At 37.3% G+C, this 64,686-nt stretch overlaps 2 protein-coding genes across 3 annotated transcripts; one reads left to right on the forward strand and one right to left on the reverse strand.

Moving 5' to 3' along the window:
- Positions 1-12,001: 12,001 nt before the first annotated feature.
- On the reverse strand, positions 12,002-46,580 carry MOSPD2 (motile sperm domain containing 2). Of its 2 annotated transcripts, none has more exons than XM_039714444.1 (15): positions 46,502-46,580; positions 46,228-46,294; positions 36,784-36,939; positions 35,963-36,049; positions 34,561-34,715; positions 31,808-31,868; positions 30,481-30,519; positions 29,310-29,434; positions 24,015-24,185; positions 21,730-21,842; positions 18,341-18,437; positions 17,483-17,579; positions 16,705-16,834; positions 15,471-15,573; positions 12,002-14,048 (listed from the first exon to the last, which is right to left on the reverse strand). In XM_039714444.1, exons 1-15 carry the CDS (start codon positions 46,508-46,510, stop codon positions 13,902-13,904), a joined length of 1,557 nt encoding a protein of 518 aa, XP_039570378.1. In that variant the 5' UTR covers positions 46,511-46,580; the 3' UTR covers positions 12,002-13,901. The 2 variants fall into 2 exon arrangements, with proteins under 2 accessions (XP_039570378.1, XP_039570379.1); XM_039714445.1 differs by having other exon boundaries at positions 46,228-46,291; positions 46,502-46,578.
- Positions 46,581-46,699: 119 nt separating this feature from the next.
- FANCB (FA complementation group B) lies at positions 46,700-60,745 on the forward strand. Its single transcript, XM_039714299.1, has 9 exons — positions 46,700-46,874; positions 47,435-48,472; positions 49,453-49,605; positions 50,126-50,218; positions 53,976-54,104; positions 54,955-55,121; positions 57,195-57,649; positions 58,466-58,703; positions 59,805-60,745. Exons 2-9 carry the CDS (start codon positions 47,540-47,542, stop codon positions 60,223-60,225), a joined length of 2,589 nt encoding a protein of 862 aa, XP_039570233.1. The 5' UTR covers positions 46,700-46,874; positions 47,435-47,539; the 3' UTR covers positions 60,226-60,745.
- The last annotated feature ends 3,941 nt before the right edge of the window (positions 60,746-64,686 follow it).

Genomic DNA, 64,686 nt, shown 5'->3' on the forward strand with positions numbered 1-64,686 from the left:
GCTAGTAATGTTTAATGCATGGTGTTTTTGGCAGTCCAGACATTATATCAGTGGTAAAGGAAAACCCTGAATTTTTTTCCTCATCTTTCTCTAATTATACACATAATGATGCATGCATAAAATACCCTTTTTGGCAGTCCAGACATTATATCAATGGCAAAAGAAAACCCTGAATTTTTCCCTCATCTTTCTCTAATTATACACATAATGATGCATGCATAAAATACCCAGTTAGTTTCAATATTTCCACACATGTTATTTTTTGAATACCGAGACTACTTTTTTCTCCCACATTTCATGACCAGATGGATTAATACACTTTTTTAATCTATGTAATAGCACTTTTTTAATCTATGTAATACCAAAATTTTTTTTCTAGGGTTCTCTTTCTCTTGCTGTCATCCCTATTCCTCATATTATTCCTCTCTGATTTTCTATCTGTTACCTGGTAACATGTATGAAAACCAGCACTTTTAAAAGGCTGTGAGATATTTGAAATAAAAATGATATGCATCAGGATACGGAATTTTTCACACTTTTATAAAAATAAGAAAAAAGAAAAAAACCCAAAAATGTGTGTTACATGATTTATATCACTTTGTTCCTATGTTAGCCATATTTTATCCACATTTACTCTCTCATTTTCGCTCTGTGATAGATTCTGTTAATTCTGATTTCTCTCTGAACAAAGTGTGGACACCTAAGAAAGGCAGTACACTATCAGATTTAGTTGTGTAATTACAAACTACAGTTAGCCAGCCATAATGAAGCCATACTGAAGGATCATTGAAACAATCATTTAGAGTATAATTTCAATCAAGCTAAAGTAAGCACTACAATGGTGATTTTGTGTTAAAATTCACATTTTGAATACTATTCTTATCCAAGAGAGAGTTACCTGTCTTTTTTATTAATTTGATTTGTCTGTCAGTGACAAATGTTTCTGAACATGAAATCAAATACTCTTTGCTTTCACTCATTAACATCAAATTCTGCCACATTATGGATATCACCAAGGGAAGGGCTGTCCTTGTCCCCACTGCATTTGACATTGTTCCATTTTGCATGTCTGCTTCTCCACATACACACACACACACACAAACACACCTTTTATATTTATTTTCTTCTTTTCCCATCAACTCTGAGCCCAGTGGCTGCTTCAACTCCGCTTTTAATGACTCCTTTGAAGTCTGACACTTCTATTTTAAGAACCAAATCGGAAGACATTTAACACCCCCAGTTTCATTTTCACTATAAAAAATAGAGTATTAAATGCAGGGAAGCACCAGAGAAAGTCATGCTCAGACCCACAAGGGACTGATTTTATTGAGGGTGGCTCTGTGAGTTTAGTGCTCCATCTCCCTCCCACGCTGGTGGTGGGGTACAGGAGGCAGCTCTGGCCTTACCCATTGCCTTCCTGTGGCTGCCCTGGCTGCTCTGCTGTGTTTTGTTCACATTACCATTAAACAGGTTATCCAGTTAGACTTGCTCCATCCCCGCAGGCCCAGCAGATCGCTGTGACTCCCTCCCTGTCTCACGCCTCTTCCCACAGCATCCCAGTCTGCAGTGGAACATCCTCTTTGGAGCAGTCAGGCTCCACACCTGGCTCATCCCTGGAGTCCAGCCTGCAGAGAGAGGCTGCACTCCAGCACCCTGTGGAGAACAGCTCTTCAAATGACAGATTTTCTGTGTTCAGTTCAAATATTTGATGCTCAGAGTTTCCCAGTAAATCCTCGCTTTAGGGGGTGAAATTAACAACTGTAGTGATAATCCTGCAACTTCCTTTTCCAGAGAACACTAAGGGGATTGTAATTGGAAAACAAAAGCAATGCAAAAAATATATTGAATGGCCACTAGTTTCACAAAAAAATTATGTAAGACATTAATAATGCTTTTATTATTACAGCAAGAAAGAGGAAAACCCTTATTGAAGCTTTTTAAAACACCAGTAAGTTGCTTAAGTAAATCTGTCTAGGAAATATTAAAGATTGCCAGGAAGCAGAAAATATCTGACAAGGATGGCAGACGCCATTCCCAGACAACAAACTTTATGTTCCTGAACTTGCAAGTGATAAAGAATCCACTAGAACAGTAATGCGAAATAACTTCCAAGCATCAGTGCAAAGGTCTCTGCTGTAATTTTCCTATCACTTGCCAGGCTTAGATAGATATATAGTGTTATAAACACTCTTGTTTAAGAAACAGGTGTGAACACAACCTTTAAGTGAAATTGCACAAGGAGGCAGAGGAAATCACAACCTGTATTCAGTTTGTGTTTAGCTGGATACATTCTTCTCAAAGCACCAATCAGAGGCAGAACAGTCACGACCCTGTTTAGGCAACAGAAGCCAGATAGACCTGAGCTATAAATTATGGGAAACCCAGACTGGCTTTTTTTGCTTAGTTGATTATTTTTCATATTTTTCATATATTTTTGCAGTTACTGCTTGGACCCCCATGTGTCTGATTAGGATTGTCAAGTACCAAGAGCATCCAAATATATTCAGCTATTAGGATGTGCATGACTTTGCAAATAACAAAGTCAAGTTGTCGGAGGAGAGATCATAACCCCTAGAACTGTAATATTGCCCTTTCTCAACATTTTGATTTTCATTTTCTCTCCACACTGTACATTAAATTCATATGAACTTGAATGATATTTCAATTTGGTGAAAACTTAAATTATAAATGAATCTGTGCAGCTTGAAGAAAATTATCCTATATAAGTGTCATGTTTGAGGTATTGAAATAAGGAAATTTGAACCCACTCTCAAATGAGACAAAATCATCAATATAAGTTCAGTAGTGTTTTGCAGCACACACTAATGTGAAGCAGCTCTGTGTAGCTCAGACCTTTCCTCATATGGTTGGAATCTCTGTCCTTGGATCCCATGTAAATGGTTTTGGGTCATCTTGTGGAAAGAAAACCCTGTGCTTCTGCTCACCCCTGCATACCAGACTGATTCACTGACCTAAACTTACTTTCTGACCTCCAGGTATCTCCTTCTCCTTCTTGCCATCTCAGGAGCTGTCAGTTCCAGCCTGCACCCCTGTGTCCAAAAGGGCTCTCCCTGGCTGCTGCTGTGATTCCCTCTCCCCACTCTGGCCTCCGTTTCACCCCTTGAAGAGAAAGTGTTTTCACCTCAGTTTAACACCATCACTACTCACCCCAATGCCTTTGAACCTGTCTCATTGCTAAAGCTGTCCTGCTAAGGTTGTTCTCTGCCTAGCAATCAGATTGTCCTTGATGCTTCTTGAAACAGCAGAACATGAAACCAAGGCCTTCAGCTGCAGTCAGAATCACGTAAGGAGTGAGAACTGGGAGTGTCTCCAGAGGCCCTGGCATTGTTTGATTCCCTGTCATCACTGCAACCCTGTTAGACCTAAAATGCTGAAGGGACCTGTTCCCACCAGCCTTGCTGTGGGCTCCCAGGGGGAGCAGCCCAAACCTGCTCAAGCTGGTGACACACATTTATTTCTGAGCTGGTCTACAAAGCTCTCCAGCTGCTTGGGGGAAGCTGGTTTGCATTTGACAAGGGGAAGAAAAGGTCATGTTTTGTGTCTGGTGCACTCTGCATATTTCTGCACCTCCTGAACAGCAGCAAGACACTGTGAGTCTCAGTTATGAGTCCCCTCAAAGGCATTTGAATGCTTTTCTCATATAATAACAGCAGAATTAGAGTGGTGTCATGGCAAAAGCATTTTCAGAGAGACAGCTATTTCCCAAGTTTTCTTTTTCTGCTGACAGACAATGTCAGAAATCACTGATATTTATGCTCCAGAGTCTGTTGAAATGGTTAAAAATAAAGTATTTTTGCAAATAGAAGTGCACAGATAAATAGATACAAATGTATGTGTGTGTACCTATGTAATAGTGAACAGAATGTGTACAGTACTACTGTACTACTACAGTACTACTCTTGATTTCTGCAAAACTATGAGTTGATATGTGAAGAGCAAGGTTTGTTCAGGGTCTGGGGAAGGGGAGACTCCTGCAAGAAAGGTGGAATGAGTGCAACAGCCCCAGTGCTACTCTTGATTTCTGCAAAACTATGAGTTGATATGTGAAGAGCAAGGTTTGTTCAGGGTCTGGACCTTAGGGGTCAAATGCAAGAAAGGATAAGCAGGATTCCTTGGAGGTGCTGAGCATCCCCAGATCCAGCAGCAATAAACATGCTGGGATGTGTCAGCTCCATCCTGGGCCTGAAGACACCTTTGTGTACTGCTCTGTCCTGGCACAAGCACCAGCAGTGTTGGTCACAGGTTATGCTGTTTAAAGGGACAATGGGAGCTCCCTCTTGCCTCCTGTCTCCACAGGGAGCAGAGGAGACATCTGACATGGGAAGAGGCATGGATCTCCTGTGAGTTTGGGCTGAGAATTTCCACTCCTCCCCTGCTCTCCCGGTTTGTGTTTCACAGCTCTACTCCTGCCCTGCAGAGCTTCAGCTCCTGCCATGCCGCTTCTCTTTCCTTGGCTAGCTGATGACAAGAGAGAGGGGGGCGGCAGGTTCCCCCTGGAACTCCGTTGAATCCCAGTTGTCAATTGTTTTGGCACAACATAAAACACAGGCAGTGCACATGGGTCCCAGGGAAACTTTATTTGATGGTAAACTTCCCCTTTTCCTCTCCCGGGACCCCGATCAAGGGGCAAACAAAGACATAAGTGTGGGCATGTCTCAGGGAAAGGTGCAACTTTCAACAAATCAGGAGAGTTGGGAGTAAAAAACCCAGGCGGGAATCACAATAGTGAACCAATAAAATTCCAAGGGAGGAAGAACAGTTTCAGCAAACGGCTAAAGTTTGGAGAAATAGAAACTAGAAACTAGCTGACGAAATAATTGGGAAAAGGCGGAGACAAAAGGAAAACAGCACCAAGGAAAACCACCAAACTACAAATCAAACCATAAACCTACTAATAAAATAAAAAGCACGATACAACACTGCCAGCTCTGGAAGCAGCAGGACATTCAGTGAGCACTAAGCTCTCTGTGGCATGGCAGCAAAGCCTGCAGGAGTGTGAAGAAACTCTTCTCCTTTTTGTGCATATACTGGGAGTCTCTCCTCCAAGAAGATGCACAGTGTCTGCAGGAACTGCAGTCCCTCTGGAATGGAGCACAGACCCTAATCTGGTCTCCACAGACTGAAGACCAGTGCCTTTGCTGGGTAGGTCAGCTTTTCATGCAGTAGAACCTGCAGATACTCACTCGATGTTGTAGCCCAATTTTTCCCAGCCATGCCAGCTCAGACAGGTGGTCCCTCCATCCCAGAATTCTGCATTTGTGAGCACCCATGTCTGAGGCAGTAAACAGAAACAGTTCCTTTCTGCCTCAAAATCCTCAGGCTTGGATCTGAATGAATTTAAGAGGAAGAAGTCTCATTTCCCAAAGTTTGTGGGGAAAAAAAAACACCATTGGTTTATATTGCTATGTGGAAGTCTACATATTTTCATGAGAGAAGAAACTGCCTTACACAGCACTGCAAAAGGCAATCGTTCCCCTGGAGATTCATATTGAGCTCACAAAGAGAAAAAACAAATATCTGTGAGCAAAGCCAGCTTGCTTTTCCACCCTTCATCTTCAAGTAGCCTGCAGTCTTCAGCAATTCACTCTCCATCAGAAAATTTAGCACTGGTTTTCTTAGTTGCTAGACTTTCCAAGAGCTTTTCTCTTTGACAGCCAACAAGGATTGCAAAGGAGCACTCATTTCCCCAGCTTGTCATTTTTGCAAATCTCTCTGAAATGAAATGCCTTCACACAGACTTTGTTGATACAGCAGAGAGCAGTATTTAAAATGTTTGTGAAATTCGCTTGGCACAAATAGTCTCCTGGTGGATGTGGCAAGAGTACCCAGCTTTGGGTTTAAACATTTCCAGTAAAGCAGCTGAGTAATTTTTGCCAATGACGCTGGGTATTCCATCAGTGCAAATCCCATCTGTCTAATTTAGATCAATCCACTTAAAGAACATTACTGGCTGTCATGCCTTTGAGAGATTTCCTCTGTTTTTCACACAGGTCAGAGTGCTGAGCAATGGGAGACCCAATAGCTCTTCATCATACCAGAGTTTTCAGTCTCACACTGAAGAACAAACAGATCTGCATCCAGCAGCATCGTGATTGTTATAAATTATGAATAGTGCTTATCCACAGCCAAGAAATCTCTGATTAGTGCTGACAGACCGCTCAACATCAGTATATCACTGGTGTACGTGCAAATGTACAAGCCCAGTTTTTTACCAGGCTTGTGGGAAAGGGAGCACTAAAACTGGGGGATTCCACTTCAGTCCTTGAAAATTTAGTTGTCTGCAAAAATATTTTCTCCTTTGTGGCAGTAAAATGACTATTTATGCGATAGCTACATAGAATGTCTTCAGATACAGTATTAATAGAGCTCAGTCCTGTCTCCTCTGGGTTTTTATTAAGGCTTAGATATTTTATTGTTCCTTCTTCCTATATAATCAGATTGCAAAGCAGACCTGATAGGACAGTTCAGATCTGTTTCAGCATGGATTTTGGAAAACCACTGCTTTTCACTACAGCACTACTGTGACATAGCTCTTGGGAACTCTCTTTCTCCAACAGGCACAGCTTTCCCAGACAGGGTAAAACACTTCCTTGTAATGTCAGCCTTGTATTTTTAAGCTGATACATTTGATCACCTAGCAATTCTAGTACAATTTACATAAGTATGATGCAGAGCTATTAGGAAAAAAAAGACTGCAGGAAACTCCCTGCCTGCTGGGCTCCTTGTTCCACACAGCCTTCTACCTCCTGAGTCAGGCATGGCCAGCAAAGATGCGCCCAGGGCCATGTAGCCCCCATCCTCCCTGAGAGCCTGCCCCTCCCTTGAACACCACCAAGTGCCCCTTGGCTGAGACACATGGAACAGAGGTGCTTATTATTTTCATTTCAGCTGCTAAACAATTTGTCCTTTACATGCAGTAACCTAAAATTGCTTTCCAACCCCCAGAATTCTTGGAGTATCTACCACCTTTACACAGGGCCCTTGAGGTCTAAATCCTAGCAACACACTGCCTTTAGCAATCAAATATTTTCTCTAACTCCATAATATTTTGATTCCCTTATCCTCCAGCACTATGTTGCAAACTATATTGGGAATTGTCTATCAGTTTCTCCCACAGCTTCTGGCAGAGTTGCTATGAGTTATCAGATGTGTTCTGGAAGGAAATCTGATTGTAAATAACAGCACAATATATCCCTAACTTCAAAGAAGACACGGATCCCTACTCCAGAAAAGTATGTCTCCAGACAGACAGTTTGCAACTTATTTTCCTGATGCAAAACTATACATTTCCTAGAGAAAACATACACCAATTTAGAAATTTGACTTAAAAAAATTAAGTAAAAAATATTCAAGATATTTTAATACAGAATAAAAAACTCTAGAAATATAATTTGCTTTAAATTTTGGTTATCAGTTCATATGAGGTTAAGATTACTTTTTTGTATCAAGTTCTTTACTTAAGAAGAGCATCAGTTTCAGGCATGTCTCTCTTTCCAGCAATTGAAGGTTTCTGTAGTTTATTTTTCCTTACTGTAAAATTGAAAACTGACCATTCATATCATAGCTTGATGTGAATAACATCAGTACAGGCACTACCAGCTCTGCTAAGTACTACTAAATACTACTATTTTCTTTTTAGCTGAGCTAGATAGAAGTGTCATACAATTTGCAGTACTTACAGTATTTATATGATTTATTTTTTCTTGCAACTAAAACTGTAGTCCTCTATAAACAGGTTTTGTATGTAGTTATTGCCTGCAATGATACCAGGGAAATACTGAAAAAAATGGCAATTTGGTCAGTAAATAGTCCCCTATTTCTCCTTTTACTTTTCTTGAGGATAAAGTCACTATTCAGCCTAAAAATTGTCCAGTATTACACATGCATGAAGGCCATTTTTGCTGGTGGGACAGAGCTGTATTTGAAGCATCATCCCACTTCCAGGCTGAAATTTGTTTGGGAGAAAACACAAGAGCAGCCTCCCCTGGTAAAGCCAGGCTGTGCTTTGGGAGCATTGTAAGCCAGGTGTTCTGCCCACTGGTCCAGACAGGTTGGCAAGAAAGATCCTTGCATTGATGAATATGGTTGAAAACCCTAATATGCATTCTGCCTTGAGAGACAACAAATTTACCTGCAAGGATATTCACACGGACACCTGCCCATCATTTCACAGAGATGACTTTGCTGGTCAAGACAACATTTTCACTGCATGGATCAAAACAATTTTCAGTTTGGCTACCAAAGCAATTTCCTTTTTTTTTTTTTTTCACTTTCTTTAAAATTATCTAAAAAATCTTTTGGTGAATTGTCACCATCAGCTGCAAATTTAAATTCCAAACAAAATTGTAAGAAAAAGAGAAAATATGATAAATGCTACTTGGGTACAGGAAAATGTACTGCAGGGCATGGAAATTATAGTAATTCAATGCCAGAAGGTCAAGCATCAATCTGTAAGTTTTAGTTGCACCAGATTAATGAAGCATCTGTGGTGTTTGCCCAGACTCACTTTTCCATTTAGCAAATTATCACTTGTAACATTCTAGACAAAAAATAGTTAAAGATATTCTATTAATGTTTCTTTTTCACACTACTACTGTAATCTATGTTTATTTAAATAGTGTTCTTTATTTTTGTAATTTTCCCTGTGGCTTGAAGAACAGGTGTTCAGATATAGCTCCAAGCTGTCAAAAATAAAACTGGCAATGACTTTAACAGACACAGGGCTGAGGAAATACAAGAAAGTTGCAATTTTGAAAAACTAAATGCCACAGAGGCTTTGTTAGACTACATCATGGCTGCCCAGCGGATACTTTAATTTAGATTTCATCATAAACACAAAATGGGATTGTGGTTATGTGGAACTGATAGTGGAGACTTGGACTTTGGTCTCTTGTCTTGCAATGTCCTTTGCAAACTTAAGGAAAACACAGTGAATCAGAACCTGTCCAGATTGTTTGTGATCCCTTTCCTGAGGCCTAATTAGGGGGGCACTTACTCTAGAGAGACCCCTTAAATAGCCTGCTGGGGGAAGACCATATCCTTATGTAGCATTTTTCCACTTTGTGCTCCTGACTGTCTGGGCTACAGCGACCTATGGGGTCAATTTTCTCATTGAGCAGCAATGCAAGTTCATTGTGTGGCTCCCTCTCAGTATCCTACAGACATGTACTGGAACAATATGAGTAGATGAATGCTGTTATTTGTAGCTGGGTCTGTAACAAAAAGTACAAATCCAACTATCTGTTCCCTCTGGAAACTTCCCACAGGCCAAGATTTTGTTCCTTGGTTGAGTAAACTTGTGTAAATTCAGAAGGAAGATTTTGTAAAAATGAAAAAATTAAATCTTTGAATACTTTCAAAGAAATCACTGTTTCTTGCAAGCTGAATCACCATCAGGTGCTGGCCTACCTTATGGAATAATAAAAAAATGAAATCCATAACGTACCACCATTCTAACAAGGTGTTTTTAAAGTGAAAGGAAAACCTTCAAAAATACTTAGTGCAAAACCATCAAGTGACAGTAAAATAATGAGTACGTGCTATTGCTGCCTAAAGAAAATGAAAGATAAATAACCAAAAGTTACAGACTCTTGTTTCATATCCAGGTTTTCCAACATTTCAAACAACTCCAATACAGTATAGCACAACTAGTATTAAGCGAATTAGAACTCAATAAAGAATTAGTAACAGATCAAGAGACCCTGAACTGGCATGAGTTAGACTGAAGCAGTCCTGTGGGTGGGCTGCTGCTACACTCAGGATATGGTGAAGACAACAACACTGGGCAACTGATAAACAGGTTAAAGGGATTTGTATTAACAGAAGGAATTAACATCAGAAGGAATTGCCCAATGCAATCTAAACCCAACAAGTGCTATCAGCTGCAATCATACAGCAATAACTGAGCACACTGCACTTCCTTCAGTGTTTAGGAAAACAGAAGTGACTTAGAACATGACAAACAGATAGGCTGGTGCACCACTCTTGGGAAAAAAGAAAGGAGGAGATGAGATACCTACCTGCAAAAAAACCTGTCCAGCTGCTTACTTTTTGCTCTCATAACTTGGGAATTTCAGTGCTTCTGCTCAGAAGTAGCAAAGCAGTAATTGCTCAGATCTACTTGGAAGCTGCTTATATCAGGCCCAGAAAAGGCCAGCACGTGGAACTTCAGTCAGTTCCTCCACAAAGAAGGAAAACTCACCCCTGCCATATTCCGGAGAGATGGATTTTCTGTGCTTTATGTTTTGAGTTGTGTCTCTGCATTCTATGTATATTGTATTACTGTGTGCAACCACTATAAAAGTGTCAAAAACAAGAATAGTGAGGTTCCAATTGAAAAGTGGCACTGAAACTATTGAGAAAACTGCAAGAGGGAGGTTGTTTCTCATCAGCTGCAGGAGGCACAGAGCCAGAAGCTGCTGATGCTGAACTGTGCCAAGGAAACAGGGATACTGAAAAGCCTAATTGGAATCATCACTTACCATCACATACCTGTGCTAGCACAAACATAATGGAAATGTAGCAACTGCACACCACCAGGCTAGTAATTCCTCAGTGAGCCATCTTCCAGGGAAAATAAGACATGCACTGCAGAAGCTGACTGAAATGTCTTATTTAGCCTCAGAAATGAGGACACAACCTGCTCTTCCTGGCTGATTAGAAGTGATTAGCTCTTCCTAAATCAATACACATACTGCACATAGCCACCCTCATGTCTGGGCCACAACACCCTAGGGGGCTATACCAGACCCAAACCCGTGAATTCTTACAGCCACCTGTGATGGGCTTTGCAGAATGCTTTTATTCTGACTGAATTCCACTTTCCCAACAAAGCCCTAGAACAGGAGTGAACTAACACTGTGATTGGCAACAGAACAGCACTTACATCCTCATGCTGCCAGTGCAATACACAGGACCACCAAGACACTGCAGAGACTTAAAATGCTTTCCCATAAAACCCCATACAGTCAAAAAACCCCACATAGATTAACAGCCTCTGGAAACAGTGACAAACTGAGATTTGGAAGGCAAAAAACAGAGACAAATTAGTTACAGCAGGGAATCACTGATGAAATATAAAGGTAATTTAAAATCCCTGCTCCTGCTGTCCCTCATCCCCATGTTGTTGTCTGGTTTTGTTTTTGTTTTTTTCTTTTACAAAATGTCTGACCTTTTACATAGGAATGTAGAACAGTGAAGCTCAGAAGAGGGCAGAAAAATTCCTTGTTAGCAAAGAGTATGTGTTCTTTTGGAGTACAAATTGCGAATTTTTAGGATTACAATCTTTGTTGTCTCTTAATTAATTGTCTGTAAAAGCCTAAATTAACTGTGAATCTACAATGAGGGAAAGGAAAATTAAATCTTAGATCTTGATAGTTCATGTAATCAAATCCTATTTTGTGAACTGTCTAAGCTCTAAAATGCCCCAGTTTTATAAACCACATTTCCCATAGTGTGAAAAAAAAATTGTTTCTTTGTTTCTTCTCTTGATTTTGGGTATCATATCATGTTACTCTGTACCTTCAGTGTGTGTTAAGCCCAAAACTTTCCACAGTGAGACCCATTTCCAAGGACTGTCAAACAAAATCTGAAACTACTTACTGAAAGCTTTGAAAATACTGGGAAAATACTCTGTGATGATAGAAACAATGATGTTCTCAAAGAAGAAAAATACAAATTGACTGATGTCCATTTCAAGTTAAAAACCCCTACAGTCACTTTGTGTGGACTTGCATCCCTTGTGCCATGGCACCACTGACATGCCAGTATCATGTCCATGTGATTATGTCAGGCATTCTGTTGGAGGAGCCATTGTCACCTATTTCACATTTGTCTGACAGGTACCACCACAACTTCAGTTCCACAACAGACTGTGGGTCATCACCATATTGACCCCTCCCATATGAATTATCTGCAGACTAATAATAAAGCAAAAACCTCAGGAGATGCAGCTATTTTTAAAAGACTAAACATTAAAGACTATGTATTTTATCATATTTATTTTTAACTGTATTTTTCTAAAATATATTAAAATAGAAAAGATGTTCATCTGATTCATACAAAGAAAATACCAATAATAAAATAAGTAATAAAATACTGAAAATATATGAAAGCACCAAAACATTAAAATATTCATATTGGCAAAGACTCTAAGAATATATTTCTGGCAATTTTACAGTAAAGTGCTATTCAGTCCACCCAAATTAAGGAATTGGCATTTTAATAGCATGGTTATTGTTATCTTAAGGTTACAAATTACTTTGTTACTTTTCTCACTAAGACAACAACCCATTTCGTTATTAGCAAAGCATTTGAGTTGCATGCACATAAAAAAGAACCCAAGTAACAGCTTCATTATAAGCAGTTAACAGTATCAATTGCCAAATCATTAGGAATACAAAATACTGAAAAACAAAACAGGCAGAAATGAGATTAGTGAAAAATTAATAAAAAGCCGATGTGGTAAACCATTGTACAAATTAAGAGAGGACAGAAGACTGTGCACCAAACATTTATGCAGCCTTGCTTTGTACATTACATTTTTTTAGTAATCATATTGCTGGCTTTATTAGTTAATCTGTTTATTATTTTAAACTGCCCTTTTCTATTTTCTAGAAATGATCCTACATCACTAACACACTGTAAGCAAAAAGACAGAAGTAAAGTATGACCTTTATTTTTCCTTAACAATCACTTCTCATCTATTAAAGTTAGCAGACAAAACCAGTAAATCTGTTACAAAGCCAATCTGTAGCAAAAATTAATTCAAGTAACATAATTCTTTTAAATCTCCTAAAGAGTGAAAATTTTAAATGTATGAAAGATACCATCAGTCTCCTTTTAAGTTTTTATCATTTTAATATACATATTTACAGCAATGAGTACAAAGAATCCTTGTTAGCAAAGTTCTTTCTAGCTTCATGCACCATTTCCACAACAATTTTTGTGAAATGGCAGATATAATACTTTTATGTTGCCTTCAAGTGTATTTAATCTTCCTGATTTGACTTGCTTTTTTTTCATAATTTCATATGGAATTTAACCATATTGCACAGCTCAGAGTGAGTTCTTACACTGACTATTTAATAGCCTTTTTATGAACCAATAATAGGCCATCACAGTAAAAGTCAGCTCCCACACTCCTTCTGTAATTTGAATAAAAGTTGCTTTCCAAAAAAAGAAGAAAGAGAATAGGAATAGTGTCTTGTCTTGTGCGTATGTTACGTGGTAAGAAATGTTTACAATAACTTTTCATTTAGAAGAAGCACAAAAATAATGAATTTAACCAATGAGAGCAATGAGTCTGAATTATCAAAATAATTACTAACAACAAATATCTTCCTTTATGTGTATGTACATAGACTGATTATATAAAAAAAAACCACCTGCACTACATAATTTCTGTAAGTTTTCCTGGATGAACAGATTAACCTTGGAATACACTAAGTTCACTGCTTGCATCTTCTATGGGAGTGATCCAGATGTAAGAATGAATATGATGAAAAGAAATAAAATATTGTATTTAAAGTAGTTGAATTGAGGAAAAAACAAAGCACAGCAGTCTTAAATAATGTTGTATTTGGTTTCCTCCTTCCAGTTCAGTAGTTTTTATTGAGTTGTACATTGAAAACAGGTCCTAGCTTTAACATCTTCCTCATGCCCTATTGTAAGTGTCAACTTAGACAATAATTTCAGTAATTTTGTTGGCTGGTCATTCATTTCTTCTATCTTTTTTTTTCCCCAGTGAACTGTTCCTTGTTCATTGCTGTAAGCTCACAAACCTCATTTTGGCAGTTCCAGAATGCAAGTGCAGCACTGCAATCTTTTTGACTCCAACGAGCCATGATAGGCAGAGCACATCCAGGGCACAGCAATTCTTTTTAGCTTCTCTGGGCATACGCCAGGTAGAAGCAGAAGGCAGCAACAGTAACTGATAGCAGAGATAAAACAACTGACAGCTGCTGGAACCAGAGGCAGCGATTCATCTGCTCCTCAAGTCTTTTATTAATCTGCAGTAAATGAGTTAGCTGAAAATAGAACAGTTTCATTAAGTCAGAATTACTGCGCTTGAAAGCACTTGGCAATTTTGAGTTATTCTGGCAATAAGGAAAAAAGAGAAAGAAAAAGAGAAAGAGGAATAAGAAAAAAAGAAAAAGAAAGAGACAAAGACAAAGAAAAACAAAAGGAAAAAGAAAAAGAAAAAGAAAAAGAAAAAGAAAAAGAAAAAGAAAAAGAAAAAGAAAAAGAAAAAGAAAAAGAAAAAGAAAAAGAAAAAGAAGAAAAAGAAAAAGAAAAAGAAAAAGAAAAAGAAAAAGAAAAAGAGAAAAAGAGAAAAAGAGAAAAAGAGAAAAAGAGAAAAAGAGAAAAAGAGAAAAAGAGAAAAAGAGAAAAAGAGAAAAAGAGAAAAAATGGCCTTCTCTCAGTGGTCTCTCAGCAAAACCCTTTCCCCATCACTACACACTTCAGGAATCTCTCCCACTAAAAGATCTTCACATCTTAACTTATGGATAACCAATATGACCTGCACCAACCAGGTGACATCGTTACACTCAGAAACAAAAGATACCACTGACACTCTTTGATATGTCAGATCTCTATATACACAAGAAGAAGGAGAAAACTGAATTGAAAATTTAATGGTTATTAAATCATTATCATTAAACAAAATAATTAAATCACTATCAATGATATAGTTACCTTCAATTGCTGAGACATTCAAATAGTATAATTTACAAAATACCAAAAAGGTTCAGTAAAAATTATTTTATCTCTACCATATTCTATAATTTTATCTATTATTTTATCTCTACCATATTCTATAATTTTGCTGAATATTCAGCACAAAGGAATATGCTATTACCTGTATATGTAAATCTTCATTAGTTTTTGCTGGAATATTAAATGCATTGTCTTTTAATGTCAGAGAAGAGGGCTTACTACTTTCTAGGACGTGACACCTCAGCCTGTAATAAGGAAACAAGAACACACACCAAAAAAAATCACAAATTTAATGCAACATTGTACAATTAGGAGTAAACAATCCATAAGTCCCAGCACTTTTAAAATTTAAGAGACAATAATTATAATTATGCTACATTTAGTCTAGGTTTACCAAAAAGTAAAGGTCAGGTTTGTATTTATGAGTAACTAATGTACACAGCACACTTGTAATCAAATAACCTCTCTCTATTGTTTCAGGGTCTGTCTTAAAAAGAAACCAAATAAATTGCACCACTTATGCAAGGAAGCTCAAGGTCACTCACATGATGTAGATTTTAATCAAAAGGGAAGTAAGGGATAAGCACTTGAAGCAAATACAGAACAAGATTTAGGCGTCAAGACCCACAAAATACTTTTCTCTACCATATTCTATAATTTTATCTATTATTTTATCTCTACCATATTCTATAATTTTGCTGAATATTCAGCACAAAGGAATATGCTATTACCTGTATATGTAAATCTTCATTAGTTTTTGCTGGAATATTAAATGCATTGTCTTTTAATGTCAGAGAAGAGGGCTTACTACTTTCTAGGACGTGACACCTCAGCCTGTAATAAGGAAACAAGAACACACACCAAAAAAAATCACAAATTTAATGCAACATTGTATAATTAGGAGTAAACAATCCATAAGTCCCAGCACTTTTAAAATTTAAGAGACAATAATTATAATTATGCTACATTTAGTCTAGGTTTACCAAAAAGTAAAGGTCAGGTTTGTATTTATGAGTAACTAATGTACACAGCACACTTGTAATCAAATAACCTCTCTCTATTGTTTCAGGGTCTGTCTTAAAAAGAAACCAAATAAATTGCACCACTTATGCAAGGAAGCTCAAGGTCACTCACATGATGTAGATTTTAATCAAAAGGGAAGTAAGGGATAAGCACTTGAAGCAAATACAGAACAAGATTTAGGCGTCAAGACCCACAAAATACTTTTTCCACAGTAGTTTTGGCCATGAGGGGGTAAAGGCAGCTCCAAAAAAACAGCCCCACAAACCCACAGAAAAACTCCAGGAACAATCTAAGGCAAAAAACCAGTCAAAACTGCAGGGACTTCTCCTAGACATGTTCAGTGATACCACCCAATGTGACTGGATGAGAAAGAAGAGCAACAGGTGCATTTAAAAAAGTCTGTGGGGAAATGTATTTTTCTAGCAATTTTTCTAGATGACTATTTCACCACTAAATATTGAAAATACACATATGAACATGTGACAGGTTTTACAGAAATTTTCTACAAAATTCCAATTTTCCCTAGAAGAAAAGGAACATTTTTAATATTGTCTAGAAAATAGTTTTGCATTTACTATGCCTGCTTTCCTTGAGTGCTTCCTTTTAGAAAACTCAAGCAACACATTCTTTTTAAAAAAACAGAACCTCTACTGTTCATGTGCATTTTCACATGCATTCATATTTTTTCCACTTAACTCTTAATCAGCACAAGAATAACAAGAAAAAAAGAACAGCATGTCCAGAATATCATTTTATACATTAAGCCCACATCTAATCAGTTAAAACAGAGCAAAAGTCTCAGTAATGTATTTTGGTCAGTAACCACGCAAGTGAATTTGGCAAACCCTTCACTGATTACGATTACATAAGTGCTATAAATCAGCTAAATAATAAAAGCTCAAAAAACCCCAAACCCCTATTACCAGAAAACCATATGCTTACCTATGTTCCATCACTTTGGCCCTAGGGACTTCTTTCCAAAACTGAGTCAGTTCTGGCACACCTGCTCCAGAAGACTGGTCCATTTCTGCTGCCATTATAAGGAAACGATCCTGCAAAGAAGCTGCAAAACCTGCCCTCAAGGAAGACAAAAGAAACCAAAAAACAACAGTGTGCTTAAATAAAACAACAATATTGCAAGGAGGATAGAAGTATTTTGCACAAAAGTGCCATAAAATGAGAACTTGGTTTATTGCTGGACACCAGACACTGACTTACTAGAAATAAAAACTAGGAAATCGTTCTCTAAAGCTCAATAATTCTAATTACAGTTTCCCCAAAATTATATATGTTCATTTTAACAGAACTAGTTTCATCTTAATAGCTCAAGGACAACCCAAAATTTTCTCCAGCAAATTCACCTGTCCTTGCAACAATTTAGGAAACTGATTTACTGCAGATAAACTCCCACTGTAGTAATGAACCAGTGAGACAACTGCCACTCAGACATTTTGTTTTTTAAGACAAGAAACAAAATGGGTTGCAGACAACAGCTTCTTATGCCCGAGTGGAGCAGTAAATCAGTACAGGCAGCTACTCAAATCCTTTCTGACATCCATGTTTTTCTAACAAATGGTACCATTCTCATACAAGAGTCAAGTAAACATGGGCATCAGTCAGTCCCACACATCAGCAAACACACACAACCATCAGTGTCTAGAGCATGTCTAGTGCTACTTGCCCAGATTTCTTACAAGCTCTATTTTACAGTTTTACTTACCACCATGAAGAGAAACTATTATATCTAATGATGTGCCAGGTTCACAGCTGCTATTACTGGGTTTAACCCTGTATTTTTCTGGTGCAGTTGTTCTCACCTATAAACAAGAAATAAGAAGAACACAGTAAGTATATGCAGAAACTACATTGCTTCATAACTTCTCTCATTCTGTAATAACTAAACCCCCAAAAGCTTGACTATTAGGACAAATCTCTAAAATACATCATTTTGTAGGCATAATAGGACTCTTAAACATTCCTTTTTCCCCCCTGTCAGTTGCATTTATTCTTTGTTTTTTTGCATTTGCTATTTTTTTTTGCATACATATTTAAAACCAGCCAAGAACATGCCATAATAAATATGAAAATTTTAAGTTATTTTAATGTGCAGACAATGCAAAACATGGGAAAAAAATCCACAAAGATGCAAATAAACTCCATCTTTCTGAAGCAAATATAACTACTAATTCCTTTGAAGGTGGCATTTGCAGATGGAGCTGCATCATTTTTTAGTTAGTATTACTAACTTGTTTCCAGACAGTATTTTAAAAGAAACATTCTAAAAAGATGACTTAATGCTCAAGCCTTTCTTTTTCAAGAATTATTACTCTCACTAAAAAACAACCATCACTTTTGCTCTTTTTTAGTCCGTGCTCCAAAGATTTGTAACACTAATTACCCCCTTTGAGGTGGTTCATTGTAGACATAAATTCAACCAGAAGATCTTTGATCTGCCTCAAACATCACTACACAATAAAAAAAATTGTCTGTAAAATGGATTTAATAGCATTCTTCCTCCTTACAGAACACAAGAAAAAGTTTCACAGTAAGTAAACCAGGCCACACAAAAAGCACTTACTTTAAAAGCCACTACATTTTTAGTGACGTTTGTGAGAACTATCAAACATTTTTTCTCTCCAGTTTCTTTGGATCCAAAATATAGCTCTTCTGCTGGGCTAACAGGAAATTTAAAAATAATTAGTTTCTTCAGATTATCTTTACAATAGATCATAGAAAAAACTTTACCACACATCCAGGAAAAAAAATACTTTCTACCCTGCAACTACAGTCAGCATAAACAGATTATCATCAAAAAAAGCTATAAAAAAAGGCAAAAATTTTGTAGTGAAGCTCAGGGTTGACTCATCACAAGTGGAACTGGCTGCCTCATCTGGTAACTGCCCTTGGCTTCTGCCACCTGTAACAGCAGGAACAGCCAACAGATACTCAGAGTCAGCTACTGCATCTTTGGGCAGCGTGTTAAGGGAAAGCGTCGCTGACTTTAATTTATGCTCATGTTAAGGAGTATAAGGTGTCACAGACTGGGAGTAATTTCAACCTCAAACATCTAACCTTGTCATGGATATAGTGCACACATAAGAGAGGGCAGATATCCACAACTGGCAATCATTTCAACCACAACAGCTGAATCCACTTGTACTTATGAGTCAGCCTTCACATACTTGTGGTACCGCATGCAAAAATAAAGTTATTGCTTGTTTTTAATATTCTTGTGCAATTAGGAGTCATGCATGAGATATTTTAAACCACATCAAACTAACACAACTCAATTTGGATAAGCATTCAAATGAACACTAGTAGGTAAAAGGTAGGGCATGCTCATATAATGTAATAAAAGGAAACTTGAGTAGCAAGTGAAGAACCTTTTCTTTCATTATGTCACATGAGGAGCACGCAAAGAACTTCCACTCTACTCTGTATTATTGGACAGCACATACTTTTTCAAAACACGTGATTTCTTTTTCCCCATGTCCTCTTTTTGGAATGCCAATTTCATGTTAATTTGACGTCCTCCTCAAAAGACTTCCTTTTATGGTACCAATCCTTCTCCTACTTAAACCAGTGTATGAGTGAGAAGAAAACCCCTTGGTCCTGCAGGGCAAGTGTGAACGCCCACGCCAGAAGCAGACTCCAGGGGTGACTGTGATGTTGGGGTGCTGATGTTTTACTGATGCAAATGTCAGTAAATGTCAGTCCACATGACACAACTACTTCTTTTGTGGTGGGGATAAGGAAGTGTGCCAAATAAGGTAGAAACCAGAAAAGGGGTGGGTTGAACACCACTTCATAGGGTAATTCCCTCCTCCTCTCATTATTCCTTCATTTCCAAACTGTCAATTTAAGTAACCAGTGCTAGGGAAGGGAAGGAGTGTAGCCACAACATAGCTTAGCTACCTTAATACTGTACTACTGCAGCTGTGTGTAGCTGTACTACTGCAGCAATTGCAAGATGAACCATAAATAAAACTAGATAGCAATAATCAGCCTCAAAATAAGCCACAAACATGATTAAGGGAAGGAACATTCTGCCAGAGCCTGATATTTCTTGTTCTATCAATAATGGTCATTGAGCAAAGGGTGGGGGGAAATCTTGGGGACCATGGCTGTATGGCTTTTGTCAGTGAAATCAAGTTCCACAGCACTAGGTGACATGTAGCTATGAGGAGGGTGGATTGTTTAAACAAACATCCAAGCTTTTTAACTCTTACAGATGCAGGAATTTCCTTAGTCTGATGTGTGTGACATAACCAGCTTGTACTAGAAAGTCTTGTACCACAACACACCACGAGCTGCTCCTCTGCCAGACAGTACAAGGAAGCTGCTGCTTTTTGTCTGACCAAACAAATTCACTTATTGAGGAGCAAAGTCAGGGGCAGCCTTTCATTGTAAAGTATAAAAGGCAAATATAGTTGTGGTCTAAATGAGGGAGACAGCTGACTCCTAAGCATGACTAAAAATACAAGAAACAAAAGAGCACAAGGACCCAGCTTTGGCCCATCATTTTATGGTGCCAGAGGTGCAGTGCCTCAGCTGTGTGCTCAGGCTCCAGGCTGCTCCCTTCACTGGGCAGTGGTGGGAGATGAGCAAGGATGCAAGTTAATCATGGTGGCAGAGCTTATGGTCTCTGTGATAGGTGCCTAAAACTGGTTATGAATGGCACTATATATTATTGGTTCAATCACCTTCAGTAAAATGTCCAGAGCAACTGCTGCACTCAGGATTTTACATTAAAAACAAAACAAACAGCAAGAACAATGGAAACACCAGTATTTTATTTTCCATGACAGCAAGACTACAAGTATTAACACCTCTATACTTGACTAACTTTATTCTTCCATGTGTTGCAGTCCATGTAAGTTACTTCTATTCAATGACAGCTTGAAATATTTTAAGAGAAAAAAAGGAAGTTTCTGGGGGTGTTTCTGCTTGTTTGGATGTTTTTCTTGTCTGCTTATGATTTGTGCTCCTTTCTTTTTCAAATAAGTGGTTGGAAAAACACATCTAGCATTTGTGATTGTCATAGAAAATGTTCAACATTCTTTTATAATCACAATTCTGCAGTCTATGCCTTTGTCTTGCCATACAAGAAACTAAGGCCATACAGAGGAGGCTTTTCATTTCAAAATTAGGAAAAAATTTACACATACAAAATATATTTATGCTAATGAGCATGTCATTATTAAAATTCATTCCAAAACTAATTCACTAGAGCATTTAAAAAGTTAGCTAAGAAATTACCTAAAAATTAGATATTTTCTTCATTCATCTAATAGCAAACTGAAAGTGAAAATAAAAATTAACATCTAAATCAAATTCTAAACAAGCATCTTAACTTAAAAGGCAGTGAAAAGAAAAAGTGATATTGGCTAATTGATTTCTTTATTCTAGTTTAATGATAAAAATAACTGCAAGACGTAGCATCCTGGATGACAAAACCTTCTGGGTAGATATGTTATTATAGAGCCCTTTCCACACAAAATAAATTGGACCCATTAATCAAGTTTAACTGGTGGAAACTATTACAGTAGACATTTATACCATCATAAGCCAAAAGAATTAATGCAGGATTTGACAGTGAAAACTGTCCTGAAAAAACATTGTTTGATTTCTTTGGCTCAAGAAAAAAACAATGTCAAACCACTGCCCTCATTACAGGTAAGGACAGGCTTAACTTAGTCGGATGGTTTCTCAATATAAATAAAACACTTCTAAATTCTATGGAATATACACTTATTTGTACAAAAAGTAAATCCATCTTTGACACCAGAAGATTCACAGAAAACTTGTAAAACCAGAAAAACTCTTTGAGCTTTGTAAAAATCCATCTTAAAAAGCTGTTTATAATTTGTTTTCCTCTAACAGTCTGAAAAAAGTTTATTTCGGAAACCAACTACTTCAGTACTCAAAGAACATTGTAAAAATAAAATTTAAGAAAATTATTATTACCTGATATGTAATAAAGGTCCTTTAAAAGTAGTTAATGCTTTCTTTGCATTTTTTGGTTTGACCTCTGTTTTATCAGTTTCCTCTGATTTCGAAATTTGTTCTATAGAATTCATCTGAGTAAAAATGACAATTATAATGATTAACTAGAAGCCTGGATTACACGTTACAGAATCATGCAGGTATTTCAAAGAATATGATGAGGCTTATTTCAACAGTTTACATATTACAGACTAAGTTTTATGTATTTTCATTCCCTGAAGGCACTTGAAGTCCACTGAATAAAATTATTTACTATAGAAGATACATAACATATTAAAGATGTACGAAACCAAAATTCCGCTTTGTCTTTTTTCCACGTATTTTCCTGCTGGTTGGGTCTGTTTTTGAAAACTCCAGACACACCAAGTTATAGCACTTCAAATATCAAAGGTTATAAAGCACTGGAATTATTCATCCATTTCAAATTAAAATTAAAACAGGTTAAAACAATACAATCTGTATTATATACTGTACCACTGTAACAGAAAACACAGTACCAATTCCACACTTCATTGCATTGCAGGGTAGCTAAACATATCTTCATTGCTCTTAGATGAAACTCTGAAGTATTGCAGAACATAAAAGAAATAATACTGATTGAATTGGTGCTTTCAAAACTGCAGGTACATCTTAGGTTCTGAGGGTTTTCTTCTATAACATTAGGAAAATACATGCAAAACAGGGCAGGTGCTGGGGGCTACAGAAGACTGAAAGAATTAGTGACATCATGATTCCAGATCAGCTGGCTGAAGAATTTGCTTTTTTATTCCACTTTTAGTATGGAGAAAGGACATGAAGAGAACTCAGTTCATGCAAGTCTGAAGTATGGGAATGAAAGGAATACAAAACTTTATATGAAATAGGCTGTATAAAGAGAATCCACATGGGAACTTTTTTAGCAATTATATAAAAGTGGTAGAAAAAGGTTGGTGTGTAAATACACTGCACTAGTTATATGTTAGGCTTTGTTCAACATAAAACTACCAGAAAAAAATTTTACTGTAGAGCACAAAATGGGAAGCACCTACAGGACAGGCACTTACTAACCAAGTTTATCACTCGTGATTCCCTGTACTGAAAAAAATCTGAGTAGCACCTTGGTTACACTGAATAAAAGTGAAAACAATTACATGCTTTATGGTATTTCAAGAGTAAAAAAAGAAAAAAACTACAATACCTTAAGTAGAAAGCTAAGTCACCCAAGCAAATTAAAAGCTAACAAACACTGAAGCTTATTAAGCACCAAAGGCAACTCAGGGAGCAGAAATTCTCCATGTTTCTGTATGTGAGAATCAGAGCTTCTAACATGTGCTCCAAGGAAAAACAAGCTCCTGAGTCTATCCATGGTTATGTAATGCTTCCTGTTGACCTTAAGGTCAGTGCAATTATCTAATTTTTTTTTTTAAAGCTGGCCAAGTTGCAAATAACAGCTGTACTACTTAGTGAGCTGCACATTTCAAATTACTCTGACAAACCTGTAACAGTAAATGAAACTGTATTCTACTCCACTAAAGAGAAGTTTCACAAGTAATATTCCAAAATTAATTACGATAATAAAGCAGTGAATTTCAAATTTTTTTCTACAATTTTCAAGAGCAATATTCCCAGGTAATATTACTGCATATTCCTAAATATCATTTCATATGAACTTGTGTAAAACTATGCCTTTATTTCTGGATAAACAAGACTGCAGGAAGATTATGTTGCAAAACATGATTGATGGAGTAGGAATACAATTTCTCCTGAGAATAAATGAAAACATTTATATGTTGAGATTTTATCAATAATTTAAGAAAACAAAGTAACATCCAACAGCACATAAATATTTAACAACATTTTTTCATGTACATTCTGATTTAAGCATCAGAGAAAACTAGATCTACTTCAAAATGATCACCACTAAATATCCCAAGATTAAAAAGAAACCTACTAGAAAGACAATCTTTGAAAGCAAAACACAGAAAACTTTTTCCTTTTGCTGTACAATTCACTATATTCCAAGAGACAGACTAAATAGTTTGTGCATATTTCATATATTCTGAAGCATAAAACTTGTCTTAACAGACCAAAAGTCAAGGTTGAAACTGCAACTATAATTTTTCAGTTTTCCTGTGTTCTTTTGACAAATTAGAAGACAGAAAAACTGTTAAAAACATACAACACAAAGACAAGTAACCAAAAGCATATGTCTATTGTCCCACTGTGTAACCATCTAGCTAGTCTTGCCTCAATCTTCACTTAGATACCTTTTTCTGATTATGGTTTTGTGCTTCATTCAGCTCCCCAGCCTCCTTGGTGTCTGCATCTATCTCTTCTTTACTTTCATGCTCATCTTCACTTGTAATGGGCCCATTTTCACATAAAGGAGTTTGAAAATCATCATCAACCAATGGAGGATAACTGTACTTGAAAGAATCCTGAAAGATAAGGATTTATAGAAGATGAGTCATTTGAGAGGATTAGAAGTGCTTTCTCTAGGGTTTTTTAAATGGAAATACTGTCTTTGTTTCTTGTTTCACATTACTTTTATGTTTCATTTATCCATTTCAAGTTGCACCCCTGCACAGAAAGGTGACACCAAGAATTTCTAGTTTATCATCAATAGACAAATAAATACAGTCATCCAATGAAGCCAGTAAACTAACTTTTATTTATATTCACAGCAGAACTACAGAAGCTGGTCTATCAAGGATCAGCATTCAGAGTCTAATTGCTGAAGTTCTCTTCTTAGTTCTCAAAAATGTGGTTCAAAACTTATGACAGCTATTTCTAAAAGTATTTCAAAAGTGATGAAGAACATCAGTTGTTCCTTGTATGTTAGTTTCATAATGGCCACTTTGAAAAAAGGAAATAAAGCCCAAAACCATAAAACAATTCCAAATAATCCCTTAAATTTAACATAATGTGTGTGGAACTTTAGCATATTCTACAATTCGGACATCTAGTCCTTGGAATGCCAAATCAATTTAAAGACCATATTTAAGACATCTGAGTAATGCAGCAGCAGAATACTAAGTTCTCAATGAGTCTATAATAAAGGTACCTTTTCCATTGGAACATCAGTAAAAACCAATTTTTGCTAGCTGGAAATTTTCTTAACATTCTCCATATTTTTTTTACTACATGTAATGTTAGAGGCAGTGTTTGAATGGGAATCTCTGCTCTTATTGCATTTTCAAGCAGTTTTAAGCGTCAGGTAAACTCTTATATTCTGTCAGTTTCTCCAGTGGAGAAAAATAACACAGCTTTGACTCCTGTGAGGCAGAATGGAGCAATGCCCCTGCTTCACAAATGACACCTCCCTCAGCAGGGAGTTACACAAAGGTATTTCAAGAGAGCTCTCCATAAGCAAGAACATCTTCTCAAAACAAGGAATAATGTGATGTCAAGGAAGATTAAAAGGGATAAGTCTTAGATGGACCTTTTCAAAGAAACCACAAACAAAAAAGTATACTTCCTGATCATCTATAATCAAGGCCTAAATCTCATCTACTCTTTGGTAGCAACAGTCAAAGACCTCTAGGTGAATAAAACAGGTATTCCCTGGCTCAAACAATGTCCTATGAAGGGCCAGAAGGACAAGCTTTAAGTATCAGTTACAGACTAAATCACTTTTAAAAGACAAGACTCCAGTCCACAAGAAATATTACAGCAGTCTTACAGAATACTGACATCCCACATTTGACAGAAATATCCAGTTTCTCCTTATCCAAACCAACAAAGCCTCATCATTCTCTCCCAGCACAGGATGAAGGGCATGTAGCAAAGTGACCTTAATAGAGAGAAATTAAATTTGCTGCACACTTTACTTGGCCTTGTTAATCCATGCTGCTGGATAGCTTCAAGGGCTGAGTTGTCTCACTGACGAGATTCTGTTCAAAGTCCCACACTTCCTAGTTACAGTGCCTAAGTTTCAGTGACATGGGTGTATCTGCTAACAGGGTGAAAACCTCAGCCATTCAATGCCTGATAGAGCCATAGGTCTCTAGAATGGATGTTTCTTATAGCAGATGTAGAGAATTCATGCTACTATTTTTTGCCATTTTGTGGAGGTGTCTTAATCATAGTAATGATATGTTCTAAGATTTCATGCACACAGTGGCCATGAAGTTATATGCAAGCTTAGCCACGTCTTAACTTCAGGCCACTGACCTTTATAATGTACTTTCAAGAAAACCTGTGGGCTATCAATTTAGATAGCCAGGTGAAGAGAACAGCAGTTGCACACACTGTTCAATATTGGCACCAGTAGAGAGACTCTTGATCAATTCATCCTTGTTAAATCCATCTTCTGACAAAGAAACACTGGGCAAAATAACAAATAAAAACCCTACTGTGTGTACATGTCTTGTATCAAAGTGTACCCAGTATGTACTTCAGTCTTGCAGAAAATATTACTGAAGAAACAGATCTCTCTGCTCAGTCAGAAATGTGTATGCCTTAAGAACAGGACTGTTCCAACAGCTGGAAGTGGCAAAATGTGTGATACAATAAATAGGAAAGCCAGAAAACACTGAGTTAGCATACATTTATTTCTAAATGAAAAATATTACCAAGTGGCTCTTGAGCACCTAACCCTAACTTTCCAGGCTGGCTAGCACCAGCTTGCTCCTAGATCTGCCTTGGGCACTTCTGACAAGCTCTACCAAAATAAACCTGCTATAAAGAAAATGACCTCTGTGCACTATGGACAAGAACAACTTAAAGCCACACACGTGGTATCTAGCATGTATGGATTAGCAATATGGTAACAGCCAACAGACTGATGAGGACTTGAATGGAACTTAGACCAAATTCATAATCCAAAGTCCTGCAAAAGCCAAGTTTCTGTTTTCCATAAGTAGTTTTAATGCTTTTGGTATGCTGGAGACATCTTTGCCCACTAGTTGTCTAAAATGAAGCATGTGATATTCCTCTTTCACAGCTAGCTGACAGTCAATTAAAGGATTTTAATGCTATGGAAAGTTTTTGATTCATCTTTTGAGTGACCCTGAGACAGACTTAAAACATGCTTGAAGATAACATGGAAGCTCGGAGGCTTCCAACAGAGACAAAGAACAGTTCCCTTAGTTAAGCAAAGTAATCACTGACTCTAACACTATTAATTCTATGGATTTTTTTGTTACTTCCAGAACTAGTCTCCAACATTGTTCTGGAATACAAAGAATGTAAGTGCAGTAGAACCTAGGTATCTCCCCTCTCCCCAAATTAACCTGCCAAATGATCTGTTCCACTAGTTGCTTCCATCTGGAAAGACCTGGCTTTTCAAAATTGGAACCTGGCAGGGGACACAGCAAAGGATGCACAGATATGCTGTGCTCTGCACTGGCATTATACTCATTGTGAATGTGAAGATCTGTAACTAAACATGTGGAAATCAAAGATAACAGAGAAAATCAGAAGGAAGAAAAAAAAAAAGAAAAAAAATTAACTAAACGTGTGGAAATCAAAGATGACAGAGAAAATCAGAAGGAAGCAAAAAAAAAAAAAAAAAGAAAAAGTGCCTCACAAACAAAACCAAACACTAGAGAAAAACTGAAGGAATCAATTTATGCAAGTCAGATACTGCATTTTAAAAAATGCCAGGCCTGACAATACTAATAATAGTGAATTGTACTCTAGCTAGCTGCCTCAAGAGAAGCCAAGGTTAATCACATCAAGAAAAGTGAAATTCTGAGAAAGGGCAATATGTTGTATGTTTTCTGGTCAGTGAAAACTCCCTGCTATCAGAAATGCACAGACACTGCTTTATTGTACACACTTAAAAAAATCTTAGGAAGAAAGGTTCAGAGCACAGCTTTGGAGTCTTGGTATTTGCTAACAATTCTTCCAAATTATGACAGTTCAGAGGTTTTTAAAAGCTCAAAACATCCATTAAGTGAAACGCAGCAGTCAAACAAAGCATGTGCTGGTTCAAAATACAGGGCTCTTAATATGCAGAGATAAAGCTGTTTTTCTGAAATTGTCAAAACCTCTAGAGTTCTTGTCAGACAAGTTTACTACTATTTTACTAATTTATTTCTCCACTGCAACTTTTTACCCCAAACAAATGATTTGGATAAGCTACCTCCATGAATCTGAAACTTGTTAATGCTCTCAGAAGATGGACAACATGGAGCCAGCTTGATCAACAATCACTAATCAGCAATCAGACCTTTCAGGCCCCAGGCAGGACTACAGTAACTCCGTGTGCTCCAGCCGATGCTTCAGGAGGATATTTAGCAAAATCACGAGTTCTTTCTTTAAAGACATAATGAACTATCAGGTAAGTGGTCTAAAAGGCAGATGGGAGATACTCAGCTTTAATGAGGGAAAAAACTTGCCCCTCTCTTGCAACAATAGGACACCACCATAGAGGCAGGTCCAGAATCACTGCTAACCAACCTCCAGTCCCTTACTGAAGCCACTTCAGACATCATCAGCCCTTCCCTCAATGCCCACTTCTGCTGTGCAGTAATTTCAGCTTTCTTCCATATGAGGAAGTTCTTACATGAGACTGGGAGCTGGGGCAGGAATTGTCCATGGAAAAAAAAGGGTATCTTTTCCTCAAGAGTCACGTATGCTTTTTAAAGGCTCCTAATCTCAGTCAAATGAAAATCAAAGTAATATTCTTTTATGTTCCCCAAACAAGTGTCTTATGTCCCAGCCACAATAACACTGCCCTGAATTCTTATACAAAGAAATGTGGCCTCCCCTACTATTGCTGAAACACAACCCTCCTTTTATCCATATTGTTACTGCCATAATGCCAAAAGTACTTCAGAAAAGAAAAGGTGGAAAAAGAACAGTGAAAAGTAACTCCCCTGCAGTGGGCTTGTTCTACTACCATAAATGGCCTATTAGTATTTTAAAGCATAATTTTAAAGATTATGCAATACTGATCTACTAGCCTTGTGAAAAGTGAAACCTGTTGTGCAAGATGCTTGTGCTGTTCTGTTCTTTAGATTTAACTAGAACTGGTTAAATTCTGGTTCTGTTAAACTGATGCTGCTTGTACCACTTTGGAGCTCTACTATACTCTTTGAAAATAATCTTCTACATCCATGTCTTAAAAGGCAGCCCTAGAGTCAGCAAAGGAAAAATAGCTACAATAACTGTCTTTAATGAATCATAGCTCTGGAGCAGGACTAGAACTCTCAGAGGACAATGAAACCTACTTTCTGTTCATAGAATTTCTTTCATAAACAAACACCATCTCTAATTCACCAGGCAGCAAAAAAAGTACAAGTGACAATGACACTTAATTTTTCTTGAAAGTCTGAAAAACTATCTAAGTGATTTTCAGTGACTTATAAGGGGATGAATAATTCAGAAAAAATAGTAGCAGTAGTTGAGAATGTACTTAAGAATGCAGATACCAAATTCTCATGAAGTTCACCTATTTTATATTACTGTGATCTTGAAATTATCACTGGCAAACCAATTTCAAGAAATCTCCCATTTGTGAAGAGCCAACCCTCAAGCCCACAATATGGAATTGATATAGGTGTCTCAATAATTGATACAGGTGTCACAACAGCAGCATGACATTTCATACTTACAGTTCCACCCATGTGAGGTGGCAGATACTCTCCACTGATGTATTCCTGCACGTCATTCTTGTTTGTGAACTTCAACATGCTTATTGCATCTGGGCCAAGCCAACCCTTCACAATTTTAAAAGCAGCTTTAAAAAACAAAACCAAACACCAAACAAAAGGTATACATGAGTTAACAGGAAAGCAATTTTGTTATTTTGTTTTTGTAGGTCTTTTTCAGTGTATTGGTAGATCTTATATAACACAAGTGAGTTACATCCCTCAAAATATTGCAGAACCTGCTCTGAAAGTATCTATTATAATTGCAATGAGCAATGCAAGGGAAAACAAAAGGTATTATTTACAGAGAAAATGGAAGGATCTTGATTTAATAACTGATGACTCTGTCTTAGAATTTACCCCTTGAAGTAGTGAGTGGATAAAACCAATTGTGTTTCCAAATCTGAGTTAGGGAGGTTGAGAAAGATGTATACCCTCTTCCTTGCTAAAATGTTTTGCTGATTTAAAGGATATTTGTTTAGACTTATGAATCATTTACAAAGACCGCTGTTATTTCAGTGACAGTAAAACATGAATATGCAGGAAAATCTAAAGCCAACAAAAATATGTGTTCACATGGCAACAGCAGAGGAATACCATATTTATCCTATACATTAAAGTTATAGCTAATTATTGAAGCATCCATATCAGAACAAGTGTAACCACATCAGCACCCAGTGTCGTACATTAAAGTTACAGCTAATTATTGGCATCCATATCAGAACAAGTGTAACCACATCAGCACCCAGTGTCAGCCATCTACCTTAAACTGTGCATTCTAGTTTTGAGCTGGTTATAAGTCACCATCACTGCCAATGACAGGATTCCTGAAGGGATTCTACTTAGCAGCATTCAAGGAATAGATTATTTATCAAGGTCTCCTAACCTTTGAAAACAACAGGATGAATACAGACTTCATGCAAAGTATGATCCAAAATACAACAATAGAAGGAAAAATTTAAAGTATGCAACCTTTAAACTGACTGATTTAAACTGATTTAAAGATGCATGTTTAACAAACTCTATTATTCATCTGTATCTATACAGAGTAGAAGAATGCTTCTTATTTATACTGCTAAATTTTAAAAGTTATTACAATCTGAAAAGAAAAAAACCCAAAAAAAACCCAACTTACCATTCATTATCCATGGCATTTCAAATATTACTATCTTTGCTGAAAAGAAAAAACCAATCTGAATACAAAGTGCAAGATATTTCTCCAATTAAGAGCAAGTACAGCAATAACAGTCACGTAAAATGTAAATATTCACTTTTACAAACCTCCATGTTCACCTCCCTGTAAAAGCAGTTTTGTACAAACTAATTGCTATTTAAAAACATGAGCTGTTTGCTTGGAAAACAGGTAATAAAATTCCAAGTTACACATTGTTTATATACTTCCTGGGATACTACTTTTCTGACATTTTGTCACTAATAACTCATTCACAAATAAAGCAAAAAAGGCAAGATCTCAACCTGACCTAGAAAATCAGCTACTGAAAAGAAGAAAGTTTAACAAGTATATTCAACACCCCTTACTTCACAAAGAAGCAAATAAGTCTTGTCTATCTATTTTTTCCAAACATTCTTTATTTAACCATAGAGGTTAGAAAACACTTAAGTGTCCCAATTTTTTTTCTTCTTGAATGTCAAAGTACAAAAAACAATGTTGCACTTGCCTTTAAGTTTGATATTTGATCAAAGCTTTGAACTTTGATCAGCAAGCCAAAATTTAATATTCAGAGTTTAAGCAGTTGCTGTATGGAAGTTCAACATTCACAGACATTTTCACCTAAAATTTACAACATATTTAAGATGAGCTAGCATAAACTATGCAGTGTTTGCCTATGCATAAAATAACTAGCAGACAAGTACACAGAGTTTTCTAAGTGTGCACACAAAAATGCCTTTTCAGAATAAATAATTTTCAGAATCAACAAACTAGCAGGCAAGTACACAGTTTTCTAAGTGTGCACACAAAAATGCCTTTTCAGAATAAGTAATTTTCAGAATCAACCATTTTAATTTTCAGAATAAACCATTGCTCCCCATAAATTTCCAGGGCCATTCATTCTTTCACCACTGAAGACTTGTAAAGGATACAAACTATCAAAGTTTGTAAAGTTTCTACACAAGTAATAAGCAAAGGAAAAGAGGTTAATTACTTTCTATTATGTGCTTATAATAGTTCTTACTAGGTATAAATATAGTAAGAGCTATTACTTAGTAATAAACATTACTACTTCACAAAAAGACAGCAGATTTTTGGTGAAAGTAAAGTTTATTCATCAAAGTTGTACTGATTTCAGGAGAAGAATATTCTAACACTGTAACATTCACATTTCATGAAGTTACCCCAGAAAGCACGTGATAAAACCCTTTATCTTCCCCATCTTCTATCATATTATGAAATGCTCGTTACACCAGTCTACAATGCTTAATACTTAATATACAATACTTACTGAGGAAGTTTGGGTAATAATCTGTAAAGCAGTTGACAATAAACCGGACAAAATCCAAGTCCTAAATTTAAAAAAAATTAATTAAAAAAAATAATCACAGCATAAATGAAAAGTAAGCCAAAACATTAAAAACCATAGGCTTAGTGAAGGTATTTATGAAAAGCACAAGATAGATATATTGTAGTCAACTGTGTTCCAATTTTACATACACTACAAATATCCTCAAAACACAATGCAAGGCTTTTTCCTCCATTAAATTGCTGCAGGATTGTGGCCACACTTCTCTTATAATCAGAGAAAGAAGTCAATAGACCTCTGAACAGTGCAATAACTAAGATATCTAAACTACTGCAGAGTATCAACAGGACTTAAGAGGTGCAGGAAAGATACAGGAAAAATAAACCTTTAGCACTAGAGAAGCTTGACAAGTGGAAAAATAGTCAATATACTGAAATTTCACTTCAGTAATTATCCTACATGCTGTTCAATATACTACTGCTCTCAGTATTACATTTCCAAAGGAAAAAAACAAACAGGTTTTCTTTGAAGAGAACTTCTGAGTTTAGTATTAGTTGGTGGCATGCAGAGAAACTGTGGGCAGAGACAGTGCTCAAAAGAGCTGTTTCTATACCACCCATTTTCAGGATGCTTCTATCCAATGAGCCACTGTACAGAAATAGTACAGTCTCCTTTGCAAAATCCATGTATAATGGAACTGTATTACACAGTTAAGGGCAAGGAAGGTTTTTTATGAAACAGGTGGAGAAATGAAGCAAGAGATACCTTACCACAATAAGGTACTCAGGTGGGAAGCTTGCCATGAGTATTTTTCCCAGTCCTTTAAACAGAAATGACCACTAGTACTACTTTCAGAAATAGTACAGAGAGTTTCTGGCTGAGGATCCAAAGCCTGTCGTAACAGTAACAATGGAGAAGGAACTCCTAGGGTGATGTAAATACACTACCAAAACCTTTCTGGTCAGTGTGAAAAAGCCCCCAAAAATAACACTGTGTAAGGGGATGACCTACAACCTGAAAGCTTTTTAAGTGGCTTCAGCAACTAGAAACTAACTTGATCTCTTTACAGGCAAAGGTGGCCTCTAATAGAAGCATTTATCTCAACTGTCTATTGCTTGTACCAAATGCAATATCTTTCATTTTACAGCACAAACACAATGATAGATTAGAATTATTAGAATCTCCATTAATCAGCTTGCTGCTCTCTATTCTGCTGCCTATCCAAAAGCAGCACTATTAGACAGCAGAAGGGATAGATCCATTATGTTGATCAGAGTCTGGAAGCAGAAGTGCAGATTGCACAGACTATTCAATAACTGCACCTATTCTAGTTACCTGAACAGGTGCAACAAGCCATGAGCTATCAGAATTATCTCCTGCATACCAGTGATAAAAGTGATATAGTAGACGTCCATAGCAACAGAACAGACAAATGAGGCATGCTCTGGAAGAGAACTCAGAGATTCAAGTTCTTTTTCTTTTAGGATAGATTTACCAATTACTCCACATGGCTACAAATAGCCATTAAAAATATTCCTGTTCTGTGACAAACATATTAACTACAAAGCAAGCCTGTGTGGAAGAGAACTCAGAGATTCAAGTTTTTTTCTTTTAGGATAGATTTAGCAATTACTCCACTTGGCTACAAATAGCCACTAAAAATATTCCTGTTCTGTGACAAACATACTAACTACAAAGCAAGCCTGTACAATGGGACAGTTACAGACAGCACTTGCTGAGATTTTATCTCTAGGAGTCTCAAAGACACAGGGGGGAAAAAAGCTGCTTCAGGATATAATCCATAAAACCCAAATCAAATTAGTCTTTCACATCAAGGAAATTATTACAATCCTTTACTCCTGCTATGTAAAACTGCAGTTCCAGTATTATCTTTATTGTCTCTAGGAGTCTCAAAGACACGGGGGAAAAAAGCTGCTTCAGGATATAATCCATAAAACCCAAATCAAGGAAATTGATTACAATTAGTCTTTCACATCAAGGAAATTATTACAATCCTGTACTCCTGCTATGTAAAACTGCAGTTCCAGTATTATCTTTAGGAGCATGAACAGACAGCTCTCACTGCACAGGAAAGAGTACCAACCTTGCAAAACAGAATCACACCATATCTATTTGTCATATTACCTCCCCATAAACTGGTGGCCCTGTACTGCACAGCTGCAAGGTCCCAGTGCAACATTAATAATCTTGCCTATGCCAGGTATAGACAACCTCTTCTGGAGTTGGGTTTGGGGATGGGGTTTTTTTTTTTGCTTACATTAATTCTTGCTGTACCACCACCACCAGACAAAGAAGCATAAAGGCTCAAATTTCAGTTGTTCTTGTAACAACAGGACAGCATGGCACTTGGTAAGAAATGTAGTTATTCTATAGAAATACATTTTATTTTTAACCTATAGACAATCTTGAGATTTTTAGTTATTATTAAGTCTATAAATGTGTACTGATAGGCAAGATTTCAACCTTGCAATCTTAACCAGCTCAGCCACCAAACTAAAAGCAAGTTTTCAGCATGTTGCAGAAGACAAAATTTAATATGTAACAAAATATTTTGGAAACTGCTTGTGTCATGGGAAAAAGCTCTACCATATCACTTATCTCAATGACTGTTAAGTTATTAATGTGTCAAGGACTGCACAGTGACTTCCTTTTTTCTTGTAACACAAGTTAAATAATTCCAAAAGCAATCAAGACAAGAAAGTAAAAATACTCACTATGTGACTGATTCCAGTTTCAGCCATGTCAAATACCACTGTCAAGGGCTTTCCATGATCTCTCTTGGCATAATGTTCTAACCAAAAAGCAACCAGTTTCTTTTTGTCAAGTTGCTGTTTAGGATCTCTCGTATGATGCTTCACTTTGAACCAAACTTGAACAAAAACACACAAAAAAGTTGAAGGAAAGATCCAAGCAAACAGAAAACATCATCCAAATAACTACAGAGGATGCACTTTAATGTATTAACACCTCTGAGTTTGTATTTTATATTTGTCTTGATTTTGTGACCACTGAACAGCCAGAAAAACAACTGAACACCTCTTCATATACCCCATATTGCTCACATTTTTTACTATAATTTTTTAGAAATTGAAAATACAAAGAGTTACACCTTAAAAGAAACAAAGTGGAAAAACACTTTCTGTGTATTTCAAGACTGTTTACCTAGATTAGTATTTCATAATTTAAAATTAAATCACATGGTCTTCAGACAATACTATGTTCAGCACATATTCTATGTATTGCTGTAAAATTAATGTTTCCTTTTCTTCTTAGTTTCCTATAGCACTGCAGTTGATGTGTTTTGAAAAAACTATTTATACATGCATTAAGAATTATATAAAAAGCAACAGATCTTTCCAAATAAAATGAAAAATTCCAGGAGGTGAGCAACACTGTAGAAATAAAATCCTAGTATATATTCTACTGGAATTAAAAAAATTAGTCATACAGAGACTTGTTTTTCCATGGGGAAAAAAAGCCCTACAGGCATAATTCAAAGTAAAGACTTGATAAAAATGTCTGAATCCAAGTTAGTGATTACACAATAAGTGAGAAAATAAATATTCAGCGAAGGAATGTGAAGAGTAGATTCCATTTTTACTACCTTTACAGTATCTAAGTTAGACAAGCCTGAAAATAACTAGATATGCTCAATATTCTTCTCCCCGAAACTTGGAAAGTTGTAAAGTAAAAGCCAGATTTCTTCTCCATGTTTCATGTACAGAAACAAATGTTTTTAAATATAGCATGTTAGCTAGACTGTATTTCAAGATTAAGAGATGCCCCTATTCAAACACAGAACATAAACAAGAATATAACAGCTTCATGTAAGACAGGGGTCACATCACCAATCCTGTCAGAGTCAGGCCCATGGTGTGATTCTGAGGCTGCCCTGTGCAGGGTCAGGAGTTGGACTCCATCATCCTGCTGGGTCCCTTCCAACTCAGTGGATTCTCTGATAAATAAAAACTTTATAACAAAACTGCTTTTTTAAGTAAAACCAGCAGCTAATATATACCTATGTATCTTCTTAAAATGCTTATTTTTCAAGATGATAAAATGCTGGAAACAAAACAATGATCAAAGGCTGAAAATAGTCTATTCTGTATAACTTACATAACTTATAGCCCTCTTTATCGTATCCATGTAGAAAGAGAGCACCAATTTCAAATAACCATTTTGGCAGGACAGATTCTGACAAGTCTGCAAAACCAAATGAAATATTATTTCAGCAATCATATTAATAATCACACTAACTTAACAGAAGTCACTAAAAATGTAGAAGTCTACCAAAAAAAGGCCCCCAAAAACATCTTTATAAGCCGCTTTACAAAGTCTTTATGATGCAAATATTGAGATAATTTGAAATTTTACTATCTTGTTCTCATGCTACAGAGTACAATTTGTGAAGTCAATTTTTTTTTTAAATCTACAGAAAAAAATGCTGCAAGTGTTTTATTTTTTCATATTTGTAGCCTCCCCACCATGCTCTATCCTTTAACTCAGAGTGTGAAGTCCTGTAGTTAGAGTTCACCTTCAAAATATTTTCACAGCACAAAAATGAGATCTTTTATTTAATGTACCAGACCAGTGCTATTACAATGAACAAGACAGCCCTGTTTGTTGTGAGGCTTTTTGCTATTTGTTTTTTTTAGAACTCTATGATGCAAAGAGACAAAAGAGATAGCTGCCTTCCTTCCTTCCCCTTAAACACCCTTTCAATGGACATATGGAACCACACGAAAACTGAGGCACTACTGGTCAACATAAAAAGCAATACTTTTTCTCTTGTTTTCGTTTTTTGAAAGTTCTTGCTCAGCTCTCCATGGTACTTGCAAACCTCTAAAAGGTTATTAATGAAACTACATATAGAGGTCAGTGGTAGTTCAATAGAAAAACAACACACACCTTCAAAATCACTGTACAACATAGCTTACCATTAACTGTGTATTCTTTCCTCCACTGAAAGCTTTCATCAATCATCTTTAACGTATCATCCACAACATCATGACGCCAAATCAAGTAGTTTTCAACCCATTTATCATCTTGCTGAAGTCTTTCCACATCTCTAGAATCATATTTATCTGATTTATCTAGGAAATAAATAAGTTAGTGTCTATAGCATTTGCTACAGAAATGTGAAGAGATTTGTTAAGTGTATGTCTACAAGCATCTACTTGGTCCATAGGATTTCTCTTGCAGTTTCAAATTTAAGGAAACAAAGCACAGCATGATAAATTAATGAAAATCCAATTATCTGCTGCCATGATATTTAGGGACAACACAACATCACTCTCACTAGAAAAATATTTTCTGTGATCATTATGCAACAAAAAAACAAGTTGCATTTGGGACAGGTGTAATTTTTCTAAAACCAGTTTTCTGCAATTGACATGAATTAGTATACAGTATTAGAGTCTGTGTACTGATGAATGTATATACTGAACATCACAAGTACATGCTTGAGTTCTTAAACTTATAGGTATCAGCATGTTAGACCATAAAATGTCTGACAACAAACAAAATTCATGGTTCAGCATGCACTACACATGACTGCATTTAATAAAAATGTTTTTAATTTAAAAAATTACCGTTGACACCTGTTTTAAATTGTTACCCTACCCAATAAAAAGTACATGCAATTCCAGAGTAGTACAAAAGCCCCCAAGGCTTCTTGTATCTTCTTGTATCACATTAGCAACACGATAACAGGCTTACATGCTTTTGGAAGTACTTCAGATGAAGCAAGACTGGCTGCTGCTCTGAGTTTTTTCATTTTTAAATAGGAAAGTAAAACACAAATGCTAAGTGGATCTATTTCTACCATAGATACACTTAAACAAAAGCCTAATTTTTAAATCAATGATCCTCTGTCGGAGAAATTGGTAAAAACAGAATGTAAATCAAGGGCCCATAATAGAAACAGGCTGCTGAAAGCAAAAGACACTGATACACATCTCTGCTAACTATTAAAAAAAACCTCTAAAACTATTCACTTAAATTAATGATTACCATGGAAAAAACTAAGACTGTTAATAAAAGAGATTTAATTTTCACATACTGCAAAGAACTGTTCCTCTGTCAATAACAAACACTTTCAGAGCCATTTATGACCATCTGGAACTGTGATGGAATGGCTTGGCAATGTGTATTTCAGTCAGACAACTCTGAGGAAGTAGTTAAGAAAAAGACACCACTAAATTCTGCTAATATTTGTTGGTTTATTGGCCTACATGCAAAAATATGATCTATTTTACTTGTTTTTCAATTTATATTGTTTCCTGTTATAGATTAGTCAATATAACTGCAAGAATATACCAGTTTAAATGTGTCCATTCACTAAATTGTAGCTGCACTCCCCATGCATCTCTTCACATCTAACTGCTTCTCACATACATCATCTACCAAATCCCTTCTTCATTAGGCTTCAAATTTCTCCTTCCCCCAATCCCACTCCACTAGTTTACGTTGTTCCTTAGATAACCCTAGAATTTAATCCCACTTTCCTTAATCTTAGTCCCCTACTTTCTTCTCTGCCCAAAAGCCTCTAATCCACTAAAATCTTTTTAACTGTTGAATTTCCTTTCCTCATCATTTCCACACGTGCATTGGAGAGCTGATTTCCTATATTCTGAGTCCAGTGAAGTGATCACTCAGCACCAAACTGAAATGTTTAACGTCTCTGTGGCTCTAGAGGAATCACAGATGAATTGCAAAAATGCTGAGTGAAATTTTGTAGTCTCAACTGCTCATCTGAAATTTGTAATTTCTCCAACGATTTAAGAAGTTTTGTCTGAGAAAAGCTAGCAGTACTTAGTTTCAAGTTAACCACTTCACCTTGGTTTGATAAACTCTAACACACACTGGCTTCCAGCTATGACTGACTGCAGTTAATCAGCCAAGTACTTTGCTGAGATCAGTCCCATGTGTATCTTAAATAAGGGATTAGGGTACTCTGTAATTAAAGAGGAAACCCACCACCAGGTAAAAACTAACAGGATAACATTTTACACCACTTTTTGAGGCTCTCTTTGCTTTCAGTATCTGCCTGGGAGCACAACTGTCAAAATGAGAGACCTGTGCATCTTGTATCAAACTGTAATTTAAAACCATGACATACCATTACATGGAACAAACCTCAGAACACATTTCTCAGCCACTAACAAGTTTGCCCGAACTCTGAACTTAGAAAATATTTTTAAAAACAGATATTTAACTTTGTATTTTAAGAAAATGAAAGTGAAAGAGAAACAGAGAAAATGTCTAATCCAAACTTTCAACATAATGGAAAGCAAGCTGCAGAGATAAGGATAGGTGAACAAGTATCTCTCCTCTCTTCTGTAACCAAGTTCCCAACAAGACACATGTAATCTGAATTTACATATATGCTACAATACACCCTAAAACCAGGGGAAACACCTAGTCAAACCCTGCATCCACAAGCACCTGCAGAATGCCAGTATTTGCAGCAGGTTAGCTTAAGATTGACAGAACAACAGTACTGAGCACTGAATACTGTATGATTTTACCTGCTTGATCCAATTCTTGCTACAAAATAAGTAAAATTTAGAATGAGAATGTGAATCCAAAACAAAGGTGGTTTATGTCCCACACAAAAAGCAGAGTGATATAAAATTGACTGAGTCCTTCCAAGAACCCGGTGATTGAAAATGTGTCAGTTCAGAGGAGGAATTCCTCTTCAAATCTGTACATGCCACATAATTTTACAGACATCTGGAAACTTGTTTTCAAAATATACTGTGAAATAATCAGAATGTTTCTAACTTTAAATCATTCATGGAACACTTGGGTGCAGTTCCTGTATTATTAGAAACTTCTGGAGTTAAATGGGAATTAGTTGAAAGAAAACAAGACCTTTGGGATTCTCAATACAGTTTAAATACATCCTGCACAACAGCTAAGAGGCCAAAAAAGAAACAGTATTTGAGGGTGTCGTGGTTTGGCTCCCATATGGAAATTCAGGTGGAACTATAAACTGAAGTAACTTACCTCAGACAATCTCCAAGCCTACCTATTTAGATACCTGTCACCATATACTGATGTTTTTCTCAAAGAAAAATTAGGTGCTGGCTTCTTCACACTTGCAGGACTGCCACTAGCTCCCATATGAAAATTCAGGTGGAACTATAAACTGAAGTAACTTACCTCAGACAATCTCCAAGCCTACCTATTTAGATACCTGTCACCATATACTGATGCTTTTAATCAAAGGAAAATTCACACTTGCAGGACTGCCATTAGGACTGAGATTTGAAGTTTAGTCACCCTCAGCTCAGGAAGAGAGACATCTCTGTAACTGAGTCCACAATGAACGGAATTTTGTAAGGTGTTTGGAACATTTTTCTCAAAGAAAAATTAGGTGCTGGCTTCTTCACACTTGCAGGACTGCCACTAGGACACTGAGACATGAAGTTGTCACCCTCAGCTCAGGAAGAGAGACATCTCTGTAACTGAGTCCACAATGAACGGAATTTTGTAAGGTGTTTGGAACATACAGCGCTCACCCCAAAGGTAACACAAAGAAAAGCACTACCAGATATTTCTGTTCAGAAAGAGCTACTGAAAACCACGTGTGTAGCAGCAGTGCCAGACTTTTGTGTAACATTTCATAGTCCAGAGGCTTGGAAACCTGGTTGCTCCCTCAGTCCAAGACACTCAAACCTTTCTGTATCATAGTTCCACAGCCCATGGAAAAGGCAAAACTTGGATGCTGCAATACTTTTCCATTGATCCAGGAAACTGCAGAAACTAAGCAAGACTCAGATCCAAAAAAGCAATAAAAAGCATAATCTGCCAAATTATAAGTTACACATAGGGGAGTGACAGTAGCAAGGAGATGTGGCCATTATTAACACTCTTTATTTCTTTAGCTGAAAGCTCTTCAGGAAAATTTGAGTGAGCAAAACTGACCAGGTATTTATCCTTATTTTGAAAATAGTTGGTTAAAGTCACTTTCATTTTCTCATTAGGCATTTGAGGTCAAGAGAAAAGACTGAAAGAAGACAAAAGCTGTTTGAACAGCAACTTCTTATATTACTTGCCTTCCTTTTTTTTTTTCTTTAGTGAGGACTTCTGTCTTTTCCATGGGCACATTCTGCCCTTTAAAACTTGTCTTCAAGCTGAGAAGCCTTCAGTGAAGCTCTACCAATTAATTACTATGTTTCAACATAAAAACATCTTCTATAACAACAGAGAACAGCTCTGAAAACAACTGCAGAATTACACAAAACTAAATGCATGCAAATTTCACTGCAATACATTCACTAGAAGATTTCATTAAGTTTTCTGAGGCACAAATTGTAAAATCCCTTGTCTTTACATTCCTTTTTTTTCACTGCCATCTAATTTCCATCCAGGAGCCCCTGCAGCAGGTCCAATGGAGGGCTGCAAAGACCATTAAGGGACTGGAGCACCTCTCTTATGAGAACAGGCTGAGAGAGCTGGGCCTCTTCAGCCTTGGGAAGAAGACTGAGAGGAGACCCCATCAATGTCTATCAGTATCTGCAGGAAGGTGGCAGAGGATGGGCCCTGGCTCTTCTCAGTGGTGCCCAGCAACAGGGCAAGAGGCAATGGCAAAGACTGATGAGTATGAGGGAGAATTTCTTCATGGTGTGTGACTGAGCCCTGCAACAGATTGCCCAGAGAGGATGTGGAGTCATCTGAGGACAGTCTGCATGCAAACCTGTGCCCTGTGCTCCAGGATGACCCTGCCTGAACAGGCTGGACCAGAGGAGCCACTATGGCTCCTTCCAACTTGACCTGTTCTGTGATTACCAGGAGAACAGCGCTGTGCTGCTGGGTTTTCTTCTGGTGTTTATGCTTTAGGAAAAGTAATACAAATTGGAGAATATTCAGCAGGAATATAGAAGAATAACTACAGGACTCAAAACCAGGCAGCACAGCTGAGTCACACGCTAAATTAATCCAGAGAAGTTCAGAATTAAAAACCTGAATGAGCTCTCCCTCCAGAAAAAACTCTTATCTAGAAAAGCAGTGTTACAGAACAAGCCATACATAAAGCTAAGTAGGGACAGAAACTGCATATATTTTAATAGAGAACAAATCTAGAAACTTCATTGTACAAAGCAGAGAAAAAAAGCAACTTAGAAAAGTATGTCAAATGTTACATCACACAAAGAGACTCAATTTATCTACTGTCTTAAAGCTATTCCAGCCAAGAATTCTTGGTTTAAAATGGTCACAATCAATTCTCTGACTCTGGCTACCAAGAGGAAACCCATTTTAATTGGCTGTTGATGCCAAACACTAAGCTAGGCACTGTAACAATTCAGGTATGTGCCTTCAGTTGCTACATGAGAAAATCAGCAAGACTAGAAACAATTTAAGAAGGTCAGTAGCCATAAAGGGACAGGAATGAAGAACAAACCAAACACTATTTCCATCCAATAAGGAATTATTTCAATAACCTCAAGCAGCAATAGACAAATAAAATAACTACCTTCACAAAGTAAGATAAACTTTTAGCAAAACCGAACACTGTCAGTGACAATAAAGACTGCTTTCAATAAAAAGCTCAATCATTAATGTTACAGAGCTTTCTATGAAAGTGTTTCCCATCTTATCCTTCCACCAGTCTCAGCCTAAAAGCTAATAACCAGGGGAAACAGACTTTTTAGAGCATAAAAAGACATGCAGGTATGCAAAACATTACTTTATGACTCTTCTACAACAGTCTTACCACTGATTTTTAAGGGTGTCCCATATGTCTAAAAATTTATTTGCAATCAGCCCATATGATTAACAAAACACCTTTGCTACAGGCTTAAAAAGTAATGGTGAAATTTAATCCTTTACATTGGAAGGATAGGAAACCTCTCTTGCAAAATCTTTTCTGAAAAGTAGGACTTGCCTAAAGGAGAAAGGAAGAGGATGTAAGTGGGGAGGGCCAGGAAATAACAGGCAATTAGAAACAGTTAACATGCAAAACAAAATATGAACAAAACTAGTTTACTGAAAAAATCAAACAAGACTTGATTGTAAATAAATTCCACAGTGACATTAAAATAGAAAGTAATAGCCCAGAAATAAAAGCTAATTTTAGAAAGGAATGGAAATTCACTACAGAAAAATATATGCTTGTTTGCTAGAAAACATTGTTAGTGCCAGTCAGTGCTAGAAAAAAATAATCTTTTGTTTTCATTGTTCCTTTCACCAGTAAAATCATTTACGTCACCAACTCCCACAAAGAATCTAAACAGGCAAAAGAAAAATTAGGCCCAAAACCAGTGAAGACAAAGTATTGTCTGCCTTCCACATCAGACAGTGTTTGCCAGTCTATTGGACTAACAGGGACACTATTGGAGACAAACCTTTTAAATACAAGGTTTTAATTATTGGTACATACATTCCTCACAAGAACTGAAGTTGTTTTCAGAATCCAGCTAGAAAGCTAACTGAAGGGAAAAAAAACCCACAAGATTTCAGTTAATAAAAAATACTGTTTTGCAGATAAGATGCAACAGTGGCCAAGCTTTCCTTCTAGAATACTTCAACAGCCAAATAAGCTGAATAACTCCAGAAAGAAAGTTCTCGTACAAATTTTAGGAAGACAAACCAGTAAGGTTCTCTGACACTTTCACACTGTATCTGACTATCAAAAGCATCTTCTGATTTGGTCACATAAAGGAAACAACTATAATTTAAAAAATCAGATTTATGGTGTTTTCAATTGCTGAACAAAACTTTTTGTACCCAACCTTGAAAATTATCAACACCACAGCATATTATTATAATAATAATTATAATGCATGTTGGAATATGAGACTTTTCTGAATCACCTATATATTTTTGTAGATTCTACTTTGAACTAAAAAATTGTATTCTGCCAATAAATAATTTCAATGAAAAAGTAGGATTTCAAAGACCCTCTAAGTTTTCATTTCATAACAAAAGTAAACATTACTATAAATCCATCTCAGCATTTTTGACCATTACCAAATCTTCCCACATGAGGAGGGGCAGGAGGGAAACTAATAACTATGAGCTGCAGAATATGGAAGAATCACTTTATCTTTGATGATCAGAATTACTGTGTTTCTAGAATAACCAGTTACATTGTTTTCCCCAGAGGGAAAACAAAACAGTGGCAGCTGCAACCTCCAGGAAAAAAAAAAAAAAAAAAAAAAAAAAACAAACAAACAAAAAAAACCCCAGAAAATAAACAGAAAAAACCCCTAACAAACAATAAACTGCCTGAAAACTTTTCTCCAACTTTAACACCTGTAGTTCACGTGTAAACAGAATAAAGTTTGCCCTGTAGAGGCCCACAATTCTTTGACCACACTAAACTTTACAGGAAGGATCAGCCTCTCAGTGTAGCCTGACAGTGCCCTTAGTTTTGAAAGCAGACTAAAGACTAAAATTCCTGGGTATGAAGCAATCATTTGCACCTTTACACCCCCAAGTCACAGGTTTGAGGGTGTCTGCACACATGCAGCCCCACATTCCTTTGATTAAGGAGCATAAAAGAATATGTTCTAGAACACACACAGTAAAGGCTGATTGAGCAGTACAAAATTAAAATCCTGTGTTTTTCACTCTGGATTGTGGTCATGAGAACATTAATTTGCTTGGGGCATTCCTAAAGTTGTGGCAGAATCTTAGCAACACAAACTCAAAAAAGTCTTAATCCTAAAAACATGACCCAAAAACGGGCTTACTGTGAAAAAGTGTTCAAAATACTGCAAATAGGATTACAGCTTACCTTGCAACAACATTCAGTTATTTAATGGCTGTATCAACCAGCCCAACAGAGCATTGTTACACCTAGATAAACTTGTGGAATTCCGAGATTTTAAGCAGTAGATCAACTGAAAGACTAATACCCCTTTTCCACAACTACTGTCCCACAGCAGTCTCAGGCTTTCTAAAATAATTATTTATGAGTGTGACTCTGGGATAGAGGAACACAAAGCAAATTGAATCACCTACCATATGAAAATATACACAAATTGAAAACATTAAGAGGCAATAAAAATTAGAATTTAAGATGAGCCTCCACTAACTCAAACCTGAATTTTACAAAGATATCCTTATTCACTTAGAAATACCAAATGGTAAAATAAGCTCTCACTACTTTAAGACTTTCTAATCAATTTTGTCATCAGAAATAAAGGTCATCTGTAACCAAGGCCAAAGTAGTCTTCTTTATGAAAGTTAGCAGAGCAACCATATGAGACAAAGTTGTACCACCCTCAAGACCTTCAAAGTTTTCCAAAAGCATGTTCCAGCCCACTACAATGAAGAAGCACATAACCCTTACATAAAGGTGATAGACAGCAAGGTGACCTCAATAGTTCTGATCAGAAACATCAAAGCAAGGCATTTGTTTGCAGAACTGAGGCTCATATTGAAGGAGATGCAGGCAACACAACTACTGCACTTTTACTGTATTTGCATTAAAAATTACATAGATGTATGTCTTTAGTAGAAAGTCTCTAGTCACAATGCAACATATTGTTTACTGCAGTTGTTAGCATACTCTACATTCCTCTAACATAGGCAATGCAAATCAACCTTGAAATAAAAGGAAACCACTCTAGGCTTACCCCAGCCTTCCCTCTCCCCTAGTCATCCCCAGCATCTCCCGGCCTTCATTTGCAAATTTAAATGCACCTGCACTTAAAAACCGAGCTGGACATGCAGCATGATCTTAATTATGGCCTGCATGAAATTGAGTGCAAGTTACTCCAGACAAACAACTTCCTTTGACAAACTCGGTGAGGTCAGAATGCCTCCACTCCCCCTTCCCTGACATGTTTTATGCCAAAGAACACCAAGCACAGCAATGTCCCAGGCCACACTCTCCAGCCAACCAAACACCCTGCAAGAGAAAAGGAGCGAGAGCTTTGCCCCAGCACAGCCTGCAAGAGAAAAGGAGCAAGAGCTTTGCCCCAGCACAGCCTGCAAGGGAAAAGGAGCGAGAGCTTTGCCCCAGCACAGCCTGCAGCCCAAGACAGGGACCCAGCACCGAGAGCCAGCACAGAACCTGCTGGGCATCGTACCCTTCCATGGATTAGACACCCTAACTGCACCAGGGCAGGTTCAGCTTGGACATTAGGAAAAAACTCCTAACACAAAGCGCGATTTGATATTTGAACAGGCTGCCCAGGGAGGCGGCTGTCACCATCCCTGGAGGTGTTTAAGGAAAGACTGGATGTGGCACTCGGGCCGTGGGCTGGCTGACAGGTGCTCAGTCACAGGCTGGCCTCGATCATCTCGGAGGCCTTTCCCTACCCAGTGGATTCTGTGAAGAGGCACAGACCTGGGAGAGCAGGACACCCGGAGCCCGAGAGGAAAGGTGACAGCGGAGCAGCCCCAGAGCCCGCAGCCCCGCTCACCTGGCAGGTACTCCGCCTCGAAACGCCGCCGGGTCTCGCTTATCAGCGCCCCCTTATCCTGCCGCTGCTGAAAGGAAACAAGGAACAGGAGCGCCGTGAAAGGAAGGGAAAGGCCGGGGCCCCAACAGCCCCAGACCCTCACCTGTACGGCAGGGCCCGGCCACCCGCCCCGCCGGACCACCAACCGCGAGCGGCTGCGGGCGGGGCTGGGCCGAGAGCACCCGTCAGGCGGGCAGGACGGCGGCAGCGAGGGGACAGGGGCGCGGGGACTCACCTCAGCCATGATCCAGCGGGTCTGCCCGCACTGAGGCGGCTCCGGCAGCGCGAGGAGCGGCGGGAAAAGGGGATGGAGCGGCGCCCGGGGGCGGGGCCTCGGGGAGACGGGTGGCGTGCAGGCCCCGCCCGCGCTCCCGTCATGCTTCCCGCGGCGGGAGCTTCGGAGCGGTCCGGAACCGGGGCACGGCCCGGAACCGGGGCACGGCCCGGGGCACGGCCCGGCCCGGAGCGGCCCCGTCGGCTGGGAACCGCGGCACGGCCCCGCGGTCGCTGCCTTGCCTGTCCCCGGTCCCGGTGCGGGAGGGGGCGGTGTCGCGGCCTGAGCCGGGCGAGGGGCGCCGCTGCGGGTCCCGCAAGCGGAGCGAAACTTGGTGAGGCGGCCGCGGTTCCCTCGGGGCCCCCGGGGCCTCCTCTGGGCGAGGAGGGACAGAGGGAGGGAGCCAGTCCACTTGGGCGCAGAATGACTGGGTGGTTCTTCAGACAGCTTTCTCCTTCGAGGCCTTATAATTTTAACAAAAAATAAATTATAGCTATTAACACGCATTCCGCCCGAGAGAAGGCTCTTTAAATTCAGAGCTCAAAGCACAGTTACTTTCCAGTCTGCTCAGTATATTTGTGGCTGCTTCAATAGAATCACACGAATTGTGAGTGTGTGGCTTGTTTTCTGTCAGTTTATATATTACACTGTGCAGCTGTTGATAACCACAGAATTCATACTTTGGTAAAGAAACATTCCTGAATTGTTCCTGTTAGTTAAATCTCTCAGTACAAAGTTGTTTAACTTCATTATTAATCTATGAGATTAAAGCATGCACTGGCCTCATTCTCAAATGTTTCTCTTATTGCTTTGCAATGCAAAAGTTGTTCTTAAGGCTCAGTTCAGCTCATCCCAAAATAATTTAATTTTTTTTTTCTTATTTGCTTTTTCTAGATGGAAAATGTCCAGAAAGGTTAAAATTTCCACAAAGAAATAAGCCTGACAGAAACAGGGACACATTATTTTCTTGTAGAGGAATATACATAAAGATAAATCAAGATGCTTCTGAGTGAGCAAGATCAATTCTTGTCCTATAATGGTGAAGTCCTCGTATTTCAGTTGTCAAAACCAACGTGTGCAGAGGAAGCAGATGATAAAACAGTGAATTTGTGTGTCAGAAGGATGGCGTTCAACAGAGACACTAAGCTGTTTGTTCAGAAGTCTTCTGGAGCATTCAGCATGGGAGCCAGTCACTCAAAAATTGAAATGATTTGTTGTAGCTGCACAACAGATTCCAGAACAGGGATTATTCTTCCCTGCATTTTGATGCAGAAGAAAAAACGGAACAGTGTCAAATACTTTTTATTGTTGCTTCACAGTTCTAACCAATTTGAGCCATCCTTTTATTTTAAACTGGATTATGAGCTGAAAGAAGACATCAGGTTGTTTGCTGGCCCATCACTGTTGTGGAGACATGCCAACAAGCTGTTCTACATCTCTTCCAGCACCTGCGTGGTTCAAAGTGCTCCTGTTCATCTTTCTCGTGTGGTGTGGACGGGTGAAATTGTGGGTGAAGGCACTGTTGTCTTAGGGATAAGAACTGCTTGCCTGCCAGAGGCTGGAGACCCAGCTGGGATTTCTGTTTCAGACAGAGCTGTCTGGGGTAGCGAGTTCTTCGGATACGCGATTCAGTCACAGAAGTTTCTGAGTGGCACGTGCTTCATGCCTCATGCCTACAGCAGAGTGGTGTCTTCTCTCCACGTCTGCAGGAGTGAGAGATGGAGAACACAGCTCCGAGTATCACTTGTTGCTGTAACCCACAAGAACCAGCTTATTTGGTTCCACAATGGTGCCCCTAAAGGTGTTTGTGAGCTTCCCTACCAAAAGCCATGTTCAGTAAAACCAGCTCTAACCAGCAGCAGGGATTTGCTGTTTGCTGTGTCTTTTGCCTCTGGAAATAGCTGTGTTGTACAGAGGAGAGACAGCTTACAGGTACTGTTGGCTTTAAACAGCTCCATTTTACTGTGGTCTTTTTTGTATATATTGTCTTATTGAAAGTCCTGCAACTAAAAACCTGCATGTTTAAGTTCTTTAGATTTCTTGTTTATTATTGTTGCTGCTGGTAAAATAACCTGTCTAAAGTATGACATTGTTTTGCTTTCATTGCTTGCTTATATATCTGAAAATTATTATTCTCTTGTTTAGTAATACATTTATGAATCTGACCAAAGCTTCTGTTGCTAATTGAAAACTGCAATAGTGTGAAAAACTTGAAGTTGTAAGGCAGTCATGAGTGTGCCTGGATGATTTGTGTTAGAAGTAGCCTCATATCATTGCAAAGTATAAACCGCTCATTGGAACATCAAAGCTTTTTGAGCCTTAATTCCTGATAATAAAAAGTTGTTCCTAGAAAATGTTGTTTTATGAAAATGACAGGAAAAGGAATTGCTATTGTTTCTTAAAATTGGGAGAGACAAAGTTTCTGCTAGAATTTTGTAGCAGTCCAACAGGAAGACTTTTATAAGTCAGGAAATAAACATTTGTACTATTTAGTTGCTGGCACGATTATAAAAATTTTCTTTAACTTTCAAACATAGTTAAGTCTGTTGTGAAACAAAGATATTTCTCAATATCAAAGGTACAATGCCTTTAGCTGATCTTCAAGGAATACTGCTTCTAAATAAATGTTACAACATTCAGCTGTTCAGCTGTTTGAATAAACTGAAAAGTTGTCATCTTCTCTGCAGCCTGTAATCTGAAAAGTGATCTTTAAAGAGAAATGGCTAATTTTTTCCAGAGTTACATAGGCTCTAAATGATGGGGTGAGAGTGAGAGCTTGAAACTTATGAATATTATTATATTTCACACAATTTGATAGACTCTCTCTTAATGGAAAGCAAGCTTCACCAAAATGAGATCTCAAATACAAGATTTATTCTAATAAATGTGTTTTAAAACCTCTTTTACTGTAGGTGGCTTCCAAATGGCAAAAAGTGAAGTGTGTTCTGGTGGATGATTTTATTGGCTCTGGAAGTGAGCAGCTGTTACTGCTTTTTAAGGATGACTCCAATACAGACGTGTTAAATACATTCAAAATAACAGATCTTGGGGAGGTCAACTATACAGTAAGTTGAGCTTGCCTTTTCTCAGCTACTCAGTCTGTGCTTACTAAATTAAGAAAACTTCAACAAATCATTAAAGTATTGATGCAAAGTGAAATTGGATGTGTGCTGTGAAATGCCCTGAACTTTGAATACAATATTCCCTGCTGTAATCTTAAATTATCTGAAGACATTATTTTGCTTCTATGATTGTATCAACATTCTGTTGGGAAATTAAGGCAGCTGAAGATGCTTAACATACATAATAGTTTTGCCACCATGGTTACCTTTTGGCTAAGAACCCTTAATTTAATGAAGGCCATAGTGCTTGTTAATTATCTTCTCATAATTGGGTATTTCCATTATGTACTATTAAATTCTAATTGCTTTCAGAAAACAGGATTTTGCTTTTAAAAGACATAGTGTGATTCTCCTGGCTTGCTGTATTTTCTCCCAGATTTTTATAATGCTGTGTAATAGCCTGTACTTTACTTTCAGCTTTTTAATTCATTCAGAGTTTTGATTTTGTTTTTTTTTCTTTCAGAGTGGTATCAATTATAAGCATGATGTTCCTGCTGCAGAAGGATTGCAAGAGAATGGTTTGCTTACTGTCCGAGCCCTTGAAACAAGATTACAGGTTTGTACTCAACAGTTCTGCCTCCATGTTTTCTGTAAATTACTGTTGTGTATCATTGCATTATCTAGAGGGTGAGGCTAATGATACTGTTATTATTGAAGAAGTGGTTCAGGGAAAAGGTCAACGTGGTGAAGTATTTATTCTTCAATCAGTAGTAGTCTGTTTTAGTTCTCTTGGTTGTTATAAGTGCATTTAGGTAATTGTAGTGGTCTAACTTAATTTTAATTAAAAGTTTGAGTTAATGCTGAAGCTGTCTTATCAGAGCTCCTTAGCAGTCATTTTATTCATGTTTAAATACCAGCTTAAAAAAAATGGAATGTTTACTTCTCTTGCTCCCCATGACATAGATAACTTTCAGGTCAGGTAATGGCAGGTTTCCAGTGAGTGCATTTGCACAAATTGGTGACTGTGGTTATTTTACCACCTTCTGCCCGTGGTCCTGTCACTAGTGGTTTTATAAGGATAGTTTTGAGATGTATTGTAGATAAAGATAAAATGTATCCTTCTTTTAACTAGATTCATTTATAAAACAAACTTGGGTGTTCCCCACCCAACATGCTCACCAGTGTGAGTGCTTTTACAGTGTGTATATTAGCCTCTACCAAATGGGTAATAATTGACAAAGAGAAAGACTATTTAAGAAAAAAAAGCTTTAGGGGAGAACATGAATTTCATACTGAGTCAATGATGTGAGGCTATTGTTAATTTGTGAAGGGTACTTTAAAGACTAGATATGAGGTAATTATTCCTGTCACTTGAGAATTAGTGAAAACAAAGTAGGGTATTGTGGCAGTTTTATTTCCAGCCTTTAAAAGTGAAGCAAATGAATTGATAATAATTTACCAGTCAATAAATAAGTAAAAGGAGGACATATTAGGAAAAGACTGAAAAAGAAAAGACTTTTCTAATTCTAATGACAAACAAGATATCTAAAGTGCATCATCCAAAAGATAAAAGCTGTTTGGAGAACAGTGGATAAAATGTCTTCTTCCCCCTAGAAGGCCAAGAAAATAGAAGCTGGATTAATTTTGAGGACCTCTTGAGGTCCCTTCCAATCCTGCTTTTTTACAGTTTGCATGTTAGAGGCCTATTGGCCTTAACAGAAGTGCAGTCTTCCTTCCAAGTGCATCTTTCTGTTTCTGCATTTTTTTCTTTTTTGACTGTCCTGTTTTAAAACTGGCTTCACTGCTGCATTCTTGCCCTACTCATTACATTATCTTCCTCTTCTACAAAGCAGAAATTAGTTTCTGTCTCTTATTGGCTGCTCCTTCCACGAATCTAATGAGCTTGTCCACCCTGCCATTGACAGCTGTACCTTCTATGTTCCATAACTTTGTTCTTTCAGTATACCTGCTGGCTTCCAGCTGTACAGCTCTGTGAATCTGTGTCAGGATGAAATTAATTCTTTGGTTTGCACTTGCTACTGGTTCTGCTGGAAACAAGCCACTGGTTGTATATTTTATCTATCGTGTGCTGATATAATTCTTACAGACACAGGATCCTTCCCAAGACCTAATATTTCTGTGCTTTTAGATCTTTTTAATCTCTAATTTTCAAAGCCACTTGCTAGCCATAAGCATTGTAAGCAGCTGGAAATTTACTGTGTTTTAATGCTGTAAATTTTTGAAGTTGTCAAGCTGATGAATTTGGAAGTAGGTGCAGATATTTCTTTTTAACCTCACTGTTGCTACCTTGTTGAAATCCCCATTGTTCTGTATTGTATTTGCTGAACAGTGAAGTATTCTTGCTGGTTTTATAATCTGATGTATAATTGAATTTCAAGGGTGCTTGTTTTGAAGCAATACTGCATGGATTCTGCTTAGCTTGGGAATTTTCAAAGGTTGTTTAGTCTTGAAGTGGTGCCTCTTGATATTTATCATCAAAATTCAGGTATTCTAGAATTTGCAATCAAATCAAGTTTTCACAGTCTCCATGGAATCTTGTGTTTTAGAGCAAGATAAAATAGCAGATGCAGCCCTTTTGCATCCTTGTTGCTTAACCCTTGTTTCACATCTGCACAGCTGTTTTCTAACCACATGAGAACTTTGGCAGGAATGAATTATAGTCCACTGGATAAGTAAGTTGTGTTTAAGTTATACATAGTAATATATATAAACTGCATTTTGCAGGCAGTGGAATTGAAAAATAGATCAGCTTGAGCAATTTTGAATTGTTCTATGTTTATTTTGTATATACTATTTTGGGCCTGAATCCAGCCTTTTCTCCTTTGAAGTTTTTTTTTACTTTTGTTTTTGTGTCTTCTGAAGACATTCTTTGGTGTAGTACTGCAACAGCTGAGGTTATAGGTTTTCTTATGGTTTTAGTTGATTGTTTTGGCATTAAAAAAGAAGTGTTTTTATGTCCACTGGTCTACTCTTCCCCCCATTACTTGACAATTTTGTAAGGACTATTAATTCTGGATTTACTCACAGCTCTATTGTCTTTGGCTCTGGACTGCCTTGTTTTTATGTTCATGTTTATTTTCTCTTCTCAGGGGATCTGGTTTTATTTTCTTAGTTTCACAGCACAAAACCTATAACTCCTCCTGATGCTTGTAGTGCAGTACATCTTGGCATCCAGCAGAAAGGATGTACCTGTCACTTGTGACAGAGGGGGACACAACTCAGTCTTGGGTTTGCTGTGTGGTGGAATTCAGGTCTTTTCCTTGTGTTACTTTAGGAGGAAAAAGGGCTTGCAAAAGCCAGATTGGTCAGCAAGCATAGAACAGTGAATATTTGGCCATTTTGACTGCTTCCACATCTGTGCTTCCCCATTTGCTTTCTGGCTCTCAGTTGTTTATTCAGGAGTTGGCTCCAATGGAGTAAATGATGGCTTAGTGTTCTGATGACCTAAATTAGGAAGGTATTGTAGACTCATCTTCATTCTTAACGCTTCATTTTCATCTCTTGAGTCAAGTCTGGCCCTGGATTATCGCTTGGAATCTGATGCTTAGAATCTCAGTTGAATCAGTGACAATTTTTTTGCAAAGCTTTTCATGAGAGTGCTGTTGGTCTAAATGTCCTTTGCCATTGCAGCTTGAGCAGAGGAGATCACTTTACTTACAAGAACTGCTTTTTTATTCAGGCTTATCATGGATTTATATGTGTTATGTGTTTGGGGGAGTTTTCTAAGAGGATGGGGAAGAGGGAATTTTGCTTTTGCATTCCAGAGTTGAGTTCTCTCCTTGACAACATTGGACTTGTCAGGATGTTCCTTTCCAGATAATAGCTTTGAGGAGCTTTCTTAAAACCTGAGAAGCTGGCATGATTTTTTTTTCTTTATTGCTTGGCTTGTGGTTTTTTGTTTTTTTTTGGTTGGTGTGCCTTGGTTGTTTTTTCATTGCGCTTTGTTTAACAGAGACACAGCCAACATGTGTGTCTGCTTATATATCTGTCAACTCTTCAATACGTTTACTTGACCAATAATCAATACAAATCTTGAGAAGAAGATGAAACTGCTGTCCATGAAAAAGTGAAGCAGGATTAATAATGAAGGATATCACTCAGAAATATATAAACATAAATATATCTGAATATCTATGTAATTTGATTAAGTTTACCTTAATATTTATCTTTAACTCTAGGTTTAATATTGAAAGACCAAGATTCTGTGATTCATATTTTAACAAGAGAGTAGCGTGACTTGAACATTTTTTAGAAATGCTATTTATGATTCTTGGATAAAAATGAAAAGCTAAAAAGATATTTTGATAGCTTTAATATCTTATGTGCAGTAGTCTAATGATTATCTTTTACAGGCTGGTTGGACATCTGTTCGAGAGCTGCAGCAGCATTTAGGACTCCAAAGGAGGGTTATTCTTGAGTCTTGCAGAGCATTAATAGATCTAGTTGAAGAAAGAACCCATATTCTACCAAACTCAAAAGAGGTAAAATGCAGGAGATGGGCCAGATCATTTCTGAATTCTGCCAAGCCATTTGTGGAGGGTGCTGCCATCAACCACTTACCCCTTTTGCCTGTAGGGGTTGCCACTATCAAAACTCGTTAATCTGCTATTTAAGTCTGGTTCATTTTCTTAACTTGCCAATATATGTATTTAGGAGTAAATTTAGTTGCTTCTACTTGAAATTGATGTGCACAATACCTCCTGACAATTGAGTGGTATGGAGGAGTAACCTCTTACAGAGTTAGTGACAAACACGAGGGGAGTGTACTTATCTAATTGCCACAGTTGCCTAGATATCGAATATCTGTAATCTCACATGTTACAAAAAGCTAGTTGTCATAGAACTGTGTGAGAAAAATTGATTTTATAATGGGGGCAGAGTGAACTGTGGGCTGAGAAGGTGATGGAGGTTGGGAAAATCTTATTTTAATACATTGCTGAAAAGAAACCTAATTTAATTGAAATGGAGTTGATCTCTTTCAATTACTGTCGTGACATCTTTCAAGTTTTCTGGGTTTGCACAACAAGGTATTGAGCAATTAAATGCAATAATATAAATTCTAGCACCTTAAATCTTTGGACAATTATTTGTATGACAGGTCAAGATTTTGACATATGATGTTTACAAGGAGAGAATAAGTTGTACTCTACATGATGATATATGTTTTAAGAAAATTCAATTCTATTTATTGTAGAGAATAAAATAGTTTATATCATTTATGTATCTTAAAAGCTCTTCCAGCAGTCACTTGTGGTAAAACACAAAGTAATGCAGTAAAAAAGAACTAAAATCTCTGCTTAATTTATCTAAAAATCCACATTTTTCTGTAAGGAAGGCCTTGTCTCTCTCTGGGATGATGTAGAAAATCCTCATGATTCTCTTAGTAAAGAGACATCATCGGCATCTGAAGTCCCAGAGCACTTCACAGAGGAATTGTGGCAGCGTGTTGTGGGTGACAGCCTGGTAGTTGGAGTAAAACTAACTGAAGCATTTTATTTGTGAGTATATACACTTATCCAATAATTTCATTGGTAGTTTTATAGAAAATGAATATGTGGGTTAAGCTCTGCAATAAATTTGAACTTTCTCATTTTGAACATGTGCATATGAAGTGTTTCAAATGTCTTTGTCAGTATTTTTGCTACTGGTTGCTTGCTCTTTAGCACTCTGCAGAAAAATACATTATACAGCCAGAAATCAGTTGTGTGAGTATAATTGCAATATTACTGGAGACTTTTTACAAAAGATATTTCTTTGACAAAAATTGTGGCTCTTTGTAGTCCATGTTGACATAGCAATGCTGACATCAGTATGTGTTGTAAATAAAGGTCTGTCTTAGTTCCTGATGCTTTACTGTTAGCTACTTGCCATTCCTAATTGATTTGCTTCAAGAAGCACAAAAGAAAATATATTAAATTCTCTTGCCAACTAATTAATACTTAGCTTTGGAATTGAACTCTTTTAGTCAAGTACCTAATCAAAATGCTTGCACAGCTTATATTTTGTGGAAATCATATGGAACAATCAATCATACAGTACTTAAACCTTCAAAATAATTTGGTTGGTTCTTTTATTATCTTCAAAATTATTTGTTAATTCTATTTATTTTAATTACTCGGTTCTAGTTGTAAACTACTTATGTCATTTTCCCTTACAGAGAGGGAACTGAGTTGAAACAATGTGAAACAAGAGGATTATGTAAAATATAAAATTACAACATGAGTTGTGTAATGTAAACTTCGGTGGAGTCAGAACTTATTTTTTGACCCACGTTCCCACAGGCAGTGTAGCTGAGGCTGTGTTAGGCTGAGCTCAAAGACTACTGATGCCACTGAAAATGATCCAGGTGGCTGTGAGGGAGCTGACCTGTTAGGCCCTCTGGCCATTCTGCTGGAGCTGTGGCTGTATTCTTTCTCAACTGCCAGATTGCTGTAACTTTACAGGAAAGTTAACCTCATCCTCTTGACAGCCTCTCTTAAGAGCCACTGAGGCAAAAGATTGGGTTTTGCCTTTTTAGTGTTTGTTCTTTTAGCTTTCATGATGATGCCTTTGCCTTTTTTTTTAAGTTAAATACTTCATTCCTTTATAACTTCAGAAATCTTCAGCAGATTTTAAAAAGCAGCAGGAGTCTAGCCCTCTCCCCCATTTTTACAGTTGAGAAAAGATCTGTGGAGAAGCCATTTGTCCCAGATTACCTGACAGGCCAGCAGCAGAACCTGGGTCTTGTGAGCTCCAGTTCAGTACTGTGTACAACAGCCTGTGTTTGTGGGGGAAAGGACTTGCTTTATCTCCAACCCAAACACTGTAATTTTTTATTGATTATTTTTGTGCTTCCTAGTAATGCAAGATTTCAGTGATATCATGGATTGATTTATGAGGTGGCGATACTTCTCTGTAAAGAAAATTAGACATTCATAAGACTTTCAAATGTCAGTGACATCTTGAGATTGAATTGATTGACAGAATAATATATTCATTGAGTGAGGATCTGGAACAGTAATATTAGGATTTCAGTGAAAGAGCCCTGTGTTGAATAAATAAAATACTTCATACATTTCAGGAAATTGCTGCATGTTCAAGGTAATAGTATCTTAAACCTCGTATTTTACTCTGCATTCAATTTTGTTTGAATATCTGTAAAAATGTAGAGTATCAGAAGAGCTTCTAGTCCTCAAAAGGGCAGAATTTATATTTTCTCAGTCTTTTATTAAAAACAAAGTAAAATCTTAAAAAAATAATCCATAAATGTCATAGAGTATTTTTATAGGTTACGTAGACTTTTCAACTTTTTCTAGCCGAATTAAACATCCAGATTCTTTTGGTTGAAATGAGGCATCTAACTCCTAGAAGCTCTTTAAAAATTCAGTCCATATCTTGAAAAATCTTTATACTTGGTTTATATGAAACAGTCATGTGAACAACTTAGTCTCTTTGCAAAGTCTATGACTTAATCTGGAATAGTATTGGAATTTATGTCTTAAATGTCTGCATATGTCTGCAGAGTTGTGGTTATTTGTCAGAAGGCACAAATGTGAACTGGAAGTGCAGTCATATTGTATGGATTTTCACAGGTCACTGAGTGATGTCAGTTTATCTCTAGTGATAGATCAAGACTTCTCTTCAATTTCTCCAATTATCAAGTGTCAAAGTAAAATCATTAAGCTGAACAAAGCCTTCTCAGCATTGGCAGTCTCCTCAAGTCAAATTGAACCTCCTCCAAAAAAGATGAAATTGGACTTGCATAGCAAGAATGATCTGAAAAAAGAATTTCCTAAGAGGTCTTCAAGGATTCATCTGGATGGAGCAAGGACAGTCACTGCTGTCACCAGCCTTTCACCACTACTGGCATTTCATCGTGTGTGCTGCGTAGTTCTTCTGCATGCCAGGAAGCAAAACCATCAGAATGATGGTTTACAGCAGAGCAAAAAGATTACTGTACTCTGTGGGAAAATTTTGTTAAGTCTGGAAGATATTTCAAATGGCAGATATTCAGTAAAGATGCTAAAGGATAATACTTACTGTACAGGTAAATAGATTTATATACTTTGGATTTATAAATATATATATTTGATTCTTCTGTTTATTCTAGGTGGTGCCAGGCTAAGTTCCTCTCTGAACACAAGCTGCACAGACTTTTTGGGAACTAAAGCTGGGTGAAAGAGGAGATGGAACATTTTTCAAAATGGAAAAAATGTTTAGTGAGTTGCTGTAAGGTTTTGCTAGCATTGGTGATGAGGGTATCTGGAAAAGATAATTTTGAAGATAAGTTTGAGTACAGAATGCTGAAGGCTATGGTTTTTTTCTGTAAATAAGATATTGTAATTAGATACAGAAGTTTATTTCTGACATACTACTACCTCTTAAATAATACCGAAGTAATTGAAGCTCTTCCTCATCTACACATAGATTAAGGTAATTTATTTTCATTTCTTTCAATATTCCTGATTGAATTGATTTTGAACTGGGCTTTTGCTCAGGTAATGAAATATCCTTTTTATTGTTTACAATGAATTTTAATTTTTCTTCCTTTAATGCTGTGTCACTGCTAAAGCCAACATGTCATGTTACTATCACAGGCTATTAATGGTCTTCTTTTGGCAAGGTGATCATTATCTTAAGAGCTTCCATTATACTGGTGGTGTTCCAGTAAGCAACTGTTTTTCTTGACAGAAGTAGAGATAAGAATTTAGGTGAGAAGCAAATTCCAAAGAATGCCTGAAGTCAGGTGCAAATCCTTCACAAAAAAACTGGGAATATGAGCCAAAAATCAAAGTTCATCTAATGCATGCAGCATGATCAAATATTTAGTTCAAATACCTTTTTCTACTGTATTTTCTTGCAGGTTCCATGGAAGATATACTTGCTGTCCTTTCAGTGTCTGTCAGATTCTCCTTTCAGATTGTGTCTTGTGACTGCACATTGACTCCAGTGAGTTCATGGTTACTGGGAGAAATGGAGTGCACACCATTTAAGGAATGCCAGGACAACATATTCTGTCATAAAGCAGGAAATATCCATGGTACAATTTTTAATTGGGCCCTGAAAAATCCATTTGAAGGAGTTCTAACAATATTTTGCAGGTAAAATCCCTTGAAAAGCATAGCTTATATTCATCTTCCATACACCCTTTTTTATCTTTGTGCTGTTTCTTACAGGTACCATAAACACCAGCTGAAATCATAACCAGTTGGCTGCCAATATGATGATATGGTAACAATCACCAGATTGTTACCATATCATGACAGATAATAGACCTGTTTTCAGATCAGAACTATGGCAGAACCCGAACGGAGTTGTTCAGTTTTGTCTGGGCTGGAACACTGAACTACAAATAAATCTACACTCCATTAATACCTTTTTGGTACTATTCATTCTTTTAATTTTGCTGCATCATAATTTTATATTCTTTTTTTCTTACATTATTCTTAGTATAATGTGTAATTTAATTTTTTTTCCTCAAAATGTTTTAATTTTTAAAAAACCTTAAATATTAAATATTTATGTATTAATATTAAAACAAAAAACAACCAAACTACAAACCTCAAGTTAAATTAAATTTCTCACTCAGTAAGTTTTGTTTAGTATTGTAATATAAATTTTTGTACATGTTTCTGCCTTGGTTATTTTGTATCTACCATGATTATGAAAAGGAAATAATCTGAAGAGTCTGACTGGTGTTCTTTCTTATGCAGATTCTTGGACAAATATTTCCTAAGCCAGGTTTGACAAGTTAGTAATGCTGCCACAATTTATGACTTAGCTGGTTAAGGCTTGTAACATAAAAAGTACTTCTGAGGTATTGCCAAATGTTGCTGTTTTGAAGAGTTCAAGCTAAAAAATAAAAGGTGTAATTGGTAAGAGTATTTTGTAGTGAGGTTCAGTCTTTTCCTCAAATTAGGAGTTGATTTCCTCTATGTAAGAGGAAAGACTGAAATGTTTAAGCAGTCAATCCGTAAAATGTTAAGTCTCAAGACTTTTTGTTCCTTTTGAAAAGTGATTTTACTTGTTACTATTAACTTTTGATCCCATTTTGTTAATAGTTACTGAGCCCCGTGTTTATGGTCTGTGCTTGTATTTTATTCCTGTGTTTGGATTGATCTGTTATCTGGCTAGGATATTTCTGTGATAGGTGGAAACTACAGAGTATACTTTTTTGACATCATCATAATTTTGTTTTACAGAAATCTGACTGTCTTGTTCCAGTGCCTTCACAGCCTTACTAGAGTTCTCCCTCCAAGCTGCAGTGTCAAACTCCTGAGATCTGGAAGCAAAGCAGTGCTTACTGAAAAGTTAGCACTGGCTCTGGAAAAGGAAATGCTCACCTTGAAGAATTCTCTTTTCTTAAAAGAAACTAAAGCTGGAAACTGCTTGACATGGGGGAATGAGCCTGGCGAGAAAATCAGTAATGCTCCTCTGGCTTCTTTACTGGACACTGAGGAAGGAGTCCTGCAATTCAGAAAGGAGCTTCAGAAGGAGAGGGAAGAGAGTGTGCAAAGTATGAACCAAACACTGAATGGTGCCCTGTACCGGGAAACTGCTTTGAAAATAGCAGAAGCTCAGCTCAGTTCAGATATGATTGTGTGGAGACTGGCCAAGTCCTAGAAACTATTGACTAAATTTATTCTGAAAAAAAAATATATTAAAGTTATACCATTAAATAATATTTATATTTTCATGGGTACTTATACAGCTTTATATTCTATAGCATTTCTGTGTTGTTTCTACAGATTTTTTTACAGACTGGTATTTTAATTATTTACTACTGGAAGAATTTAATATTAAAGATTGAGTCATTATTTTGTTACAGATTTTGAAAATATATTTTTAAGGTATTTCTAATAATTCCTATTCCAAAATCATAATTCTTGGACTATAAAAGAACTTTTTTAAGAAAAAAAAATCAGTGTTTACTCTTTAAAAATAGTTCTATTGAACTTGAAAGATGACTGTTTACACATGTGAAATGTAAGCCTTTTTTAAGAAATCTTAAAGCTGGTATAGAAAGGATCTAAGTTATACAACTAATTGTAATTCATAATTTGAGTATGGAGTTTGATAAATTCAAAGAAGGAAGAGTTTATCTTCATATGTCAAACCTTTTAAATAACTTTAGTGATACCACTTCAACAAAACTCGGTACCTTTCAGTCCTATCTTTTGGAGTCCAACCTCAGATTTCTGGAGTATTTATTGGAGGTGGAGAACCAGATCAGACCTCTTAACCAAATTTCAAGAGCTCATGAATATTTATTACATGATTAAGCTGCTTCAGGTTTGGGAGGCCATTCCCATACCCTTTAGTGGTAGGGCTAGTCTCACTGGTAAGTCCTGGCCTTCCTGGGATGTTAACCTAGCTTCAGAGTCAGAAGATTGGCTTGCTCAATCCCAGAGTCAGATGATTCTCTGCTGATGCTAGCTGCTCAGTGGTTTTGGCTTATCTCAAGTAGTTTGAATAATATTGGGCAACTCTTTCATTATTCCTCCTTTTGCTGGCTTGAGGAATATCCTGCTTATGCTTCTAGGAAGAGAATGGCCTGTACTACTTACTGAGATAGTAATTTTTAATCAAATTTTTCCCACTAGCTTCATGAGGGGTAGAAAGGTTAGAAAATCCCAAATCACAGTCATTTGCTTCCCATTATCTCTGCTTTATGTAAGTAAAACATTCTTATTGCTTGTCACCATTTTTCTGAAGTTGTCAGAGTTTTGCTTTTCATTTTCTCTACAAACAGAGTTAATAGTTGACATCTCCACCATGATCTCTCTCTGACAAAGTCTGGCAGGAAAAGTGGAATGTATTTATTAACTCAAAGGTATACTGATGTTTCAGAATAATTCTTTTTGTCTCATCAGAAAGTTCAACTTCTGTATGTATGTCCTCTAGAAGCATTAAGTGGTGATGTTTTTCAGTCTGAGTCATCTTCTCATTCTGGCAACGGGAGTAAACTGATGCACATTAAATGCAAAACACTGCCTAGAAAAACAGTAAATGAGAGAACTGTACTTTGTAACCTTAACCCACTTTAGTGATATAACTTCCCTTTTGAGATACTCAAAGTATTAAATTACTTCTTTTTAGCTACAGAAAAGGGAAGTCTTCCATTAAGATGTCAAGAATGTCTTAAGAAATTGTCATGGTTATTTGAATCTCAGTATTTACTGGATGAGAATGTTGAGGGTTTTTTACAATTCTCTCTTTGTTAAGCCACTGTCAGGCAATAGTCAAAGCTTAAGAACCTACTGTCAGGGCTTGGCAGTCAGTTATCACTGGAATTTCCAGAAGTTCCTGATAATAAACACTTAAATGAAGCAAAAAATCTCAAGGTGCAATCCTGTAGCTTGCAGCTAAGGGCAAGACCTTGCTAAGCCATCTGAGCAGAAATCTTCAGAGCAGCAAAGCTACTATTCAGCTCAGGGCACTTGAAGGAGATTTTGCAAAGTAGAGTAAACAGTCCAGCAGTTGATTTTTGGCAGCACATAGCAGCCCGCTCTCATAACTAACCATCATTGGTCTGTCTGTCTTGAAAAAAAACTTCCTTTTGTCTTCACATCCCTTTGTTGAAATAACAGAGTGGGACAAATGGGGAAAAGCTGATAAACACAAATGTTGGCTGTTTCTAATTCCATGGAGTTGTTACTTTAAAGAACCAAACAGTGAAATCACAGCAGTGTAGTTGTGAAATTATTAGAGTAGAATAGTAACAACGTGTTCCTACTAAAGAGACTTTCCTGAGGCATGAATGCTTATTTTGTAAATCATCAGATGAGGTCATTAAACACTTTCCTAACAGCTCTAGGATTCCTGGGAACAGTTCTTCAACTATCTAGTAATGTTTAGTAGCATGGTACAGCTTTCACTGGTAATGATGCAGGTGTACTGCATATGTGTCTCACTTTTATGTGCCAAAATCTAAAGGTCTCCTGGAAATACTTGAAAGGTTTCTGCTGATATGTGTGGTTTTTGGCCAGGGATAAGGTAAAAATGGAGCAGACATTAACAAAGACTCAGGTTCTCTAGAACCTTATCTTCAAGTGGCAGCAGCAGGCATTTTGTTTAGAGGTGTTTGCTCTCCTAAACTTGCCTTTCAGAGGTAAAAGCAACTAAAGGTGTTAGCCTACTTATTTGGTCTCTCGTGATGATTAATGCGAGGTATTTGCTTTCCTAAACTTGCCTTGCAACTAAAGGTGTTAGCCTACTTATTTGGTCTCTCGTGATGATTAATGTCTGTGCATGCTGGTGTTCAAATGAGAAGTCTAAATTGCATGGGTTAGAAAAATGGTAAAATTGGCTAACCATGTTTCTGTCATGAGCTGTTGGAGTCCCATTTTCTGGACCTCCAAGAAAGTCTTGGAAGTGAGATCTTTCATGAAGTGGGTTTTGCAAGTATTTTTCTGAACAAGTCATTTGAGAAATTAAATCAGTGGCAGCAGCAGTCCTAGTAATGGAGGAATTAGTATTGCCAAGAAATAACTGATAAAATAGCTGGATGTTTGATTCTGTAAATAAATTCCCCTTTTCATGACTGTAGATCAAGCTGGGAAACATACACATCCCAAGGAACAGAAGGCTTTTTGCTGCTAAAGCTGCTACTACTAGCAGACAACTATTCACACCACACATTCACTGTCTAACACTCGTGGCTCCTGTGTAGGAGTAGTCATGAGTGTTACACTGGGAGGTCAGTCCCCACCCTGGGACCTCTGGCTCCTAGGTAGGTTACAAAGTCCTTTGAAGAGCTCTCTGCTTCATCAAGTGTGTATGTGTAATCCCGTAGGGTTTTTTGTTTGTAGCAACCACTACCTGTTTGTGCATGATCCAAGTTAATGCAAACCATGGCTGATACTCGTGTGTGCAGTGGCTTTGCAGGCTCCTGGTGTTCTGAATTTATCAGTTCTGGTGGATTTAACAGAACAAATGTGTGCAGTGGCTTTGTACACAGCCAGCCACGCTCCTGGTGTTCTGAATTTATCAGTTCTGGTGGATTTAACAGAACAACTGGTCTCCAGAGTTTACCAGTCTTGGGAGACTTTCACATGCTGCTTCTCAGCATATAATAATCTCCTCAGCCTGCTGCTTGCTGGTAAACATTCCTCCCTCCTGAGCTGGAGAACCCTATCACAAACTCACACAAAGGGGCCTTTGATAAGCAGTAAAATTGTGCCCAGAATCAACTTGTCTTGACCCCAGTAGTCCTGATTTCTGGAAACCAGCAGATGTCATTGGTGTCTGACAGGTATCTATAGGAATGGCTCCAGTCTTCTGGCCATGGCAGTGTTCTGTGTGCAGATATTTAATTTGCAATCTATTTTATCACATGATTCAAAAGACAGATGTGCAAAAAGGAAGTCTGACATAGGAAGTATGAGCTGTCGTGCCTGGATGCACTCTTACAATGTTAGCAGTTTAAAGTCAATATGATTTAAGACCCTAAGAAGAGGGATTGTGTGTCAAAGAACTCTGCTTTTTCTGACCAAGTTGGTGTAATAAATAGATCAACTTACAGTGATTTTTCTCTGTCATTCTAAGGCTTCTCAGGGAAAAGCAACCTGTCTGCTCTAGAGTGGTTTCTGTTGGACAATATTTCCTTTTTAAGTTTGTGTGTATATGTATTTCAAATCAGCTACAGGCTGCTCAGTTGTTCATAGTAGTAGAAGTTAAGCCTTCTATCTCAGCTGCTAATTTTTGTTTTCCCACACCTTTTCACCATTTGGGAACTGTGACAGTCATATGACTGCTCTCCTCTGAATCATACTGACTCTGCTGACAAAATAATAGTGGTAGCATGTTTATCCCTGTGTGAGTTATTCATTACAGGCTATTAACAAAGATGATAGGCTCAGCAAAAGGAGTATGCAAACAGTGCTAGTTTTCTTCTCCTCCCTTCTCTACTTCCCTGGGAGAAATGAAGTTTTAAACAGTGGAAAGAAAAATCAATGCAAGGATTTAAAATCCCAAATAGTTCTAAATTTGAGCATTTACTTATTGCCAAGTCTCGTTTATTTTGAGGTTTGGTTGTGGTTTTTTTTCAGTATTTTATTTTCTGCATTCTAGGCATGCCATTGG

This window comes from Passer montanus, unplaced genomic scaffold (assembly GCF_014805655.1).
Source record: "Passer montanus isolate IOZ18808 unplaced genomic scaffold, ASM1480565v1 scaffold3, whole genome shotgun sequence".
Classification (NCBI taxonomy): domain Eukaryota; kingdom Metazoa; phylum Chordata; class Aves; order Passeriformes; family Passeridae; genus Passer; species Passer montanus.

Bases quoted from the DNA above. Each gene is read 5' to 3' on its own strand.
- MOSPD2 (XM_039714444.1), bottom strand. The intron at 29,435-30,480 runs GTAAGTTGGGTT...TGTTTTTTAAAG, and splicing joins AATGCCATGGATAATGAATG to CTGCTTTTAAAATTGTGAAG. The intron at 16,835-17,482 runs GTAAGTAAAACT...CCTTGAGGGCAG, and splicing joins AATAGTTTCTCTTCATGGTG to GTTTTGCAGCTTCTTTGCAG.
- FANCB (XM_039714299.1), top strand. From the start codon at position 47,540: ATGCTTCTGAGTGAGCAAGATCAATTCTTGTCCTATAATGGTGAAGTC. The intron at 54,105-54,954 runs GTAAAATGCAGG...TTTTTCTGTAAG, and splicing joins TTCTACCAAACTCAAAAGAG to GAAGGCCTTGTCTCTCTCTG. The intron at 55,122-57,194 runs GTGAGTATATAC...GGATTTTCACAG, and splicing joins CTAACTGAAGCATTTTATTT to GTCACTGAGTGATGTCAGTT.